Source organism: Myxine glutinosa, chromosome 11, assembly GCF_964187855.1.
Source record: "Myxine glutinosa chromosome 11, kmMyxGlut1.1, whole genome shotgun sequence".
Taxonomy (NCBI): Eukaryota; Metazoa; Chordata; class Myxini; order Myxiniformes; family Myxinidae; genus Myxine; species Myxine glutinosa.
Genome location: NC_136271.1, coordinates 118,916,906 through 118,988,994, shown reverse-complemented (window position 1 = coordinate 118,988,994; position 72,089 = coordinate 118,916,906). Strand labels below are relative to the sequence as shown.

Here is a 72,089-nt window from a genome sequence, read left to right as displayed (position 1 = left end):
CACGGTACACATTTACATAGAGAATTTACGCCCCTCTCCCGTTCCCCCACACACCCAAATGAGGCCGCGGCCACATAGCCTATGTTACCCCCCAGACAAAGTTGTATTTGTATTTGTACCCCAAGTAAATTATAAAAGCGTTTATAGCTGGGGTACCCGGCATTTCTCAAGCGAAAAAGAAACTAACATATTTGAAATGAGAGAAAAATATAATGGAAAAGCAATTGCATCAAAATCAGAATCCATCACAAATGTCAAATCATCATTTTACCTTTTCTTTGAATATATGATGCTTAATGTGCCATTCACAGAGTTAAGTATGATGACGTTCAAGAAGAAGAAGAAGCAGAAGAAGAAGCCTTACAACCAACTTTGACCGCTTCAGGAATCGTTTTATTATTTGTGTTCAAATGTCTGGTGATTGTTTTGTATTTATTTATGTGAATGTGTGCTTGTATATAACTGTCATTAATCGAAAAGGCTTCGGCACTATCGAGATATTTTTTTAAAATCCCAAAAAACCAACCTTTTCTTTTTTTTCAAAATTTTTTGTTTTGTTTTGCCTAAAACACTCCCAGGCAATCACCGATGAACCTTTGAAAGTTTGACGAAGATCCGTTCAGCCATCTCTAAGAAAAATGGCGACACACAGACGACAGACAGACCAACGGCTCTTTTATATAGTAGAAGCTGAGGTTACTGACTAATCTCAAATACATAATATGTTCAATAGGTGCACGAGATATGAAGAGTAAATTTTACATAAATAATATTTTTTTCTGGGAACAAAGCAAAAAAAGCCCACTGTAGGAAGTTGACAAATAAAGACTAGAGTTAAACAGCTTTTCAGAACATACACTGCAATAAATGAACCCCAGTATTATAATTCCTTAATATGAGTATTATAATTCCTTAATAGGAATTATTGTCTTTAATGACTTAATGGGAATTACTGTCTTAATACTACGGTGACTTGAGACCGATCTCAGACTTGACTAAAGTGGCTTGTTGACGTCTCTGTGACTTATATGAATTCCTAAACCGCTGGATGGCATGGGTTGCAAACTGGTGGTTGTACTCGGGTGTGTCCAGGAAGGTTTTAGATGATAAAAACAATTCATAGCCCTCGGGGTTCAAGGAGGGGAGAGCCATGCAAATTCTCTATTTAAATGTGTATCATACATTATTTCTGGGTGTGAAGGCATAATAAAGTCATATTAAAATACACCAAATATCTGTATGAAAACCATAGACATCATCGACATCATAGAAGTGGGGGAAGTATCACACCAAACATAAGTACAGTTTAGTGTGTTTCTTTGACTTATATGCACTCCAAAACCACTGTCCATTTCAGGAATCAAAACCATATGGTTGTATGTGACGTGTACATGGGAAGCTTTTTAGCGTTTAAATAAACAAAACTTGATACTCCTGGAAGTGAGAACATACAGAGAACTGAACTGCTGGATGGAATTTGTGGAAGATTAGTGGTTGTACTTGTGGGGTGCATGGGAATGTTTTTGACTTTAGAGGGTAAAAAAGAAAAGAAGTTCAGTCTCGAGGATCCAGGGTGGGGTGGAAGCATCCCAATTCTCTCAATGTAAATGTGTATAACATAGCGCCACCTCATGGTAGGTAGCCTGTATTACACGCTATAAATCATAAAAGTGAGGGAATTAACCCAACCTTATGGACGGGTTCTTTGCTATTACAATGCAAATGACCAAAACGAATGAAAGAAGATGAAGGAGCAAGACTCACCAAATATGAGGAGAGCTGCGACAAGCAAAGCAGCAGGTAAAGAATTGGTTAACTCGAGTACTGTCAAGTATCCCAGAAAGACAGTAAGTGTTCCCAATGAAGCACACATCTAGAGGAGGGGGCAATGCCCGAAAGAGAGGACATCAAGTTTAGAAGTTTAACAAAAAATATGAGCAAAGTATAGAGGTCCACAAAATGATGTCAGCATTTGAAGTACTACATGAGTCTGGTGTTGACTTAGCGGTTAGGGTGCTCGCTTGGGATCATAGGATCCTGAGTTAGAATCCCGGTCGAATATTGAATTAACGCCATGGAGGTTGACTCAGCCTGTCATCCTTCCGAGGTCGGCAAATTGAGTACCAGCTTGCTGGAATGAATGTGCTGGTGTGTGCCCCGGTTTAGAATAGGTATACCGTATCCCTGAATGTCATAAGAGGCGACTAAAGGGTTGGTGTCAGGAAGGGCATCCAGCCATTAAAAAAAAACATTGCTTCAAAAAGGGAACCATGGCGGGGTCATGGGGCCCGCAAGGCTAACCCCCGCTCTAGCAGGGAAAATGGCCTTAAAAAAGGGAATTTTTATTTGAAGTACTACATGAAATATCAATCAATATGGAAAGGCATCATAACTAGCAACCTCCAGAAAATCCTACACACAATTAATTTGTATTCATGTTACTTATTCCTATAGATAACAGCAACCTACACAAAATAATCTTACAACACTCAAAAATGGATCAATTTTTTTCTTTTTTTCATATCATGAAGTATGTCATGGAGTATGGTACTACACCATATGTAGGGATAGCATGGGAAAGAAAATGGCCACCACATCAAATGTGCCCAAAATTATATGCTGAAAAGATAGTGTAGAGTGAAGACATAAGTCTTTAAAAGTCATAGCTTTTGATTTCGAACGTTTTCATGACTACCAAGAATGAAAAAAGATGCCAGAATACCTCGCTAGAGTACCAAATCGAGAGAATGCAAAATCTCTAAATTGTTCAACCACCGAATTGTTGATAAATGTCATCCAGCCTAGCACAATAATGGCTGAAGCAATTACAATGATTCCAATGGAAGGAAGTGACATTGTCTCTTGGATATTGTACCCATTTATACAATAACAAAAAATATTTGTAATTGGATTTAAAAAAATACAACCACAATACACCACAACCTGTTGAACACCATTTAGGCATACACAGAGTGAGAACACCTCCCGTACAAGTCACTGTCTACCCGTGGAGTCTCTGTTGTCGATTGCAAGGCCTCTTTGTTGGAAGGTATGACAAAATGCATATTTTATTAAGGAAAAGGGCCCAGAAGGGTCAGCTGATACTTTCATTGAGGTTCACAGGGGGTCATGCTGTTTATTGAAACGAGCATTCTAAATTCACCTTTCCATATGCCGTGTGCGTACTATTGTTCAAGCAAATCGTGGAGTACCTCCTCCTTGTATAAACAGATGTGATCATGTGACCCACCATGTAAACGCCTCTCAAAATATTTACTGGATGATGATGTCATTGGCATCCAGATCGGAAAAAAAGTCAAACAAGGCAGAAAAAAGCATTTGAGAAAATTAAATTAAAAATTAAATTTAAAACAATCAAATTTAAAAAAATTAAATGAAAAAACGTATTCCCCCAAAATCAACCAAACAAGTTAGGAAGGAATTATAAGGAAGGAATGACACCACAATCGTTTTACGATTGCCATCACAACATCTTTTGACATTTTCTCGGCTCAATCCCACAACAAACAAAATAAAAAGAATTTCACCAACACACACTACAAATCTACAACTACCTCCAACATAGACAGCTTCATACAATTGTTCCTATTGCCACCGATAACAAAAATGTCAAAAGATGTCGGGCTGGTAATCCATAAAAGGATTATGGTGTTGTATTGTGACGTCATTCTACCTTGTCATTCCTTCCTACATTATTTGGTTGTTTTAAGGGGATTCCATCCCTACATGATTTTTCATTTAAATAAAATGTTGTTTTTTCTGACCTGTCCTACTGCAAAGCAACATACAACCAATTGTTTTAGTTTGACATATATTTAGGTGACATTAATACATAGTTCTAAGCTGAAATGATTGAATTTTGGAAGACTCCCCCTCACTCCACTCCTTTCCGGTATCTCCCAAATATTCACCTCCCCTCCCCTGACTCCCAAACTCCTTTGCCATTTCTCCCCACTTCTCAAATCTCCCTTTTCATCCTTCCTATTATTGCAAAGGAAATGCTCCTCCAAAACCCAGCATATCCAATGTGAAATTACAACATTATGAATCGTATAACAAATTAACAAAACATGGTCTCAAGAGTGAATCTGCTCGATTGCCTTGCCAAGTTCCAAGGTAAGCTGAGAAATCCACGTTTTAGTGCAGCCATGTGCAATACTTGATATGGCTTCACATTCTGAATGCCACCCCTTTCCTCATGCAAGTTAATTTTCATTGCTAATGGGTGGATTATGTTTCTAAACCAATTAACTTGATGAAGGTAATTTCATGAGCATGCACCATTTATTAGTTTCCATTTTCATGGCAGAACCAATTGTCATCATTCTGTTGTTTCTTAGAGAAATGTAGAGCAAATGTTTAAATACCTGGTTACAAAACTGTCGCTCTTCATTTTGTTGTGTACCATATCAAATTGTACTGTAGTCTGTGATCTGTGACAGATTTATATAATATATATTTAGAATTTAATAGGTTATGCATTTTGGGTATTAGAAAGTGCTCTGCTTTTAAAATACTGCAAGAGAAAGTTGATACATTCAAAGGACTTTCGAAAAAAGTACTTGGTTTTAAAAAAAGTAAAAAAGTACAAAGGACTTGGTTCGAGACCTCACAGCGGCAGGGGTGGACTTCGTGGGAATGGACCTTCACCATCAAAGGTGGACGGAGGTTATGTTTTCAGTTTTCACCCACGTTTGTTGCTTGGCAAAAAAAAAATTTTTGGACCAGTATGTTGATCAGTATGTTGTTTTGGACCAGTTTTGGATCAGTTTTGGACCAGTATGTTGTTTGTGTTTGTTTGTCTGTCCACTCACTTATACTTGCCTACAAGTCTCAATTTTAAACTGATCCTCACGAAACTTCACCGAACGGTAGAGTTGGTGGATTCAACAGAATCAAATTTACTTTTGAGGTCAAAAGGTCAACATAGGCCAAAGGTCAACCACTTTCTTCGAATTTCTAAAATCCTCAATTTTCATCCGATTGATTTGAAATTTGAAAATAAATTTCATATTAGCTAACTGAATTCAACCACCAATTATTTTTGACAGTCACATAGGCCAAAAGGCAAACGGTCAATAACCTTTTCAAATTTCGAAAATCCTCAGTTTTCATCTGATTGACTTGAAATTTGAATAGGATTTTCACATCAGCTTGCTGAAACCAACCACCAATTATATTTTTTGTCAACATAGGCCAAAAGGTCAACATAGGCCAGATTTCTAAAATTGTCAATTTTCATCAGATTAACAGAAACTTTGAAGACGATTTGCATATCCGGTCACTGAATTCAACCACCAATCATTTGTGAGGTCAAAAGGATGCTCTACTGAGTGCCATTCTACTTTGTTCTCTTTTGCCAAGTGTCACTCTACGAGTGATTTTTCATTTGTTTGTTTGTTTGTTTGTCTATGCAGTACATCTCAAAAATAGGGACAGAATCAGATGACACTTTGTAGATGTGGGGGGTGTGTCAAACCGATTCGATTTTGGTGAACATCCTGATCATGGATCCGAGAATTGTTCTTATTCTTGAATTGATACTACACCATGACACATACAGAGCCTTCAGAAAGTATTTACACCCCTTGAATTTTTTCACATTTTTTTGTGTTACAGCCTGAATTAAAAAAGCATTAAATTCAGATATTTTGTCACTGATCTATGCATATTACCCCATAATGTCAAAGTGGAATTTTGTTTCTTCCTTTTCTTACAAAATAATTAAAAATAAAATGCAGAAATATCTCATTTACATAACTATACAATTCCCTGAGTCAATACTTCGTAGAAGCACCTTTGGCAGCAATTACAGCTTAATGTCTTTGTGGGTATGTCTGTATCAGCTTTGTACATCTGGATTTGGGGAGTTTCTCCCATTCTTCCTTGCAGATTTCCTCAAGCTCTGTCAACTTGGATGTGGCATGCTAGTAATCAGCAATATTGAAGTCTTTCCACAGATTCTCAATGGGATTTATGTTTGACCTTTGGCTGGGAGACTCAAGGACTTTTACGTTCTTGTTCTGATGCCATTCCAGTGTTGCTTTGGCTGTATGCATGGGGTCATTGTACTGTTGGAACATAAATCTTCACCACAGTCCAAGGTCTTTTGCATTCTGAAGCGGTTCTCCTCAAGGATTTGCCTGTATCTTGGCTCAGTTCCTGTATCTGTCATCCTTCTGAGGTCGGAAAAATGAGTACCAGATTGCTGGGATGAAGGAGACATTCGGGTATCCTGCGTCGGAGTGGCAATCCGTCTAGGATTGTGCCCAATAGCCAAGGAAACTGCTTCGGCAGCCATATGCATCGTCATGGTGCAAAAAGGAATGGTCATCATCATCATCAGAATTACCCTTAAGAACCCTCTAGAATATACCTATATAATTACCCTTTAGAACCCCTTAGACTTTAGCGCCTTTTAGAATTAAACACAGTTGGTTAAAAGGTTCGTGTTCCTCTTCTTCTTCATTTTTACACGGATGGATATAGCCAAACATTAAAGTGGCTTCAACGCTTTAAAATTATCCTGCTCCTCTCTGTGCATGCGCAATAAGGGCGACTTCAGAGCAAAAGTACTGTTAAAAGGCAAAGTTGTCTTCCAATTCATGTTCAAAATATATTCGATTTCGGTAAATATGTTGTTCCTCAATCATAAACTGACGATTGCAAAGTGATCGTGAATGTGATGAACAGACAGACAGACAAAAGGAGGAAAGGACCGACATGAACCAATTGTTTAACACCGTTTTTCGCTTCGCGTTGCGGGGGGTAAATATAATTTGAATAATTTTTGTATTTAACAAATGCTTCGAGCCTTTTCTCTGTGCAAATGCACTAATTATCGAGGTGAAATCTAGCTTCTGTGCATTGTTACAGTTGATATTAAGCACGACGAGCCCATTCACATGCTCTTGTCCCATAGTTGAACGATAATAGTTATTTACCTGCTTCAACACATTGAAGATGTGCTCACCTGAAGCCACTGATGCAGGCAAACTGACACAAATACGTAATGCAATTGTGATATGAGGAAACACCTCAGAGAATCACATTTATTAACTACTTAAATTTACATCTTTTCGTCGAGAGTGTACGTCACATTTTGGTCCGATAGGGAGGCCCATTAAAAACAAGAAGTCACGAAACTTAACAAGTGTAAAACAATTAACAATTGTCTAAATTTGAGCTTGAGGCCCAGGCCAAATAGCCCTCCTGGCTCCACCTGTGATTGGCCCTGACTATTAATCCCATATCAGAATATGTTTTCTGTTTCAAGTCACGGATTCCATGAATTGTGTCCATTTTCCACGAACACGCATTTTACATTACCCCTAGAATTTAAACCATGAAAAAGCCACGACTATTTATTTCTCATTTTCGATGCCTTTTCCAGGCTCTTTTGAGATAAATGGCAAAAATCCATGCTTTCAAGGCCTTGAATTTAAGGTAACAGAATTCCATGCTATTCAAGCATTTCCTGACCCCGTACAAAACCTTCTTGTGAGTAGATGTGCTCGCACTGCAGCTGTTGACAGGTGCATCCCTTGTGCTTCGAATTTGGATTTTTTAAAACTAGGTTTCATAATTAATGCTGTGGGAATGAAGTCTGCAAACAATCGTGGTTGGGATTATCAGTTGCTCACAAAAAAATACATAATAGACACAGACAACCAATAAAAGCTACTACGTAAGTACCACTATATCAATTATAAAAACACAGGAAATAGCAGACATAGTCTAAGGTGATGTTTCATTCATGATCGATGAACATTCGAAGGGCGAAATTCATAAATCACGTTTTTGAAAAATACTTGTTTGGAAAACCGAAAGACCGAAGACATCTATGTACAGATGAGTGCAGCTGCCAGCCAGGACTGGATTTCAGAGATAAGACAATTTTATACAGCAAAATTGCCCTTTGCACAAATCTGATATTGAAACTTTTTTAAAAGTTTTTATTTTTAAACCCATATCCACTTATAAGGCGGCTATAGTCATCTGCAGTGTTATTTCCCTTTCATTTATGAGTCTTGAGCTGACCGTTGGTCGAGTGATTAATGACTTGTTTCTTTCTCTCCTGACTGGTGTGAGTTTGATTCCCATGGCTGCTCATTCTCACCAATCTACATCTACAATCTCAATCTCACCAAACACCAATCTACATGTAATTTAAAAAATCCTCAACAAGTCCGCAATTTCATGGAGGCCTTCTTCCTGCAGTGGAATAAGTTGATGATTTTAATTTGAGGAATTGAGGGTTGCTAAATTAGGCTGGTTTTTGTTCACAAATATTTATTTTCTTCATTCAACTGCTATGCTTTACTCCCCCAACTTTGCATATATAATATCTGCGTTTTTCAAATGTTTTCAATGGACTGCAATACACTGGTCAATAAGGTACATCTATAAAGTCGTTCATAAATCTGCATTTCTTCAATTAAAATATACTTGGTTACTGCACCCCACCTCTTTTCTTATGGGTAAAACTTTATTTTCAATATGTCTCGTTATTTTCCACTGACCAGACTATTTAGAGGACGCTAGCTGCTCGTCTTGTCAAATTGAGAGGTCTTTTTCGCAAAATACTTTCACAAAACAGGCTTCTGATCCTAAAGACTTTACTGCATTTATGAAGTCTCATTTATTTCACAAAAAAGACCATCAGAAGAAGCTACACTATTGGTCAATCACCGGTAACACGACCACCAAAATAATATGCATGACTGAATCCCAATACACAATGGAAGACAGCTCAAACATTTCCACCTGGAGTGAGTTGACTCTACCTCCGCAGGCAATGAGATCCTTGTACTGCCCAAAGCATTCTGGGTAAATAAAAAAGTGACAAAAAATAAATTATGAATGCTCACAGCTCGCATGCCAAGGTATTGCACGTTCCCAAACTTCTCTCCAGGTTTGTTGAAAGGAAATGAGCCATCATAGCCACTCACATAACCAGCAAGGCCAATGAGCATCTGAACAAGGAAAGGTAAGTGAGAGAAATCAAAAGGTAAAAGTAAGAAAATGGATATAAGTTAACCTAGCAAAAGAAAATTATGTTAAAAATAACAATAAAGAGCAAGGAAAATGCATTGAAAGCAAAAACAACAACCGAAGTGAGCAAGGACAATTTTGGAAAAAAAAAAAAAAAGGCAATGAGTTCCCAACAAATCAGACAAATTACGCGTATGAAGTTGACACATTACCAAAAGGAAAATAAAAGAATGGCTGATTGTAGTGTTATCACCCCATGTACAAATTAGAATGTCAAGCCCAATACAAAATGTAACAAAAACTAGCGTTCTGATAAAACTGCAGTTACAGAAGCCCAGCCAGCACCAACATGGTCACACATCACCAGATGCTATTACATCAATCGGGTACAAATATGAAACGACCCTCAAACACTGAAAACAATGGCCTTGCGAGGCAAGTTCAAGGCATTCATTTCTTTAACAAAATGATACATTCATTATACAGTGCTCTGCCAAAACAAAATGAATGCCCCTGATTGTAAATAAACTACTGATTATAAACAAACTATGTTTTAACAACCTGCGACACAAAAAAGCTAAAAACAAATGAGCTACTGGTACATACGTCAGTATCTGGTCATTTGGCATCATTCCTACCATCAATATTCTGTACAATAACCTGATCCAAATTTTGCCAAATGTTTTAATTATTGAGAAGGCATATATTACATATTTAGCAATTTTTCCATGCCACACCCACAATTCCGAAATAATTTTAAACTAGAACTTCACTCTTCGTCGTCACGATGTTGACCGATGTGCTTCCGCCCACATTATTGTATCATTATACATACTTGGACCAAGCTTGATTTTAATCCCTTCAGCTGTTCTGAAGTATCACATTTTTACCCGACACCTGATCTTTGACCTTTGCCACCGAAATCGAATAATTTCATCTTTGCATCAAAATATGTACTTGTACCAAGTTTGGTCAAAATCCCATCGCTGGTTCACAAGTTAGGGCAATAACAGAGGTTTTACCAAAAAGTACCTCTGACCTTTGACCTCTTGACCCTAAAATATAATCAGTTCATCTTTACATCAGAGTACATACTTCATCCAACTTTGATTTATATCCCTTCAGCCATTGTCAAGTTGTCGCGGTAATGAAAATTTATCACAGACGCACAACCCGAAAACATTCGCCGGAGGCATTAAAAACAAAGTCGCCAGAGGCATTGAAAAAAAACACTAAAAACATTGGTGACAATTTGGCATCTCATAAATCCATATTATGCATGAGATTTCAAATTTTAGTTTCACTCTTCTGAAAGGAGAGTACGAAAGGGTGTCAAACTTCGACCATACCTTGCCCAAAGGCGGGTGTACATCAAAGAAGAATGTTCGGTTTATGTAGTAACTCCCCATCTTGCCAAAGTGAGTCTCATCCCAGCTGGGTTAAGAAAACAGAGACAGGAATACAAAACGAAATCAGATTAGTAAGTGTCCAATTAAACGACATAGATTTATTAATGGACATGTTAGAACAGCCAGTTTATTATTATTTTTAAATTGGCTCAGTTAGAACACAAAGTTCACCCAACAGTATAAAAGGCCATTCTTTTACTTACACAAGGGCCATTCTTTTAATTCCGAGACTGAACTTGCTCATTTCATTTACTTTGGAATTTGTGGGTTGCATACAGTTGCTCGCAACATGTCTTTTGATTATCCATCCTTCCAACCGAAAGTTACCTTTTATTATGAAAAAAAATCAACAAAGAATCCTTTAAAAAATGTGAGGGAATGCAAGGAGAAATAAATTCGTCCACCACTCTCGACTTATTTACACTCACATCACAATTTAACGTCTGCCACTTTAGTTACCTCCGACACCGAAGGTGGATGTACGTTAAGTTTTCAATTTTGTGAAGATCCAGATCCGGCAAGTAGAATTTCTTAAGTGATTCTTCCCCATTGAGTGGTAGGGCTAAAACCGACATATAGTAGAATATCTCAAAAGGTTATGGACGAATTTGGACGAAACTTGGTGGAGAGGTTGGGTGTGTACAGACTAATCAATTAAATTTTGGTAAAGATCTGAATATGTATAGATCTGAATAATATAATTATTTAATTTTTAAAGTGATTCTTCATCATTGAGAGATCGGGAGAAAAGCGATCTATATAATAATAGCGTAAGGACTCGACTTTGTTATCCCTTTTACGCCGCACCCAGTGACCCGATGCCCACGGCACTAATGGATTTACGATCTACGAACCGCGCTCTTTGTTTATCACGTCCAGCCATACTCGAAAAATCTGAATTAGCCGACGTTGGGGCCCAAAAGCATCCGATTAACTGCCGATACGACGCCATCTTACGACGCCATCGTATTGGCGTCTGCTGGGCGAAGGCGAAGCAAGCCGTCCGCTGATTGGACAATCCAGAGCATGCATTTGTGCCGGTGTCGGCGATCGTTGTTCATATACGCACTCTTCATTCTCATCTTTCTTCCTAACTCTTACTCGGACAAGCAAATCACCTATGCCATCCATAATGGTACACTCTATCCATACACCACATCCTCCCTTTCGTGGATGTTCCACGGGTTTTGGCTAGTATATAATATATCTCAAAAGGTTATGGACGAGTTATGACTAAACTTGGTGGACGAGTTACGAGTCGTAACTTACGACTAAACTTGGCGGATGAGTTGGTTCGGTGACAAGAACAAGCGGATTAGGTTTTGGTTCAGGTCCGAATCCAGATCCGGCCCATCAGTGGGATGCAAAACGTAAACCGTTCACCAGGCGGAGGTTTGCGCTCTACTATACCGAGTGCCCTGCTAGTTTAAAAGCTGTTTCCGTCATGTTTAGCATGCTCATTTTGTTTAGCATGTTTAGCATGCTTATGCACATTTAGCAAATATGTTGTTGCTTGTCGACAGTCTATGATGCAAAATGCAAGCCTCCATATCAGCACGTCACGATTTCCACAAAAAAAACACTATTTTAACAAATGTAAACACATTTATGCAATTCACATGTAGTTTCACTGTGGTTGCTTGCACGTACACCGATATAACAGATCGCAAAACGTGATGACGTCACACGTACACTCGAGAGTACTTGCAATATCAAAAATTAAAATATATATGCGGTGTATAAACAAAGCGTTTCTTGAAGAACAAGTAAATTTATCATTTATGCGTTGAAAATTGAAATTAAAATGTAAACCAGTAAATTCCATATTTGTCATAAAACGATAGTCTGAGGGTTTTGAAGTGAATAGTAAAAGGACGACGCACCACACATGATCTGGTTCCTTGAGACCGTAGAGACGAGACGCCGTTGCCGCCCCCAACACAATCACAGTCGCTACTGATTCGCCGCGTCTGCGGTCCGAAGTGACGACGAACGTGTCTCCTTTCTTGTACCGGTTTGTCGGCCTCGCTGGTTCGTTATAACTCGGTCGCTCTGACTGGACTTTTAGCCCTTCCGAGCCGTCTCTATCCGCGAGTTTCCGTCTGCGCTGCCTTGCCTCACCGTCTCCCCTGGACAACATGGTCATGGTGTTTGCTCAAAGTTACCAGCATGGAGCCTCGTGGGCTGCAAACACCTCAACCTGTAGTCGTCCCTGATTCACGAGCACTAGGCCTTTTACAGCGACTCACGAGCACTAGGCCTTTTACAGCGACTCACGAGCTCGTTGTACTTTCCATTAACCTCACCAGGTGGCGTCTGTTACTGATCGCACTGAAATCACCAAATTTCATGGATCAATTTATTAAGTATTTAATTATTTATTCACGGTCGGGGCAACATTGAAACAAGGACGATGATTGATGAGCGAAAGGAGTTGAGAGGAATGCGGATGATAGAAGGGTGGAGTGGAGGGACGTGAGGAAAGGTCGGAACCTTGGAGCTAGTTTTGTAACGTGTGAATGATGAGGCGAAGACGTGTGCGTGATGTGTGCAGCTCCTCTCCCAAGTTCCTCTCCCAAGCTCTCTTCCCCTCCCCCCCCCCCCCCCAAAGCTCCTCCCCCAAGTTCCAAGTTGCTCTCCCTCAAGGCTCCTCTCCCAAGGTCCAACTTCCTCTCCCAAGCTCCCCCCCAAACCTCCTCTCCCAAGTTCCAAGTTCCTCTCCCAAGCTCCCCCCCAAACCTCTCCCAAGTTCCAAGTTCCTCTCCCAAGCTCCCCCCCAAACCTCTCCCAAGTTCCAAGTTCCTCTCCCAAGCTCCCCACCCAAGGCTCCTCTCCCAAGCTCCCCCCCCCCAAGGCTCCTCTCCCAAGCTCCCCCCCCAAGGCTCCTCTCCCAAGCTCCCCCCCCCCAAGGCTCCTCTCCCAAGCTCCCCCCCCCCCCAAGGCTCCTCTCCCAAGCTCCCCCCCCCAAGGCTCCTCTCCCAAGTTCCAAGATCTGTTTTTCCTCCTTGGATAAACTCCATGTTAATGTATAAATAGCTTATTGTAGCGTTTCGTGGGGGCACCAAAACAACGGGGGGGCAGGGGGGGTCAAAAAAACAAGTCAGGAGACTACGATGGTTCACGAGCGAGCGGTATTCAATGTCAAAGGAAGGACTATAACCGAGACAGACCAGGCCCGGAAATGTCAAAACGAAGGTTACTGACCTTGAAATGAGATAGAAAAGAATGTATAACCAGTTATGAGGTTCGTTAGCTCCACAATACCGAAAATTCGGTGAACAATGAAATGGGGGAAAAAAAAATGAAAAATCGAGCTCTGTAGAGCTAGACATGACATTGGCCTAACCAAATACCGAAACCCCTGTCAGATTCCACCAAACCCCTCGGAGAAGATGTAGCTTGAACTCGATTACCCCCTAATAAGACATCTTTTTCGGGCGTGGCTCCGCCCACAATGGGCGCAACACGCCCACTCTTGGCAGGACACAACTAGATCATGATATCAACCTCCCACCAAAGTTTCATCAAGATCGGATGATATCATCGGGTAGTTATGCTGCGGACAGACAGACACAGACAGACACACACACATGACGAATATAGTGGTCACTTGATAAATCGTGAACAAAAAAAAAAAAAATCATTAACCTCCAAACGTATGATTACCTTTTGAAACAGTCGCTACTGCTGCTTAATTAATTTAAGATAAAAAATAAATGAGCAGAATAATTATCGTTAATTTTGCTTCCACAGGTTGACCACAGGTTGACCACATTGACCACAGGTCAATATTTCAACAGCGGACTTTTTACACCGAACTTTTAATCTAAATATCTCGTCGGTGGAAATAGGTGGTTCAATCCCCAATCAATTGCGTTCAATTTGATCGTATTCGATCCTCAATTTGCTTTCTGTTTTATCAGAGGCAAACGGTAGCACTTCCAACCTGGCAGTCCAGGTTTGTGACCCTGTGCGTCGACCATTGCTGGCCTCGCACAGCAGGCAAACCTGGATTTTTATAGCCTGGCACAGAACTAAAAAATGAAACGAATATCATTCTTCCACTCAGATCAATTACGCATTAAATTGTTTGCGACCTGCACAAATGAGGAATAATGGCGTGTGTTATGCACATGCCCAGTAGTTAATAAATGTTTAAGCAAAACCCTCTTTCACTGTTGTTTTCTGCACATAATGAAGGACATTAGGAAAAAGTTTATGATGCACTTGGCAAGCTTGCACTTCAGGTTTCTAAGTCTGGGTTGCATGAGCAGTCAGCTCAAGTGTGGCGAACATTGGATATTATGTATCATGCAGGGACTGCAGCCTATAATGTTCTTTAAGAGGGAACGATATGCTGGATGATCACATAAAACTTATAAAAACTTTATAGGTTTTTTCAGTCATCTAAGGCTTGCCTTTGAGCTGTCTAGTCTAGGTTTAATTGCTGACCCGACTATAAAACTGTCAGCCTGGTGCTTCGTTGGCAGGATGTGGCACCATTGAGTGCACCGCCTTTCACAGGGGCACTAAGTATGTCTTCTCGTTGGTTCACGAGTTATCAAGTGACCACTATATTCGTCATGTGTGTGCGTCTGTCCGCAGCATAACTACCCGATGGTATCATCCGATCTTGATGAAACTTGGCTGGGAGGTTGATATCATGATCTAGTTGTGTCCTGCCTAGAGTGGGCGTATTGCGCCCATTGTGGGCGGAGTCACGCCCGAAAAAGATGTATTTTTAGGGGGTAATCGAGTTCAAGCTACATCTTCTCCGAGGGAGTTGGTGGAATCTGACAGGGATTCCGATATTTGATTAGGCCAATGTCATGTGTCTAGCCCCACGGAGCTCGATTTTTTCATTTTCGCCCCAAGGTCAAGGTCACAAGGTCACGAAATTTAGAAAAGTCGATTTTTTATAGTTTTATTACATTGTTCGCTTCCTGATAGGGTGAAATGTCGTACATGATCTTATATTATCACATACATCATGAAGTACAAGTTTTGCAACAAATTTCAGAATCTTCGACCTTTGACCTTTGAAGGTCACAAAGGTCAAATTTTCAAAGTTGTCGGAATCAAACCGAATTTTCGGTATTCTGTAGCTAACTAACCTCATAACTGATTATACATTATTTTCTATCTCATTTCAAGGTCAGTAACCTTCGTTTTGACATTTCAAAGTCACAAAGGTCAAATTTTCAAAGTTGTCGGGATCGAACCAAATTTTCGGTATTGTGTCTTAAAGGCCTGCGCACGCAGCGCATTGGGGCCCTTTGTAAATAGGCATGTACACCGCATGTCGGGGGCAGACACCTGGCACGTGGGCCCCCGACCCCCCAGTCCGGGCCTGTTTCGGTTATAGTCCGTCCTTTGTCATTGAATACCGCTCGCTCGTGAACAATCGTCGTCTCCTGACTTGTCTGCTAATATATTCTTGTAGACGTTAAATATCCCACGGTGTCTTTAGCAAGAGTTGCCAATTGTGTGCCCGGCACCTTGGCCAAAATAAAAATTTCTTCCCTCACCTGTCACCTGAAACTTTGCCAGGGTCACCAGAATAATGTGCATGTGTTACCCAGGCAGCATAATGAGCCATTTGCAGCTAAAGACAAAAAGTAAAGTTTATTAATTCATGTTCTCCATGTTCTCAAAGTAAAGCTTTGTTGAAAATTTGATGACAAAAGCTCAAATAGTAAAAATAAGTTATGGCCTGGACAGACGCTGACGCTCACTCATACTGAAGCTATTGCAAACATGGCCGTCTCGCGCTGCTCGGCGGACGGGCTAATATGGCCTATTTTACTTACTGTGAATTTGATTTTTAACATTTTGACCCAGTTATTAATTAATCTTCTCCATATGGAGCCATGGTGTATGCGTGTATGTATGTATCATCTACTCCTCCGAGAGGATTTGACTGAACAAGCTGAAACTTTCAGAGAATGAGGGCACCATGAAGTTGTGCCTGTGCAAGTTTCGTTTGATTCAATTAAGTTTGGAAAATTAAAAATTTTTTAGCCCATCTTGGCATTTTTCTTCCTTTGTGTGTGTGTGTGTGGGGGGGGGGGGGAGGGGGTGGAGGGGGTGGATTTGAAATTATCTGAGCAAACTAACCACGACGTATTATATATGCACATAAGCAGTACGAATGTTTTTGCTTCATGTACGTAACCAGGAGTGTTCCATTAGCATGTGGCTTGCTAGATTCAAAGCGCTCTAACGGAACGGAGCGGCGCGGCACTGCTTCACAACATGGTGGTCTCGATGTAAACAGCGTTTTTAGTTTTATTCGATCCTCTTGTGACAACTTCCCCAAACGAATGTATTGTGTTAGCAGCAGTTACAGAGTATGAGGAAGAGGAATGAAAGATATATAAATGGGTAGTCTCAGAAGGTGGAGCCTTCTGACCACGTCTTCTTGTTGATTTTTTGAAGACCTTGCCAAGCTTACCTATGCACCCACCACTGTCCATTTTGGGGAGCGATTTTCTTTTGCATGTTTGTAGATCTTGAACAACTAGCAGGAAGAGTAGATGAAAAATTAAAGTATGAAATGCATTTTTCAATAATAGTACGAGTATACACAGTGGCGTAGTGAAGGTTGGGGCGAAGGTCAAAAATAGTGCCCCCTTTTGGCCACAATTCTATATTTCACTGTTAATATTAAAGCTTCCTACACCTCTCTACTGGTAGTTTGGCCCATTGTTCTTGTGCAAACTGCTCCATTTCTCCCAGATTTGAAGGGTACCTTCTCCCAGCGGCCGTTTTCAGATCTCCCCACACGTGTTCATTGGCATTTGGATCTGGACTCATTGCTGGCCACTTCAGAACAGTCCAGTGTTTTGTCTTGAACCATTCCTGGGTGCTTTTTGAAGTGTGTCTGGGGTCATTGTCCTGCTGCAAGACCCATGACCTTCGACGGAGATCCAGCTTTCTAACACTGGGTTGAACATTGTGCTCCAAAATGCCTTGGTAATCTGATTTCACGATGCCATGCACACATTCAAGGCATCCAGTGCCAGAGGGAGCACAGCAACCCCAAAACATCACTGAACCTCCTCCATGTTTAACTGTAGGGAAGGTGTTCTTTTCTTTGAAGGCTTTTCTGTAAACATAGAGATGATGTGCTTTATCAAAAATCTCTAATTTGATGTCAACTTTCCACAGAACATTCTCCCAGAATGATTTTTGGCTTGTTCAGGTGTGTTTTGGAAAAATCCAGTCAGGCTTTCTTATGTCTCTCTCTCAGCAGTGGGGTCCTCCTGGGTCTCCTACAATAGAACCCCCTTTCATCAAGTTGGCGACGGATGGTGTGAGTTGAAATTGTCGTACCTTGTGTCTGAAGGTCAGCTTGAATCTGTTTGGCAGTTGATTGAGGTGCTTTCTCCACCATTCGAACAATCATTCACTGCAATCTTCAATAGAGTCTTCTCTTGCGGCCATGTCCAGGGAGGTTCGCTACAGTGCCATGGGCCTTAAACTTCCTGATAACCTTGCGTACCATGGACACAGGAACATCAAGGTCTCTGGAGATGGACTTGTAGCCTTGATAATGTCCATGCTTGGCTACATTCATGTGTCTGACCTCCTCAGACAATTCTCTGGTTTTCTTTTTTTTCCATGCTCATTGTGGTACACACAGTGACAAAACAGCAGAATGACTCCTTTTCTCCAGTCAAACTAGTTGAATGAGTGATTTTTATATTGCAGGCACCTGCAACTCACCATAGGTGAGTTCCATTCCAAAGTAAAGGAGATTCATCTGCTTGAAATCTAATTATTTCAAACAACTTCTAAAAGGTGCCAATAATATTGTCGTGTGACTGCTGTCAGTTAACACCGGGAGTGTCACGGAAGGCAAATCGAGCGTTACTCGGAGGCGATGATCAAATGCAGATTTTGCTATATGCGCCGGCGGTAGAAAGGGGAGGGGAGGAAGCTGAAGCGCTTACCTGAGCGATCCCACTGGGCAGTCCCAAAGCCTGCAAATAATTAACTCAAATGGGAATGGATTTACAAATGTACCGAAAATGACAGGTTTATTAAAATGGAATGCCGGGACAAAGAAAAGCGCGACGATAACTAAAGTCCTAAATGGAGCGCTCCCTCACCAGATTTAGAAATGCAGACGAAGGGAAGGATAACCTGGAAAATGAAAAACGTGTGGTTATTTGCACTTAGCTCAATCAGCTTGAACCTCGTCGGGGTCTGCAAACGGGTCCGGGGCACTGGTAGCGTTGCGCGCAAAGCACGCACATTGGCGCGAAACAGGCCTCACTAGGCCTCGATGAAGGCCTCCCGAGCGTTCGTCCACGCTTCGTTTCTGCCTGGCAAAACTGCAGCTCTCCGTCTGCGGCTCTTCCTCCTCACGTCAGACGAACAGGGGAACGAGGATACGATGCCGGGCCAGAACCGAGGTCCAGAACGTCAAGACGGGGGAGAGTAATCAGCGTTCAACCGTTTTTCACCAGAGTCCGATACCAAGGGGCCAATATGTCGGTCAGCACGTTGTTTTATCAGCCGTCTCGTGACGACATCTGTGACTCTCCACCAATCAGCCCGCAGGCCACCACTGCATGCTCAGCTCTCCACCAGTCAGCGCGCCGCTTCTTGCTCGCCCTTCTTTCACCAATCAGCAAGTGCCTTCTTGCTCCACCCTAGCCAATCAGCGAGTCCCTTCTTACCCCGGCCTTCCTGTTGGTAAACTCCCGCCCAATCACTGTCCCTCTGGGCGTGGCTCTCGGCCTGCCCAAGCGATGTGGGATTGTCAGCCTTCGTGCTTGATGCCTGGCTTCTGGTTGTTTTTATTGTTATGTGTGGTTTAATGGGCAATTCTAACTAGTGTATATGGTGCGGTGCCTTAAAGGACAAAGGATAGATCACAGAGGTTTGACGAACAGGGGAATTGGAATTAACATAATCCCTATAACCAGTTAACATGCCCCATTCCTCGTAATGGGGACAAATATACAACTTCATCCAACATCCGGGCTAAACAGGTCCTCTACTGTCTTATTACCTGGTGGTGGGTGGGTCTTCTTCTTCATGACAGTCGGAGCATGATACCTACACATATCTACCTGGTCTAAAGTATCTCTACCCCACCGACGTAACAATATTGTCCGGGCCATTTTAGGATTTGTGTGGAATAAGCTAAGATTTAGTAATTTTTTCAGATTTTTTTGTTTTGTTCCACTGCAAACCAAGAAATACATGTGGATACCAAACCAAAAATGTGGATACCAAAATATTTTTTAATTTCAACAATTTTCTGGAAGAAATGGTGCAATATTTGAAAAAAGTGCAAGGGTGGCAATATTTTTGGCCACGACAGTATTGTTGGTATTACAAGCTTGGAAGTGAAACGGAGAGAAAAAAATGATTGAAGGAAAATAAAGACATACTTCGTGCTTGAATCTGGCATCTCTCTCTCACTCTCTCTCCCTCGCGCTCTCTCTCGCTCTCGTACCATACTCAGTCACAGAGGGTCGGTGCTGCCAAAGCAGCTTCCTGTCTAAGGGTTATACTGGGTGGTTTGTTATTGCCTCTCCAGCAGTAGTTAAGGCAGGAATTTTGCATTTGACTATGGTAGCTCACCTACTCTTAGTGAAGGATGCCATCCCTCGGATGGGATATCTAAGGCACACGAACGAATTCTGGCAGACGGAAGATCTGGTTTAATAACCACCCAAGGGATGGCACACACATTGATGAACCACCCTGCCCATGAAACACTGAGATAACAATTTATGGCTGCGTCGGGATTCAAACCCAGGCTGGACAGCGCAGAGTTGAGTGTGAATCTGGAAAGTACAATTTGAAGAACTGTTTCTCCTTCCATTGATGACACTTTATGCTGACATAATGTAGGTACAAACAGAATATGTCAGATGTTTTGAAGAATATAATATGATGAATAGTTGAACATCATAATCCTTTAATCAACAGCACATTTACAACATCTTAGGTATTTTTATTATTATTATTTATCAGCAATAGCATGATGATGTAATCTACCATGTGCTTTAAAATTGGGATGTTTGCTCTCTTACAGATGAAGATTTTTATATCAGTTTACTGGTCGGTAAGTAGTGATATTCACCGAGACATTACATTTCTTTGAATCTACTGCAAAATAATTTGTAACAATGATTAATTCTCGTTAAAAAGTTGAAACATGGTGTCTAGCTGATGTAAAGATTACAAAGCTATAATGATGTTAAATTACTAGTGATTTCCATTTGACATATGTTCAACCTTTATAACAATTGTGATGAAATGGGTAATAAATTTGTTATATTGTGATTTATAGTTGTCACTGTTTAATATAACGATGTCATAATCTCTCCGAAACAAAAATAATAGCCCACTGATTTTTTTGATTTTTTTTTTCAACTACATTAAACTATTAGGACATGTCCAATGACCAAAGAGTATAATGTATGAACAGCTCGAAGGTTGCGCTTCTTCAAATGTCACCGTCAGTCAACCTGAGAGGGAAATCTAGCAAAAAAGAATGGTCTTCACCCACTGAAAAGAGAAAAGAATAACTCATGGTTAGAATGTCACAAATGACAGTGACACATTGAGTACAAAATAACTTTTATGATAAATGCTTGCATCATTGAAACGATGTTGCTCTTACATGTAACACTAGTAAAAAGGCTGTCAAATATGACAGGTTGTAACAGGTTATTTGAAGATGTAGCCTCGTGAGTGTGCGTGCCAAAGTCTGAAGCATCTGCCTAGTGGCAGGTGTGTCAGGTAGTACTGCTCTTTTTATGCCTCCGCCGATGATGTCGCCGGAGGTATTATGTTTTCATGTTGTCCGTCCGTCCGTCCATCCGTGATAGGTTTTCGTTACCGTGATAACTTGAGAACGGCTGAAGGGATTTAAATTAAAACTTGGTACAGGTATGTATGATGATGTAAACATGAACTGATTTAATTTTGGGGTCAAAAGGTTAGAGGTCATGTCAGGTAGAAATGTGATAACTTGTGAACAGCTGAATGGATTTAAATCAAACTTGGTACAAGTATTGTAATAATGTAATAATGTGGGCAGAGGCATTAGGTCGACGTCGTGACGTCGAATAGTGCCGTTCTAGTTTATTTATTAGACGTCATATGGATGTAAATGAACACTCGTTTTACTATGCGCGGATTGCACATCATGTGCAGCAAATTTCACCTCCCTCTGCGTTATATTTATTGTTGTTTTAAAAAACGGTTCTGTACACAGCCCTTGAGGCTTGGTTTGCAAGCCACCATCTACAATTCCAACTGAAGAATCTTACTATAATTCACCAAATGTCTGCCTGTCTGTCTGTCTGTCTGTCTGTCCGTCTGTTCCCAGGTACCGCAAAAACGGCTGTACCAATCATAACGAAATTTTGGGTGGGTAATCCTGGGACCCCCTGGAGTAAAATAGTGTCGCGCAACTGCGATTAACATCAAAGTTGCGGAGGCCGATTACGAGGCTTTAAACTCCCGAGGCGAAAACTCAATAGCGGATTCCAATCAAGCACTTAAACGTGCGGAATGGCGGGACACAGCGAGAGCCCTGCAGCCTTACCTATTCAAATCAAACACCCAGGAAAACTGCGTTCAGATACAGTCACATGAAAAAGTAAGTACACCCCATGTAAATTTTGACTTTTTCAACATATTTCAACATACAGCTATTTGATCTTCAATTCAACAATATTGATAGATAAAGGTGATATAATATAACAAATATCATGAAACATTTACATTTTATAGTCCATTGCCCCCTTTGGCAGAAACAACCTCAAGTAGGCGTTTCTTATAACTGTCTTCCAGTCTCTGACATCGACTGGGAGAAATTTTTGCTCACTCCTCCATGCAGAATTCTTTCAGCTGTGCGATGTTTGAGGGGTTTCTTGCATGCACAGCTCGTTTCAAATCCCCCCACAACATCTCTATGGGATTTAGATCCGGGCTTTGACTTGGCCATTCCAGAACCCTCCATTTCTTTCTTTTCAGCCATTCCTTGGTGGATTTACTGGTATGTTTAGGGTCATTGTCATGTTGCAAGGTCCACCTTCGGTTGAGCTTCAACTTTCCGACAGATGGCCTCACATTATCTTCAAGCACCCTCTGGTACAATGAAGAATTCATAGTGGATTCTATGATGGTGAGCTGCCCAGGCCCTGATGCAGCAAAACTGCCCCAAACCATAATATTTCCACCACCATGCTTTACAGTTGGTATCAGGTTCTTGTGGTCAAATGCTGTCTTTGGTTTTCGCCAAACATGTCTTCTGGTACTGTGGCCAAATAGCTCTACCTCTGACTCATCTGTCCAGAGCACATTGTTCCAGAAGTGCTGGTCTTTGCCTATGTGTTCATTGGAAAACTTTAGTCTTGCCCTGATGCTCTTTCTGGACAGCAAAGGTTTCCTCCTGGCACACCTCCCATGTAGATCGAATTTGTGCAGCCTCTTTCTAATGGTAGACTCATGCACGTTGACCTCAACAGTGGCAAGAGCTACCTGTAGGTCCCGTGATGACATTCTGGGGTTCTTAGAGACTCCTTTCAGCATCTTGCGGTCTGCTCTCAGGCTGAACTTGCTGGGGCGGCCTGGCCTGAACAAGTTGGCAGTTGTTTGGAATCTTCTCCACTTGTAGATGATCTTCCGGACAGTCGAATGATTGATTTCAAATTGTTTGGAGATCTTTTTAAATCCCTTCCCAGACTTGTAGGCATCTATAACCTTCTTTCTGAAGGCCTCAGAGAGCTCTTTTGATCTAGGCATGGTGACGCCGCACACTTCAACAACAAAGAGCAAACCAAACTAAATGTCTGATGTTTAAATAAGACAGGTTCCTCCAAGATCCTCTCTATCGATGTTCTAATCATTTGCACCTGAGCTGGTGCACCTGATTCTAATTTTAGGTATTTGAAGTAGTGATAAATGTCGGGGTGAACTTACTTTTTCCACATGCGAAATTTGCATTTTTGTTTATTTAAATTATACAATGGACTGCAAAATGTAAATGTTTCATGATATTTGTTATATTATATCACCTTTATCTATCAATATTGTTGAAATGAAGATCAAATAGCTGTATGTTGAAATATGTTGAAAAAGTCAAATCTTTACATGGGGTGTAACTTACTTTTTCACGTGACTGTATATGTACAAAAATAATACAAGGATTTATTAATGAAAAGTAAAGACAGTGAAAAAGCACGCGCCGGTAATAACTCTAATAAGAAGCCTAAATTGGGATCCCACACACAACATATATCAAACACAATACGAGGGAGATGAATACGAAAATAACACGTCTCGTCATGTAAAGTGTAAACGCGGAGCTCGGGGTTATCTGGCTCTAGTCGTCTTCAGTGTTACATGGCCCCGCGGCCCTCTCCGTCCGCCTCCGAGCGCCACCAGGCCTCGTCGGTTCAACGGCACACCACGAGCTCCCTTGCTCCAAAGGTCCAACGCAGGGCTGCACAAAGCAAGCGAACTCCACTCGGGTTGCCGGCCGGGACTAAAGCTGCTCGAGCTGCAACTCTGCACTCAACCAGGGACAGGAAGGACTCTCCAAACTCGGGATCACACCGGGAGTACCAACTCAAGCCGTGAACTCCTTCGAACTGCACTCAACTCGACTCGACTCTCTGCCGTCTCATCTCAACTGCCCCCAATTCGACTCTCTCTCGTCTCATCTTAACTGCCGAAAATGGCGTCCTCCCCTCGATAATCTCTCCGGCCAATCACGTCACATTGGCGCACTGCTCTGCCAATCAGAGCCTCCCATGACTCCCCAGCTCGTCCAGGGGCACGCCCACTGCACCACGGCCGCTCCCGTCCCCGACTCCGTGGTCACCGCATGTGCTATGCGAGGTGGGCAGGCCTTTCGGAGGTGTAAATGGTGGCGGCCAATTGTGGCGGTGTTTTTGGCCTGGTTTCCTGTCCGTTTTCTTCCGAAGTCATTGTCAGGGAAAGGAATTATTTAATGTTGCGCTAGGGACCTAACTAATGTTTATGTGGTTTGCAGTGCCATAATGGACAAAGGTTTGACTACTATGTGAGACTCACAGGGGCGTTATCTTTAATCCCTGACTACTTAACACTCGAATCTCCTGGTAGATCCACAATCGTACATCTTATCCCGACAAACGCCTAAACATGAAGAACTTATTCAGGTAGACTCCCTATCGCGACAGTCGAATACCTACCTATACAGATCTACCTGGCTCTAGATATTGCTTTACCCCCAGACATAACAATAGGCTATATTGTTTTTCCAATTTTTCCCCAATTTTTCCAATTTCCAGTTTTTCCAATTTTCCAGTTTTTTCCAAACACGATGGAATAATATTTACCGATATGAACAGTGATGTGGCTTTTATTGAAATTCTATAAATACTGTTTAGATTTTGATGATTAGCGTGTGATATGATTTAACGGATGTTTATATAAATCGTTTAAAATAAAAAAAGCCTTCAATTTCTGATATTTTGCCTTTTCATTTGGGCCTCCCAATTGAAGCCCCGCCCTTAGGGCGAGTACCATTGCTAGTAGACATAATTACTCTTTTATGGAAAATGTTTTTTTAGTTTGTTTTATCCTCAAAAAATTGACCTTTGTGAACACACATTCATGTTAAAAGATTGGCCTTTAAGACCCGACTCAAATCGTCCTTATGAAGGTACAAATCAGTACATCAGTACAAACACATAAATTGACATTGTGTTTTATATGGTAGATGTTACAGACTCACTTATATGTTCAGTTTGGCCTGAAAAAAATTATTTACTATTGATTGATGAGACGTATGTATTGATGAAACATCCTGGAGGTGGGGTTGCTATCTTTATCAAAAACTCTCTTCCTCACTCGTCCTGCACTGCCCTCTCTCCACCTCACCCCCAGGAGTACCTCTGGCTACGGCTTCCCCTTCGCTCCCACCTTTTTTTCATATGTGTGTTGTACCGTCCACCAAACAGTGATGACTCCATCTACTTCTCACTGTCTGATAATATGGACCAACTTCTATGTACTCATCCCAACTCTCTCTTCCTCATATGTGGCGACTTCAATTGTCACCATGCCAGTTGGCTGGGTGTGGGTACCTCTCTCACCAGCCATGGCTCCTCAGCAAAGGACTTCTGCGACTCACTGGGACTGACACAATCTGTCAATTTCCCGACCCGGATCTCAGTCAACGGAGCATCTAATCTTCTAGACTTGGTTATGACTAACTTCCCTGCAAATGTCTGCTGCTCTTCTTCTGCTCCAATCGGCTCATCTGATCATGTGCTTGTTAAAGTGGACACCTCTCTGGCCATTCTCAGAGAGCCTCCTCAGCATCGACGAGTCTGGCTTTTCACTCAGGCCAACTGGCACGGTCTTCAAGCAGCCATCAATCATCTGGACTGGTCTCCCATCTCTACCGCCTCTGACATCAACTTATCCTGGGAATTCTTCCAAAGTAAATTGCTCTCTCTCATGCACAGATTTATCCCATCTCGTCTTCAGTTGTCATACCCTTCCTCCCGTCCATGGTTCACGGAATCTTGTGGTGAGGCAGTTGCCCAGAAACAACTTGCCTTCGCATCCTGGAAAGCAAATCCAACGGAAGGAAATCTCATTTCCTTTCACAAAGCCTGAAACAAGTGTGTGTCCACCCTCAGGAGAGCCAGGAAACAGTATCTCTTCTCTCTCAAGACTGAACTCTCAAACCTGTCTCCCTCTTCCAAATCCTGGTGGCGTTTGGTCAAATCTGTTTCTGGTGTTGGTTCCCCCTCCATCCCCTCCCTTACCTCAAACGGCTACACAGCTGACTCCGCTCGTGAAAAAGCTGAATGCCTCAACTCTGTGTTTGCCTCTAAATCTTGTGTCCCAAACCCATCCCTCTCTGTATCCACCATACCCAGTCGTACCCAGCTGCTTCTGGACTCTGTGTCCTTTTCTCCTGACAAGGTGGAGACGTTTCTGTCATCCCTCAACTCTGATTCTGCAACCGGACCTGCCGGCTTCAGTCCACCTGACGGCCACCGATCGACTGGACAACCCTCCCATCTACTTTCTCAACAATCCTCTCCAAGAAGTTCTGTCGCTCAAGATTTTGGGTCTCACTATCTGCCATGATCTTTCTTGGGAAAACCACATTTCCAAGCTGGCCTCCAAAGCCAGTCGCCGACTGGGCATCCTCCGTCGTGCGAAGTCCTTCCTCGGCACACCTGAGCTCCTCACCACATACAAGGCTTTCATCCGCAGCTCAATGGAATACTGTTCTCCCCTATGGGCCGGTGCTCCTGCCTCACACCTAGCTCGGCTTCACGCTGTTGAAACCAAAGCTTTCAGAATTATTGGAATCTCCCGCGATGAAGCTATCTCTGAGGGCCTTTCACTCACTCACCGCAGGCAGGTAGGTGGTCTTTCTGTCTTCTACCGACTCCTCTCCGGCCTTGCACCCCCAGCTCTCTCTGTGCTCTGTCCCCCAAATATTCCTACAGGTCGCACAAGATCTGCCAGCAACCCTCTGATGGTTAAACTGCCGAAATCTCGGCTCTCCGCTCACCTTCACTCTTTCATTCCTCTTTTCTCCCGCCTCTGGAACAAACTCCCTCACTCCCTTCAATCCCACTCCTCCCTCCAGGTCTTTAAAACAGCTGTTCACCACCATCTCTTATCTTCCCCCATCCAAAACCTTGATCTTTTCTACCCCCGCTAATTCGCCCCAGATCCACCTTGTTTGAAATTCCAACTTCTTTCCTGGAAGTCCTGGCAGTGTCCATATGTTTTATACCTCTCCCACTGCCCCCTTCCCACGCCCCCCCCCCCCCCCCAAAGCCCTCGCCCTCTCTCAGATCTCTCGATGTCTCCATGTCTCTCGGTCCCTGCTCTCAAATGTTGTGGTTGTGTCCTTCCCCCTCTCTCCCCATCTTGTCTACCGCTCCCTATGTTATATGTTTTATGTGTCGGTTTGTCTTTCTGTGTGATTAATGTTCGCTCTTTCACGAGCCTCGATCTTGTATACAAAAAAAAAAAAAAAAAAAAAACTGGTCCTAAAATCCTGCTCTGCCGCTCTTTCACTCCCTCTCTCTCTTCTCTTCACCCTCTCTTTTGCTCAAGGTCATCTGCCATCAGCTTGGAAATCAGCCAACATCACCGCTTTACACAAAAAATGTGCAAAACAGATCCTTGCAACGACAGACCAATCAGCCTGCTCCCAATTATCAGCAAAGTCATTGAATCCATCATTGCTTTGGATATCAAATCTTTCCTCTTCTCCAATGGCTTGATCTCTGACCATCAATTTGGTTTCAGACCAGGACACTCTCCTCTGGACATGCTGCTTTTGCTTTCTCAACAATGGATGGAGGTCCTCAACTTCCAAACAGGAAATTAGAGCTGTCTCCCTTGACATATCATGTGCCTTCGATGCGGTCTGGCACCCCGCTCTGCTTAACAAATTCTCCTCCGATGGTATCCATGGAAATCTCCACGCATGGCTTGCGGACTTCCTCTCTAGTCGTAGTGAACATGTGGCCCTGAATGGGTTTCTCTCATCTCCCATTCCTGTTCAGGCTGGAGTTCCTCAAGGCAGTGTTCTGGGCCCTGTGCTTTTTCTGGTCTTCATCAATGGTCTCTCTGACTCTCTTGAAAATCCTCTTTACCTTTTTTCTGATGACTCCACTCTCTGCCGCTCCATTCCTCATCCCTCATATCGGCAGTCTGCAGCCTCCTCACTCTCTGCAGACCTGGACAAAATCACAGACTGGTCAAACAAGTTGAACATGTCGTTCAATCGTGACAAATGTCACACTCTTACTATGTCTCTCCGAAAAGATCGACTGGACAACCCTCCCATCTACTTTCTGAACAATCCTCTCCAATAAGTTCTGTCACTCAAGCTTTTGGGTCTCACTATCTGCCATGATCTTTCCTGGGAAAACCACATTTCCAATCTGGCCTCCAAAGCCAGTCGCCGACTGGGCATCCTCCGTCGTGTGAAGTCCTTCCTTGGCACACCTGAGCTCATCACCACATGCAAGGCTTTCATCCGCAGCTCAATGGAATACTGTTCTCCCCTCTGGGCCGGTGGTCCTGCTTCACACCAAGCTCGGCTTCATGCTGTTGAAACCAAAGCTTTCAGAATCATTGGAATCTCCCGCGATGAAGCTAACTCCGAGGGCCTTTCACTTACTCACCGCAGGCAGGTTGGTGGTCTTTCTGTCTTCTACAGACTCCTCTCCGGGGGCCTTGCTCCCCCAGCTCTCTGGGCTCTGTCCCCCAAATATTCCTACAGATCGCACAAGATCTCACCTTCACTCCTTCATTCCTCTTTTCTCCCGCCTCTGGAACAAACTCCCTCACTCTCTTCAATCCCACTCCTTCCTCCAGGTTTTTAAAACAGCTGTTCACCACCATTTCTTATCTTCCCCCATCCAAAACCTTTATCTTTTCAACCCCCGCTAATTTCACCCCAGATACACTTTTTTGAAATGCCAACTTCATTCCTGGAAGTCCTTGCAGTGTCCTTGTGTTTTATACTTCTCCCACCCCCCCCCCCCCCCATTTCCACGCCTCCTCCCCCCAAGCCCTCTCCCTCCCCCACAGATCTCCCGATGTCCCTGCTCTCAATGTTGTGTTTGTGCTTCCCCATCTCTCCCCATCTTGTCTACCGCTACCCTTATTGTATGTTTTGTGTGTCTGTTTGATTTTTTGTGTGATAAATGTTAGCTCTTTCACGAGCCCCGATCCTGTATGCACAAAAAAACCCATCAATGCGATTGAGCGAGTTCCGACCAGATAAGGATTTTGTGGGATGGTTTGCCATTGCCTTTCCAGCGGTAAGTCAGGCCAATAATTCATCATTAAAATGAAAAAATAAGTTTCCTTGCAAGGAAATTTGTTGCAAGATGACATCGTTAGGCCCATCAAAGGCTATGTTATTATTATCAACTTATGGTTGTTTGTCCGTGTTCTATCATTTAAAATGCCGAGCGTCAAGCAAGGAAGCAGCACGGACCATTTTTAAAGTCTTTGGTATAACATCCACTCACCGTTTCTGGCAGACGGCATGCCTCGTTTTACGTCCATTCGAGGAACGACATGCGCAATGATGAATCGCCCTGTCTGCCAAACACTGGGGTGTATAGCTGAGTCGGGATTGACAGCTTAAAGGTGAGCGCGTGTACCTCCTAGCTATCCTCTCGGCCATTTGTTGCTCTAACTTTCCAAAAAAACATTTTTTTTTTACAATCAGAAAGTTACATTATTATTTATTTGTTTACTTTTCATTTAAAAATAATTTGGTTTGTTTGAAGGTATCCACCGAAGGGGTAAGAAATTGATTTTAAAAAGGCATCTGACAACCAATGGCTGGCTGAAACTTTAAGCAGCACAACTCTGCTTCAAATTAAAAAATAATTGGATACGTTTTTGGAAAACATCAAAAGCAGCACCTCAAAATGTTATCATTTTCTTTAAAGAGTGTTTAATAACATTTTTTCAATGTGTAATCTGTTGTATGTAAAAGTATAACATTCGTGGATCAAATGAATCGAGAGTATAGCTCAGAGGTAGTGCAATCGTCTTTGAGCGGTTTCATTCCTGACAACTATAAACTATCACCCTGGCTATTTGCAGGCAGGGAATTGCATGTGTATCCCAGATAGCACGACGATGGCACAACGTAATTATATTTGTCTAATTGACGATGGCGCAACGCCGGATGCCTTTTACACCATATTTCCAACGTCGGACCGACGTTGGAAATCCGCTTGTGACTGTTCCGACCTATTGCCAACGTTAGCCAGACGTCAGTGTGCTATATCTGGGATGCCATCTTTCAAAGGGGATTTTAAGCTGGTGTCCTGTCTGCTAGCTTTTGCTTATGGAAGTTAAAATTCCGACGGTACCTTTTGAAAAGAGTCAGTTGTTGTGTTGTGTACAGCTACAATATAACAAAAAATGTTTTGGGTCTGGCATGATTAAAACTCCATTTATGTTTCAGTAAAGAAAACATGATGCTTGCTATATATCTATATATCAGTCACTATGCGACCCCCATATCATCAGTGGAGAACCGCCAGCAAGGTGTCCCATACAGCTGCTGCTGCACCTTGCTGGGAGCGATAAGCACCGCCTGCCACAAGGTAACGTTATCTCTGGTATCCACTCATCATATGGAGTCGACCTGGTTGCGGTTGGGAGTTACTAATAATGGTATCTGTAATCTGGTTCTCCAACCTAATGAGCGGACAGCATGACGTCATCGCCATGCATGTCCGCATTGCCTGCAAAGCTCCAGAGGAACCATCTAGCAGTGCGTCATTACGGATTATAAATTCAGATACTGTCCGTAATGACGCACTGCTAGATGGTTCCTCTGGAGCTTTGCAGGCAATTTGGACATGCATGGCGATGACGTCATGCTGTCTGCTCATTAGGTTGGAGAACCAGATTACAGATACCATTATATCTATATATATAAAAGAAAGTTTTTGTTTGTTTGTTTGTTTGTCTGTACGCGCTAATATCCTGAACGGTGAAAGATAGGAGGAAACCTCTGATACAAAAAATGTCGGGACGGGCCCCGGGAAGGTTTAAGGCTAGGTGGCGAGGCCGGTCGTGGCCGCCTCAGGCGGGCTGGGCCCATTTCGCAATTAAAAGCTGAGCTGAATTATAGTAGTCAATCTTCTACGGCCGCGAGTAAAAGCTGAATTATAGTAGTAAATTCATTCAAAAAGAACCCGGGCAACGCCGGGTGCTTTCGGCTAGTATACTATGAGAGTTGTCTGTCTGTGTGTGTGTCTGTCTCACCATTTTTCTCAAATAGCTGAATGGATCTTCGTCAAACCTTCAGAGGTTCATCAGTAAGTGTCGATGAGTATTTTACAAATAAAAAAATGAAGAATTTAGAAAAAGAAAAGTTAGTGTTTTTGAAATTTTAAAGCTTTATCGTGCCTGAGCCTTTGTACCTCTATGAAAGGAAATATTATATTATCCCTGATTAGTGTGCCTCTGTGTGTGTGTAATATCATATTAAATATAAATTTTCCTTATTGGGTGTACATAGGGAAGTGTTTTATGCACACACAAAAAAAATAGAAAATACTATAGCAATGTCACTGTGTCGCCAATATGCCTCTGCGTAGTCCCTGCCCGTGAAAACGGGTAGATGCCGTCGTCGACTGTCCTAAAAATAAACAAGTATGATTTAAATCCCTTCAGCTGTTCTCAAGTATCACATTTTTATCTGATATGACAGGTTTCACATCAATTGGTGACGCGGTTTCAGAGAAGGGGTTTTTGAAATATCGGCTGTCAAGCTAATATGGCTGCCAAAACATGTACCATATGACATCAAAAATGTACACTCTGAATATTGTTATGTTTGTAGGGGGTAGACAATGATTACCTTAGAGCCAGGTAGAGTGCATAGATTAGTGTGCTCCGACTGTTGTGAAGAAGAAGAAACCTTGATGTATCATAAGTAGGAAATTTGTTTCGACCGGATGTCGTGTAAGTGTATCTTCATCCCCAGGAGAGGGGAGAGGTTTGTTAATTAGCTAGGGATTCTGGGTAAATGAATCCCCTGTATGTAATTTCCTCTTTAATCTTTTCCTGTGTTCCTTATGACACCGCACTACGCACCATAGCCAAACCAGCAATCGGCACCATAATTAATAACGCTAAATAAAAACCAACCAGAAACCAGGCATCAAGCACTTCCGCGAACAACATCGACTTGGTGAGGGTACAGGCAGGGCCGTGAGCCATGCCCCGAAGAGCAGTGATTGGCCCGGATTTGATTGGCACAAGCACTGCTAAGATGAGACTCGCTGATAGGAGTGGAGACTGAGACGTCGTTGGATGACGTCAAGGCCTCAAGACAAAATACAGACGTAGCATTTAATATGGAATATTTTTTTGGTGGGGGTGAACTTACTTTTCAAGTTGACTTAGAACCAAAAGTTCATTGGAATTATGTTGAAATTATTCTAGATTTTGTTAATGTGACCTTTAAAAGAAACAAGAACCCCATTTGACATTTCGAAGTAAATAAATTGATCCTTGAAAGTGATGTAAACTGATATCGAACTCAATTCATGGACGGTACTGTGTTAAACTTCTGTACGTTTTCCAGAAGTATCTCTTTATTTTGCACATTAGCCAAAAAATTTTTTAACAAAAACAAAAGTGAAATTACGACTGGGATTACGGACAGTAAAATTACAGTTCAGTACTTCGTCTAACCCCCACGAGCATTCAGGAGAGCACGTACACATTGAGGCATGCTGTTCACGAGCTTTGCCAAGGTTTGGACAGGAATCGCTTGCAGTGACAATAGCCTGCTGCAATTCACGCACAGAGGTGGGCTGCTGGTCCAAGTTGTCGATTTGACGCGTTAATTCTGCCCACAAGTTCTCTATCGGATTCATATCCGGGGACATGGCAGGCCACTCCATATGCTCTACACCACGGTCAGCAAGAAAGTGTTGGATCATGCGAGCACGATGAGGCCGTGCATTGTCATCTTGGAAGACAAAGTTTCCTCGAAAGGCTGCAAGAGCAAATGGAAGCAATGTTTCTTCCAGAATGGCCCTGTACTTGAACTGGTTCAGGTTTACATTCAGAACAACCGGGTCAGTTTTGCCCCCTGCATGAAAAGCAGCCCAAACGGTCACCCCATCACCTCCAGCTTGGACTCTTGGCACTATACAATCTTTGTTGTAGGCTTCATGCACTTGTCTGCACACTCGGACGCGGCCATCTTGACGATAGACCAGAAATCTAGACTCGTCACTGAAGATCACATGATTCCAGTGTCCTGGCTGCCATTGATGGTGCTCTCTGGCCCACTGCAATCGGCGCTGGCAGTGTTGTCTGGTCAGGCGTGGCTTTCTCAGAGGATGCCTTGCACGATAGCCTGCTTGAACCAGTCGTTGGTTGACTCGCCTTCTGGATACAGGCACATTTGTCAGTTGCTGCCACTCAGCCCTAAGCCGATTAGCTGACTTGGTACGGCCATTGCGGACTAACCGGTGCAGCTGGCGATCATCCCTCCTTGTGGTTCTGCGGGGACGTCCTGGCCTCGGTATTGGAGTAGGGACACCCCTCTGAGCATTTCGTTTCAGGATCTTTGACACCTGACCTTGAGTGATGCCATACTGCTGAGCAATAGCACGCTCTTTCATGCTGTAATTTCGAAAAGCCACCACTCCATGACAAACAGCATTGTCGAGTTGACGGACCATCTCCAGAGGAAGCGGCAATAACTTTTGGAGACGTGCAGCAGTTGTTTTCCACGAATACAGAACGCAACAACCCTTGTATACCCGACTGTGAAGCCAATCGTCAAATGCACCTGTCCGTACATTTTGCCACGCCACCTGTGATATAATCCTGTTGTTGACTTCTTGCTGCGACAGACAATCAGTGACATGGTTCTTTTAACAAAGAAATCACCAAAGTGTAAAAGAAACTCACCAGATTGATATACTGAGTTAAGAAAGTAAACCCAAGTCAAGAAAAAAAAAAAATCCATATTAAATGCCAAGTCTGTAGTTGGAACGGTACACATTTTCTCTTCTCACCCATCTCGTTCTGGATCCCATAGCGAACAGTCGCATTTCGTTTTCTTGCGCAAGGGAGATTCATCACCGGCAGTCATGTTCCGACATCTTTATAGTGATTGTGAGGAGGAGGAATTGCGGACCGAGAACTGCTGTTTCCCATGGAAGAACAATGAGTGGACAGGCACTGCCAGCTCGCTACGCTCTCGACAAAGCCAGGAGTGAGCGGACGTGCAGCGAGGCCTCGTTTGCACCAAGGAGCGCATTTTCCTGCCAAGGCCTTAGACGATTTTTGACGATTCCTGATGAGAATCAAGAGCGGATTGGAGATAAGTGCCACAAATCACACCTATTTTTTTTCCAGTTATTTTTTATCCTTTCTCTGTATTCGGGTCTGTGTGGGAGCGCTCCAATTAGGAACATAGTTTTTTTCGTGTTTTCTTCGTTACGGGCATTTCTTTCATTAAACCTGTTTATTTTGTACATTTTAATTCCGTCTCGGTTTGATTTAATCATCACAGGCGTGAATACCGCCGGTGGACCCGTGAAGATAAGCTGTTCGGGTCCCCCCCCCCCTCCCCCCCACCCCACCACCCACTCCCCACCACCCACGCATATTCTTCGCTATATTTTGAGTGAACGCCTCGGAGTGTTAAGGTCATTTGGTCATCCGTGTCGCCCTGTGGTGTCCACCACACAGGGTAGTCACACGACTATATGTATAGGTTGTGGATCACGTTTGTGAAGTTTTGTGTTTATCGGTTAAGGTTTGTTTTTCTATCCAAGATGGCTGCCAAATCACGTGACCTATGACATCATTATTTTCAAACTATATGCAGCATTGGTGTTAGATGACTATATACATGTATATATATATATATATATATATATATATATATATATATATATATATATATATATATATATATATATATATATATATAAAGTTTCACATCGATAGGGTACATGATTTCTGAGATATAACTATTTAATATTTTCCTTTAATCCAATATTGCTGTTTCATGATCAACTTTTAATCTCCATGCCCAATCAATGACACATGTAAAGTTTCGAGTTGATCGCTTCAGTGGTTTGGAAGAAGATGCTTTTTTAAGGTTTTAGGTTAAAGTTAATATGGCTGCGAAAATATGTGACCTATGACGTCATAAATAAAATAATTCAATACAAATGGATCATTGATCATGTGCATGCATTTCAGATTTTTAGGATAAGCCATTCCATTAAAATATTTATGGCTGGTATACCATTTCACTGATTGTCATCATTATCATGATTTTGTCCCCCATTGGGAGTACTTGACAATGTGCCAAGTTTCGAATATTTCCATTCAGCGGTTTCCGAGAAAAATTATTTTAATTATTTGTATTTAATCCAAGATGGCTGCCATACCACGTGACCGATGACAATTATCATAAAAACATTCTGCATGGCTCCTACTCTGAAAGTTTTGTCTCAATCGGACATGAGGTTGCTGAGAAAAACGAGGTTGAGCCCATATGGACGAATGGACGTACGAACGGACGAACAACCGGAAAATATAATGCCTACAGCCACCTTCGGGGGCGTAGGCATAAAAAAAATTGATCTCTTCAAAATGCTAACAAGATTGGATCATGACTGGGTAACGCAGGGTACTCCTGCTGATATTTTATAAACATTCAAAATATTGAAAATATTCATACAATGCTTTACTGCATTCATCGTTGTTACAACAGGTTTGCAGAATTTGAGTACCTCTCTTTCTGCTGGATATCCCATTTCTCCTCTTGTTAAAAGCTTGAAAGCATCTGGAGAGGGTGGTGAGGTGAAAATAAATAAATACATGCATACAAATGTGAAACGTAACACAAGGTAACACAATTGTCCACCCCCCCCCCCCCCCCCACCTCCCACCTCCCACCTCCACATCCCCGACAGAGGCAGAAACAGAGGCAGAATCATGATCAATGGCTTTTACTCCAATGGAATCAGGAATCTCACACACCAGTGGGGATAATGTGTGACATTGGCTGGGACTACATCTGGAAGGACTAACTTCTGTGCAGAAATTTGCTGGACATCAAACACTTTGACTCATCTTCGGTAGTTTCTGCCCAATGTCATACTTTTTCTTCCCCAGCGTTGCTTCCTGATGAGTTTGGGGACAGAAGTCGTGTTTTCAGCTCTAAAATGTTGTGACAAAGTGTGAAATGCTTTGTGTCTCCCACCTAGCGTAGTATTTCGAGCGGGGTATTAATTCGCCTCTAATGTGGTTTAGTGTGTTCATGATGGAAATTCTCCTGGCTAGCATTTATTTTGTTTTTTTGGACTTTAAAGATCCAATGACACCTTTTGAAAAGTGAAATTTTTTGGGCCCCACGTCTTTGTCTACCACGGTGGATGGGACTGTAACGCGTCCAAGTGATCGATGGACTACGTTTCTCTTTTAGTTCCGGTCATATACGAGTATGTATTGGATAATGAAGCCTCTCCCTATAGGATATGGGAAGGACTATAGCTGTTGCAGAGTTTGTTTCTACAATTAGTGCCCCTCAGTTTTAATTGTAACCCAGAGTTTATTACACCCTTAGGAGTACGAAATAACTATTTAGGTTTTTGTTTTCTTTCTTCTTTTCTGCCAATGTACGAGTTGTATGTCGTTGCCGGCTGGGACTTTCAGAATGAATATGTTTTTAGAAATTGCTGCATCAATAATGGGAATACAAAGTATGTGGGGTTGACATACATTTTTTTAACCTTCACCTAATTTTAAGGTCATGACCTAATTATATAAAGTTTTACGTTTTTCACCATAACTTGACTAAAGCTGTCCAATCGGAACGAAATTGCCCTCCCTAAATAGCCTAGAGCAAGACACATTTACGCTTCATTTACATCATACCCCTCCAGGTTAAAGGTCAAGGTCAAATTGGCAGTCTGGAAAAAATGCATTTTTTGTTATCGCTCAATTTTGCCGAAATGGAATCTCAAAGACCGCTTGGCGTTCCAAGATGTTCTTGCATCACAATAGTGTAGCTAAATTGATGTTTTGCACATGGTTTTTTATAAGTGTCCTTGACCTACTTATTTTTCGGATTGTGACCTAATTAACAAAGAACACATTTTTGATCATAACTTGAATAATTTTCCTCCGATTTTCATGATGTTGAGTTTTTTGGGATAGATTGTCGATGGAGATACATTTTTGATGGAGATCACGTAGGACACTGAGATGAAAAAGTGATCCTGCTCACATGATTTTCTATGGTGTTACCTTTCTTCTTTAAAGTAGTTTAATATCTCCTGCAAATGTATGACTTGGACAAAAAAACCCATTATTTTTACCCTTATGGGTACAATGAGCTTGTTTGAGAATGTACAGAGTGTCCTTTAAATAGACATTATTTATTGAATACAACAAGCACACAGAACTTTCCAGGTAAACCTTATATGGACCAGTTTGAGTAATGTTTGAAGTTTTGTTTAATACTCAACCTGCCCTGCTCTCCAAACTCTGCTTTTCTGGTATCCATGGAAATCTTCACGTTTGGCTGGCGGATTTCCTCTCCTGTCGTAGTCAACGTGTGGCTCCAAATGGAATTCTCTCATCTCCTCTACCTGTCCAGGCTGGTGTTCTTGGAAGCTGATTCTGAGGGCCTTTCACTCTCTCACCGCAGGCAGGTTGGTGGTCTTTCCGTCTTCCACCGACTCCTCTCCGGCCTAGCTCCCCCTGCTCTGTCCCCCAAATATTCCTACAGGTCGCACAAGATCTTCCAGCAACACTCTTCTGGTGAAACTGCCAAAATCAAGACTCTCTGCTCACCTTCACTCTTTCATTCCTCTTTTTTGCCACCTGTGGAACAAACTCCCACACTCTCTTCAACCCCACTTCTCACTCCACGTCTTTAAAACAGCTGTTCACCACCATCTCTTATCTTCCCCTATCCGAAACCTTGATCTTTTCTACCCCCGTTAAAACACCCCAAATCCGCCTCTTTTAATCTCCAACTTCTTTCAATCTCCAACTTCTTTCCTGAAATTCTTAGTAGTGTCCATCTTGTTTATCCCGTGTACCCCGTCCCAGCCCTCTCCCTTCTACAGATCTCCCAATGTCCCTGTTCTCTACTGTTGTTGTGCTTCCCTCTCTCTCTCCCCCTCTTGTCTCCTGCTCCCTATATTATGTTTCATGTGTGTTTCTGTTTCTGTGCTTTATGTGTTCGCTCGTAAGTGATCTTCGACTTTGCATACAAAAAAAATAAAAACCATAACCTCCTTTTCAATATTTCTCAGGAGCTGTTCGTGAATTCCATGATTCAATGTTCCCCAACAAATGGATTGGATTGGCCAAGGTGGACCCATTGTTTGGCACCCAAGACCATCGGACCTCACTCCTGTGATTTATTTTGTGTGGTTTCCTAAAGGGCAGAGTTTATGCCATGCGTTCACAGGCAAGAATGAACTAAGGATCATATCCCCAATGCTATTCAGGGTATTTGTGCAAAAGTTATGGGCAATTTTTTTCAACATCTCCATAACTCAACATCTCCAAAAGCTTTATTCAAGGGACTCCTGATACTTGATCTAGCCAAGGAAATGCTTCACTTTTGCATTTAGTCAAAATTTAACCTTTTAGATGAAGAAGGTCTCACGTAACTCATTGAGAAAAATGATTTTGATGACTGATTTTTGCATCTGTTGTAATTTTACAATCTGGTAGCTGCTTTTATTGCTTAAAGTTGCTTTGCAGTCTTCAAACTCTGTTCTCAAACTAGAACGGCACTCGGTAGAGCGCATACCTCCGCCAGGCTGAACAGTTTACATTTTGTATCCCATTGATAGGTAAGATCTGGATTCGGACTTGAACCGGAATCAAATTGGCTTGTTCTTGTCACTTACCCAACTCATCCAACCAAGTTTTGTCATAAGCTTCCACAAGTTTTTGAAATATCATGTTATATCGGTTTTTGGCCCAATCACCCAATGATGAAGAATCACTTCAATAAATATTTAAACATTTCTTGTATCCGGATCCGCATTCGAGATGTTCACCAATAGAGAATCGATTATTCCTTGTCACACACCCAACCTGTTCACCAACTTTCATCCAAATCCGTCCACACCTTTTTGAGATATTGTGTTCAATATCGGTTTTAGCGCTATCTCTCAATGGTGAAGAATTGGTTCACGAGTTATCAAGTGACCACTATATTCGTCATGTGTGTGTGTCTGTCTGTGTGTGTGTGTCTGTCCGCAGCATAACTACCCGATGATATCATCCGATCTTGATGAAACTTGGGTGGGAGGATATCATGATCTAGTTGTGTCCTGCCTAGAGTGGGCGTATTGCACCCATTGTGGCATAGCCACGCCCGAAAAAGATGTATTTTAGGGGGTAATCGAGTTCAAGCTACATCTTCTCCGAGGGGTTTGGTGGAATCTGACAGTGACAGAGGGTTTCGATATTTGGTTAGGCCAATGTCATGTGTCTCGCCCCACGGAGCTCGATTTTTCATTTTTTTTTTTTTTTCATTTTTGTTTTTTGTTTTTTCATTTCATTTTTCACCGAATTTTCGGTATTGTGTGGCTAACTAACCTCATAACTGATTATACAATATTTTCTATCATTTCAAGGTCAGTAACCTTCGTTTTGACATTTCCGGACCTGGCCTGTCCGGGCCTGTTTCAGTTATAGTCCGTCCTTTGTCATTGAATACCGCTCGCTCGTGAACCATCGTCGTCTCCTGACTTGTCATTTTTAAAATTACCAGATCCATATATAGATCTGTGTCTTCACTAAAATCTAATCATTTCTTCCTTGTCACATACCCAACCTATCCACGAAATTTCGGTCAAATCCGTCCACAACTTTTTGAGATATCCTGTTCACAGACAGGCAGACAAACAAGAAGACGTCATGCAGAGCACGATACTTGCAAAATGCACCTCCCTACCCCCTCAAAAAAGGTTGCCTTTGATCCATCAAATTGTCCATTTCATCAAGATTAAAATTGACGATCTTCATCACAGCTCGGATCGATAGGATGAAAAGTGACGATATTTCAGATGAAAATTGATGATTTTAGAAGTTTGACCTTTGACATTTTGACCTCAAAAAAGTTGGACACCCTATTTAGTGACTCAATATGCAAATGCTGTTCAATTTTAAAGTCAATCGGATGAAAAATGGCCATTTTAGAAATTTGACCTCCAGGTGACCTTTGACCTCAAAATCAATAGGCTTCTCAATTGTGACGACCTCTACAACTTGGTGAAGTTCCATGACGATCGGTTTAGAATTGTAACCTGCAGGTGAGTGACAAACAAGCAGACAGAATAACCAGTGCAACCGACCAATATACAGACTTGGCATTTAATATGGAATATTTTTTTTGTGGGGGTGAACTTACTTTTCAAGATGACTTAGAACCAAAAGTTCATTGGAATTATGTTGAAATTATTCTAGATTTTGTTAATGTGACCTTTAAAAGAAACAAAAACCACATTTGACATTTCGAAGCAAATAAATTGATCCTTGAATGTGATGTAAACTGATATCGAACTCAATTCACGGACAATACTGTGTTAAACTTCTGTACGTTTTCCAGATGTATCTCTTTATTTTGCACATTAGCCAAAAAATTTTTTCAACAAAAACAAAAGCTAAATTATGACTGGGATTACGGACAGGAAAATTACAGTTCAGTACTTCGTGTAACCCCCACGAGCATTCAGGAGAGCACATACACGTCGAGGCATGCTGTTCACGAGATTTGCCAAGGTTTGGACAGGAATCGCTTGCCATGCAGTGAAAATAGCCTGCTGCAATTCATGCACAGAGGTAGGCTGCTGGTCCAAGTTGTCGATTTGACGCGTTAATTCTGCCCACAAGTTCTCTATCGGATTCATATCCGGGAACATGGCAGGCCACTCCATATGCTCTACACCACGGTCAGCAATAAAGTGTTGGATCATACGAGCACGATGAGGCCGTGCATTGTCATCTTGGAAGACAAAGTTTCCTCGAAAGGCTGCACGAGCAAATGGAAGCAATGTTTCTTCCTGAATGACCCTGTACTTGAACTGGTTCAGGTTTCCATTCAGAACAACCAGGTCAGTTTTGCCCTCTGCATGAAAAGCAGCCCAAACGGTCACCCCACCACCTCCAGCTTGGACTCTTGGCACTATACAATCTTCGTTGTGGGCTTCATGCACTTGTCTGCGCACTCGGACGCGGCCATCTTGACGATAGACCAGAAATCTAGACTCGTCACTGAAGGTAACGTGATTCCAGTGTCCTGGCTGCCATTGACTGGCCCACTGCTCACTGGTGCTCTCTGGCCCACTGCAATCGGCGCAGGCTGTGTTGTCTGGTCAGGCGTGGCTTTCTCAGGGGACGCCCGGCACGATAGCCTGCTTGAACCAGTCATTGGTTGATTAGCCTTCTGGATACAGTCACATTTGTCAGTTGCTGCCACTCAGCCCTAAGCCGATTAGCCGACTTGGTACGGCCATTGCAGACTAACCGGTGAAGCTGGCGATCATCTCTCCTTGTGGTTCTGCGTGGACGTCCTGGCCTCGGTATTGGATTAGGGACACCCCTCTGAGCATTTCGTTTCAGGATCTTTGACACCTGACCTTGAGTGATGCCATACTGCCGATCAATAGCACGCTGTTTCATGCCAGAATTTCGTAAAGCCACCACTCCATGACAAACAGCATTGTCAAGTTGACGGACCATCTCCAGAGGAAGCGGCAATAACTTTTGTAGACGTGCAGCAGTTGTTTTCCACCAATACAGAACGCAACAACCCTTATATACCCGATTGTGAAGCCAATCGTCAAATGTACCTGTCCTCACATTTTGTCACGCCACCTGTGATATAATCCTGTTATTGACTTCTTGCTGCGAAAGACAATCAGTGACATGGTTCTTTCAACAAAGACATCACCGAAGGGTAAAAGAAACTCACCAGATTGATATACTGAGTTCAGAAAGTAAACCCAAGTCAAGGAAAAAAAATTATTCCATATTAAATGCCAAGTCTTATGAAAACATAACCTCCATCCTCCTTTGGTGGTGCAGGTAATAAACCATGTCTGAAAGAGTGTGCGTAAAACAAAAATCCACCCGATAATGCTTCCAGGTGCAGCAGACAACAGATGAAGTCGTCAAAATGCATTCCGTTCCTAATGTTGAAGTACTGGCGAATCACCTGCTCTTCCAGACCACTGATTATTGTATATCCTGGAACAGGTAGATAGTGTAGATTCAATTTTTCTTTTTAAAATGCTCATTTTAATTCGTTTTTTTTCTTTACAATTCTTCAAAGCTATTGGAGAAAACATACTACATGCAGGACAAGGAAATTAGGAGGCACCATTGTATTTCAACCTGAATCACCATAACATGAGAAGATGGATAAATCACATCGATAGCATTTGATTACAGAGTTCCATCACGATGAATTCATTACATGTATGGTAATGTCACATGTGCCAATCTTATGATAGATTTCAAAATACAGTTTAATTCATGAAACAGTTCCAATAAACCTGGGCTCACCTGCTCTGTGAAGAGCTTTTTTCAATTGCCTCCTGTTCATGTAACCATTCGATGTGGATATTGTTTCCTCGAAAATTTTCTTGAGGAAACAACAATGATAATAATAATAATAATAATTCATTTATTTTGTATAGCGCTTTTCCAGAAGCCCAAAGGCGCTTTGACAGAGTGGCAAACATAATGCATAACAATACATGAAAACAACAATTGCAAAAAAGACAAGAATCAATAGGGAAATAAAATAGGGAAGGGAAATAGGGAAATAATGATACATTTAAATTTAAGTATTCTATACTTTACAGCATTGACGTGACAATCAAGTGGATTATACTAAACATTACAAGTCAACTGCAGTTACCAACAATGCTCTAATAATGACGACACTAATACTCATAACATAACATGTTAACTACCGGTATTCGTTTTTAATTTTTATTTTTACCCTCGCCAGAGGAGTCTGTTTGTCTGTCTGTCTGTTTGTTTGTCCACACAGAATAAATATGATTTTCTCTGCAACCGTAGGTCCAATTGTTAGGAAATTGTCTCCCGCTCCCTTTATCATATTGTTATGTCGGGGGGTAAAGGAATATCTAGAGCCAGGTAGATCTGTATAGGTAACATGCTTCGACTGTCGCGATAGGGAATCCACCCTGTAATAAGTTCTGTGTTTTAGGCGGTTTGTCGGGATAAGAGTATACCTGTGAACATACCAGGATGTTCGGGTGATAAATAGTGTAGGGACTAAGATAAACCCCTGTGTGTCAGACCTGGTAGTCATTCCTTTGTCCCTTATGGCAACGCACTCCTATAAACACTTAGATAGGTCCTTAGTGCACACATTAATTAGGTCCCCTCCCTCACCACAACGACTTTGGAAAACAGGCAGAAAGCCAGGCCGGGGCGCCGCCGATGGGGCCGCGGCCAGCCACACCACCAGCTGGCCTAGCAACCAGCCTCGTGGCAAGGCTGGGCGCCACGCCCAGGAGGACTGTTGACTGGGCAGGGAGAGGGGCGAGCAATACCAGGCGGGAGGCGCTCAGCCAATGAGAGGGCGCCAGCGAAAGGGACATTGGAGGAGAGTGGACGAAGGTTACAAAAGGGCGTGCTGCACGACATTTTTAGCAGCTCTCTCTTGGTTTCTTCGCTGGTCTCTTGGGGCTGCTCTTCTCTTCTTCGCTCTTCGTTCTGAGTTTGTACTCGTGTTGGAGATCGACCCTCGGTGCTTTTGGTGCTGTGAGCGAACGGACCTCATGTGCAACCGATGAGGGGTTTGGAGCAAGGCGTGCTGTGAAGCGGACGAGGCTGGGGCAAGTGGGGCGTTGGCTCGGGCCTGGCGGAGCGCGTGGGCGAAGCGGACGAAGGGTTTCTTCACACCGGAGGAGGGAGCCGCGTTGGACGACAGACTACAGACAGTTAAGACACCACATTTCACAAATACATGCCATAACGCTTTATTTTCCTTTCATTCATTCCTGTGTCCTGTTGTTAAGTCTGGTGTGGGGACGTCCCAATGTAGGATTTAGTTTCTTCCGTCGTGTCCATTGTATCGGGTCCGTAATAAATCTCTATTTTTGTACATTAAATCTTGTGTTTGCTCGAGTTCATTAATTCCCCTGCAGGATTGGAGCTGCTGTTGGTTCGCTCTAGGTAAGCGCTTCCGCCTCTTCCTCTTCCCTTCTTCTTCCCGTGCTGTGATAGCAAAATCCGTGTTTGGTCGTCGCCTCAGTTAAAGCTGTTCTGGTCATCCGCGGTCCCTGGTGTTAACTTTGAGGGATTCGCACGACAATATGTTTTATGTGTCATTTTGTCTTTTTGTGATTGTTAGCTCTTTCACCAGCCTCGATCTTGAATACAAAAAAAAAATCTTAAAAACCACTGAAAACACATCCTGGCGAGGGTCTGCAATCTCTGATTGCTCTTTCTTGTTTTTTATTGTAATTATTATGTAACTATTTTTATGTAACTATATTTTAAAAAAATTCAGAATTTTGTCAATCGGTCACATATGTGAATTATGTCAATCTTATGTATAATATATTGTGAAAATTTGTAACATATTATAATGTGAATATTTGTAACTTATATATATATATATTGTAACGAATTTGAGAAGTGTAACGGATTTGAGAAGTGTAACAATTTTGAGAAAGTGTAACGAATGTGAAAAGTATGGTTTTGTTGTGTGTAACTGACCCTCGTAATGTAAAGAATGGTCGCAGCTCGTCCTCTTAGTTAATTCCATAAACCTACACACAGGACACGATATATCCTTTTAAATAGTTAGTCCCTTATTCTCTGTGTAGGCTAAGGATGTGTTTCCCACTAGTTTGACTCTTCATTGCACCGAATTAAATAAGAGTAGGCCCTCTGACGCCCCATGGCAGCTTCCAAGTGCCAGGTTCGCCACTTTGCTGCAATTGCCTCTTTAGGCACTTTACTGCATTTTCATCTGCCGTCCACTTTGCTGCATTTGACTCCATTACGCACGAGGTAACGCCGAAGAAGAAAGGCGGGTCTCCACCTCGTCATAGAGGGGAGGAGTAAGTCGGCCCCGCTCATCCAACCCAGAACGAGGGGTTTGGCTTGAGAGGGCGGAGAGAGAACGTTTGGGGGAGGTTCGCAAAGGGTGAAGGGCGGGGCCTATATAACCCGCCGCGGGACGCTCCCAAAGAGATACGCGATGAGCTTTTACGGAGATGGGTCCAGGAGATGCGCTGGAGACGAGCAGGTGTGACCGAGCCGCCGTGAAACGTGCCGCGCTGCAGGAAAAGCGGACCGGAGCAACGCAAGGAGCGCACGAGGCAGCAGTACAGAGAAAGGAACTTCGCCCGCGCAGTTTGGGTCCAAAGCTCGGCTTCTTGACGGCGGTGCCTTCTGGCCCGACCGTGCCCAGTACCCGCTGAACCTTCCTTGCCTCTAAAAGCCACCCATCTCCAAGCCATTCCTTCCTGCCTGCATTTCCCCATGTAAGTGTGATCGTCCGTCTGTCTTTAACGTTGTCCTGGGGTTTATTAATTAAGCTTGTATAGGTAAGCTAAAGATTTCACTGTGTGCCTGCTCCTTCCATTTTCTGTATATAACCAACTGCTCTCTTTGCTTTGGCTTGTGAAAATAATTAATAAAACCTGTTATTCCTCTGTACATCTTCTTCTTCTTCCTCTTTACATTCGGTCGCTTTAGAGGTTTCCATATTGAATAGCTGTGGCGCGATACGGCCAACGTCTGGGTGAATCGGGTGAGTCGGGAAAAAACTGTTCGGCCACGGTGCCTTCGCTCGGCAAACAACATCCTTAACCGCGAACCGGAACAATATATATATCTATCTATATATATATATATATATATATATATATATATATATATATATATATATATATATACTGTATATATATATATATATATATATATATATATATATATATATATATATATATATATATATATATATATATATATATATATATATATATATATATATATATATATATATATATATATATATATATATATATATATATATATATATATATATATATATATATATATATACAGACGGCATTTAATATGGAATTTTTTCTTTTCTTGACTGGTTTACTTTCTTAACTCAGTATATCAATCTGGTGAATTTCTTTTGCACTTTGGTGATTTATTTGTTAAAAAGAACCATGTCACTGATTGTCTGTCGCAGCAAGAAGTCAACAACAGGATTATATCACAGGTGGCGTGGCAAAATGTACGGACAGGTGCATTTGACGATTGGCTTCACAGTCGGGTATACAAGGGTTGTTGTGTTCTGTATTAGTGGAAAACAACTGCTGCACGTCCCCAAAAGTTATTGCCGCTTCCTCTGGAGATGGTCCGTCAACTCGACAATGCTGTTTATCATGGAGTGGTGGCTTTACGAAATTACGGCATGAAACAGCGTGCTATTGCTCGGCAGTATGGCATCACTCAAGGTCAGGTGTCAAAGATCCTGAAACGAAATGCTCAGAGGGGTGTCCTTACTCCAATACTGAGGCCAGGACGTCCCCGCAGAACCACAAGGAGGGATGATCGCCAGCTGCACCGGTTAGTCCGCAATGGCCGTACCAAGTCAGCTAATCGGCTTAGGGCTGAGTGGCAGCAACTGACAAATGTGCCTGTATCCAGACGGCTAGTCAACCAATGACTGGTTCAAGCAGGCTATCGTGCCAGGCGTCCCCTGAGAAAGCCATGCCTGACCAGACAACACCGCCAGTGCTGATTGCAGTGGGCCAGAGAGCACCGTCAATGGCAGCCAGGAATCACGTGATCTTCAGTGACGAGTCTAGATTTCTGGTCTATCGTCAAGATGGCCGCGTCCGAGTGCGCAGACAAGTGCATGAAGCCTACAGCAAAGATTGTATAGTGCCAAAAGTCCAAGCTGGAGGTGGTGGGGTGACCGTTTGGGCTGCTTTTCATGCAGGGGGCAAAACTGACCTGGTTGTTCTGAATGGAAACCTGAACCAATTCAAGTACAGGGCCATTCTGGAAGAAACATTGCTTCCATTTGCTCGTGCAGCCTTTCGAGGAAACTTTGTCTTCCAAGATGACAATGCACGGCCTCATCGTGCTCGCATGATCCAACACTTTCTTGCTGACGGTGGTGTCGAGTATATGGAGTGGCCTGCCATGTCCCCGGATATGAATCTGATAGAGAACTTGTGGGCAGAATTAACGCGTCAAATCGACCACTTGGACCAGCAGCCGACCTCTGTGCGTGAATTGCAGCAGGCTATTGTCACTGCATGGCAAGCGATTCCTGTCCAAACCTTGGCAAATCTTGTGAACAGCATGCCTCAACGTGTACGTGCTCTCCTGAATGCTCGTGGGGGTTACACGAAGTACTGAACTGTAATTTTACTGTCCGTAATCCCAGTCGTAATTTAACTTTTGTTTTTGTTAAAAAAAATTTTGGCTAATGTGCAAAATAAAGAGATACTTCTGGAAAACGTACAGAAGTTTAACACAGTACTGTCCATGAATTGAGTTCGATATCAGTTTACATCACTTTCAAGGATCAATTTATTTGTTTCGAAATGTCAAATGTGGTTTTTGTTTCTTTTAAAGGTCACATTAACAAATCTAGAATAATTTCAACATAATTCCATTGAACTTTTGGTTCTAAGACATCTTGAAAATTAAGTTCACCTCCACAAAAAAAATATTCCATATTAAATGCCAAGTCTGTACAGCCGACTGTATAGATAGATATATATATATATATAAGTTACAAATTTTCACAATATATTATACATAAGATTGACATAATTCACATATGTGACCGATTGACATAATTCAGAATTATTTTTTTTATATAGTTGCATAAAAATAGTTACATAATAATTACAATAAAAAACAAGAAAGAGCAAAATAATATATATTTTGCTCAAGATGCTCAAGCTCAAGAATAGAAATAGATTTTGATTTTTGCTCAAGCTCAAGAATTTTGCTCAAGCTCAAGAATAGAAAAAACAAAATAATATATATATATATACCCAAGATGTTATTAAATCATGCAATTGCTAACTCATTTCATTGTATTGCTGGATTTGCTCTGCATCAAAAGATTCTGCATGAATGTAGTCTCAGGTTGAAAGGTTCAGAAAACAGAAAGTCAATAAATCACTAGAAAACAGAAAGAAACTGGGACACAGGAATGGCTCGTTGTGTACTCATAAATCATGCATGTTTTTCACCATGATATGAGGTTAAATGCATGCTCAGACTCATTGTAAATCTGCACCATTTCATAAAATGTCAGACTCATGTTCTAGAAGCCAATGACATCACGGGGTTCATCTTCTTCAGAGTTTATTCCCCATGGCACAAAAATATGAATCAACAAAAATGAAATATATTATTTGGGTTGAATGCTTAATACAAGTCCAGGACTGTCTCCCTGAACATCTATCGGGCATTCAACACATCTGACAGCCTGCTTTGCTTGCCAAGTTCGTTGCCTGGGGAATAGAAGGCCGCCCTCATGCCTGTCTTTCTGACTTCCTCCACTCATACAATCAATGCATTACCATTAATGAAACCCTCTCCTCTCCCATTGGAGGCTGAAGTACCCCAAGGCAATCACTTGGGCCTAGTGTATTGTTCCTCATCTATATAAATTATCTCTCCAGTGCTCTGGAAACACTATATTCTTATCTGCAGGTGACTCACATTGCGTCATACAGTACCCATTTCCAATGACAGGCAGAATGCAACTGCTTCACTCTCTGCTGATGTGGAATTGATTAGATGCTGATCTGATAAATGGGACATGTCTTTCAATCCTGGAAAATCTCGCTCTCTCGCTCTGTTAGTCTGGAAGGATCATCAAACTAACTAATCTATCTATTTCCATGGTCAGCCATTGGAAGAGATTCAGTCTCTTAAACTAATAGGCTTCACCATCAGCTAAGACCTGGACCAACCACAAAGCAACATTCTAAAGCCAGCCACAGACTGATCCGTCTTTCCTTTCAAAATCAGAGCTGCTCACAGTCAACAAGGTCTTTGTCTGTAGCTCAATGGAGCACTGCTCTTCCCTATGGGCTGGCACCCCAGAATCACATCTGACTCCTGACTTCTGTGGAATGTAATTGGGCTCTCAACATTATTGGAAACCCCTGTGATCACCTTATTTTCAGGTTACCGTGCCTCCTCCCCTCTCCTGTCTGCCTGTTTGTTCATCACCTTGCTCGTCATGCCTAACGGTGGCCCCGCACTCAGTATGTTGCCTTTTTATCCTTCCTCGCCTCGCTTTTCAATGATGTTAAATTTTTTGTAAATATATATTAGATGTTAGATAAAAGAAGTATCTCATTTGTAAAACCATTTGAATACCCCTTGTAAAAATATGGAATGATGGATTTTTGCACTTGTCTGACAAGGATAATTCATGTTAGACTTTTGACTACCATAATCATCTGTCAATTGTACAATGATTCCAAAAGCCGAAACAGACAACTTGAAACTTTTCTTTGATTATGTCTGCAATGCTAAATCTGATAAAGCAAAGTTAGCATAGACATTCACAGGTAACCATAAAAAATAACCAATTAGTCATGCCTTAGAACATATCACAAATGACATCATCAATAATGTGTTCTCTCACATCGTTTTCGATTTTACAACTCAGGAATGCAGAATCCCACACAGCAAAGAATTGTACACTCCCTTTCAATACAAAAATATTGAAATAAGCAATTAGTTATTTTCTAGGAGGCAACATTAATTAGAATGACATCATTTAGTAAGTTAGCAAATTTGTATTCCCCCTTTTTTGTTGAAGACATAGTCGACGCTCATGGAAAAGTTAGTACTGGAACCCTAACTTTGAACCTTTTGCTCATGTTGCAGGGAACTCAGGTTCAAATCACATATCTAGAAATATAATAGGCTAATACTGTCTGTCTGTCTATCTGTCCGACTCTGAGACAGGGAAACATTCCTTGGAGAGAAAATAAATTAAGGTAAAAGGTGATTAAAATTAACCCAAACACACAGGAAATTTATAATTTTTTTCAATCAGACAAAAATGGAACCTGGGCAGTGTATAGGCAACAGACAGCTGTCTCAATCGCTCCAGAATTTATTTTTTTCTTTACTGTTAAATAGAACCCAACTTTTTGGGCTCCTTCAACCAGTGCAAGACTAAAAGACTTCCTTTTTTATTTTTTATATTGTGGTATTTTTCTCATGGGCTTCTGCTCCAACCATAACTGTTGTCAACTGATGTCCTTCCAAATCACTTAAAAGTGCATTGATATCTAAAAATGTCTTTGTCCTGAATTGATATACGTACAAGACTTGGTTCACTGTTGAGAAGCCAATTTTAATAAATAATGTTTAAATTGATGAATGTCTATGTCAGGAATGAAATGCCATATAAAGCTTGCACTTCACACAGAAATACATAGGATGCAATCTGACATATTGATATTTTGTTGGATTTTCACGATAGTACAATGAAGGCCTCGAATCCAGTACATAGGAGAAGCTTCACTGATCTTTCTGACTGACCTTTCATTTTAGTTTTGCTTTTTTTCTTTCTCTTGGAGATACAACACAAAGGAATCAGATTAAAAGGCAACGTGGACGTACAATTAAACTACTGCAAAACGACAAATGAAACGCTCCAAATCATCTCTTTATAAAATTGATTTATGTATCATGGTGCAGATGTTAATCACCAACAGGACAAATAAATTTGTAGACATCAATGTACTTTTAGTCTTTTACTCAAATTACAAAGATATGAGGAGACAATGGACAAATCAGCAAAATGTTTGTGATTTGAACCTGGGATCCCAGTATCATGAGCAATGGGCTCGGATGGCAACATAAAACAAAAAGCAGTGTTATTATTATTAACTAGCGTGGATCAGCTCGCCTCACCACACGTCGCTGCAGAGGCACAGGCTTCTTTAAACTGAGGATAATGACCTGACTGAACTTGAGTTGCTGTGTTGTCATGATTTACACAAATTATAATGCAACAAACATTTTTTATTTGTATTATTGTGATCTATTTGTAATTTATTTGTAATCTAAAAAGGTCCAAGTGGTCTATATCTCTAAATGGTCAAGTGTCCAAGCTGGTCTAATGGGTCAAAAGTGTCTTATGGGTCATTGGGGGTCTTAGTTGTCTTTAATGGTCTTCAGGGTCTTTGTGACTTTGCGTTTTCAGGGTATTTTGGGTCTTTGGGGTATTGGGTCATCTGGGTCTTTATGGTATTTGGGTCCTCTGGGTCTTTAGGGGTCTTTGTGGTCTTAAAATGGTCAAAGGGTCTTCAAAGGTCGAAGAGATCTCAGCAGTCTAAAGGGTCAAAAGGTATATTCCAACAGTACGTAATTAACAGACATACGTAATTAATAGACAGTATGCAACCGACGTTTACACAGTACGTAATAGGATATATACTTAAAACTTTACCGCCTCACTGACTCATGGCTTCATGGATCGTATTTTCGGTTTTATATATATTTGACGAATAAGAAGACATTTTGGTCACAAATATACATAAATACATAACCATATACATTTGCTCCATTATAATAAGATAAGCTTTGATTATAGCTCTTACATGTCCGCAATGTGGCTAGTAGGATGGCATAGGCCCAATACTAGAGGCACATACACTCACCTCTAAACTAACTAGCCTGGGTTCCTATATTGGCCCAGCTATAAACTGTCATCCCGGTGTTTCAAAAGCAGGGTGATTCATCAATGTGCGTGCCGTCCCTCGGGTGGACGTTAAACAGGGCATCACGTCTGCCAGCATTAGCTGGTGAACGTTAAATATCCCACAGTGTCCTTCGTGAAGAATAGACAACCTATCGCCGGCACCCTGGCTAAATTACAAATTCCTGCCCTAACTACTGCTGGGAAGGCAATGACAAACTACCGAGAGAAACCCTTGCCAAGAAACTGCTATGAATGCACCGACATTCTGTAACAGAGCACACTACATCAGAATGTCCCCAGTACTTTGTTACTACAGAAGATGTTAAACTTATCAGGTGGTTGTGGAGGACTCATAACTTTCTGCATGTGGGTTGGGGTGACCCAACGATGCCCATCTCCAATCTGAGACAGTTTTCTGAACAACCACAAGAAGTGACCCCTCATGAGTGCAGACAATACAACAAGGCTTGCTTCAATCTCTCCACGGCATCGAAGTTTGAGTATTTTCCAATTCGTGTCTTTGTCAAATTTCCACTGGTTATTTTATTGCCTATGTGTTATTGTGTGTTTCTAGTTAGTTTTGGTTTTGTAATTATTGCAAACTTGTGTGTAATTCGTCGCTTTTTGTTCGCACCTCGAGCGCGGCCTGATCTCTCTAGGCTCCCTACCCCCGTCGGTATATTGTGAATATAAGTTCTTTCCTTCGCTGTATTTGCTTGTTTCTTTGATTTTCTTTTCTCCCCCTACCTCTCACAAACATCTTGCCCTTTGTCTAATGTTTTAAATCCCAAAAAATATATTTACTTTATTAATTATTTCTCTCCTCGCGGACACGTGCTTGTTCTCTCACCTCCTCGTCTCGCCTTGTGCCTCGCCCCCTTGTCTCGCCTTGTGCCCCGCCCCCTTTATCCACTTTTTCTTCCACCTCTCCAGCCTCTCCAACTCTAGTTTCCTCCATACTCACTCAGCCCTTTCTCCTTCTTTCTTAAATCCACGTCCTCACTTAGGGACTTTCGCCAGATTGTTTTTCATGGTTTTGATTAAAAATTATTTAAATATGTTTAAACTTTCCCCTGCAGTGTTTTATTACAACATGCTGTTTTTCTTCCTATTTAAAAGGCTTTTTTCATTTTCCTCTTCAATTCATTCCACTTCAAAAAAATTTCAATCTCTTACAGTTCTTCCTCCCTACATTCTCGAAACTCACATTCATTCGACCCCTCCTCTATCGTTTTCAAACAGATCTCTGACTTGAAAATCACAAAAAAACCCAGTTTGTAATAAATGATCATTTTTCATTAATCATCCACTTTCTAAGCTCCACCCTCTCACCTCCCCTCCTAAACTCCCCCCTCACCCCTCCCTTTAAATTTCACCCCTTGCCCCTCCCCTCCAAAATTCCCCCCTTGCCACTTCCCATCCTAAACTCCCCCCTCGCCCCTCCTCTCCAAATCTCCCCCCTCTCCCCCCCCCCCCCGTTCAAATCTCCCCCCTCACCTCTCCCCTCCAAAACTCCCTCCTCACCCCTCCCTTTCAATTTTACCTTCTCACCCCTCTCCTCCAAATCTCCCCCCTTGCCCCTCCCCTCCAAATCTCCTCCCTTGCCACTCTCCTTCAAATCTCCCTCCTCCCCCTCCCCTTCAAAACTCCCCCCAACCCCTCCCCTTCAAATCTCCCCCCCCCCTACCTTCTTTCTCCAATTCTCCCACCTCCTCCTCAAAGCTGCCTCCTCCCCACTTCGTCTCCCTTCTATCTCATACCTTCACCTCCTCCAACCTTTTACTTTGCTCTGCCCCCCCCCCCCCTTCCTCAAACAACCCTTCACTGTGCCACATCCCATCACCATCAAACCTTTTGTCCTTCTCATCCTTCCCTTTCTCCTAACTCTTCTGCAATCTCTGACACACGATCAACAGCTCTCCCTAACTCCCCCTCTCACCCTTCATCTTACCCTACCCCTCCCCTCCCCTGTCCTGCACACGATGCTCCCCCTCCCTCTTCCTTAACGGTATGGACCTCAAACATCCGGGGCCTTCGCTCAAACCTGATTGATCTCTCCATACAGGTTGCTTCTGACAAACCAGATGTAATCTGCTTAACATAAACTTTCCTCCTTCAAGATGTCTCTGATTCCTTATTATCTCTTCATGGTTACTCCCTCCTCTGGTATGATAGACCTGAGCCTCGTCCTGGTGGTGGGGTTGCTATCTTTATCAAAAATTATCTTCCTCACTCTCCTTGCACTGCCCTCTCTCCACCCTACCCTCAGGAGTACCTCTGGCTACGGCTTCCTCTCCGCTCCCACCTTTTGTTCAAATGTGTTGTGTACCGTCCTCCAAACAGTGATGACTCCATTTACATTTCGCTGTCTGACAACATGGACCAACTTCTATCCACTCATCACAACTCTATCTTCCTCTTATGTGGCGACTTCAACTGTCATCATGCCAGCTGGTTGGGTGTGGGTACCTCTCTCACCATCCATGGCATCTCAGAAAAGTACTTCTGCGACTCTTTGGGACTGACACAATCTGTCAATTTCCCGACCCGGATCTCAGTCAACGGAGCATCTTCTCTTCTAGACTTGATTATGACAAACTGCTCTCTAATGCACAGATTTATCCCATATCGTCTTCAGTTGTCATACCCTTTCAACCGTCCATGGTACACTGAATCTTGTGGTGATGCAGTTGCCCTGCAACAACTTGCATTTGCCTCTTGCAAGGCTAATCCAACTGAAGGCAATCTCAGTTCCTTCCACCAAGCTCGGAAAAGTGTGTGTCTACCCTCAGGAAAGCCAGGAAACAATATCTCACGACTCTCAAGACTGAACTCTCAAACCTGTCTCCTTCCTCCAAATCCTGGTGGCATCTGGTCAAATCTGTTTCTGGTGTTTATTCCCCCTCCATCCCCTCCCTTACCTCAAATGGCTACACAGTTGACACCGGACGTGACAAAGCCGAATGCCTCAACTCTGTGTTTGCCTCAAAATCTTGTGTCCCAAACCCATCTCTCTATGTACCCACCTTATCCAGTCGAACCCAGCTGCTCCTGGACTCTGTGTCCTTCTCTCCTGACAAGGTGGAGAAGTTTCTGTTACACCTCGACTCTGATTCTGCAACTGGAGCAGACGGCATCAGCCCATGGGGCCCAAAATCCTTTTCTTCTGCTCTTTCGCACCCTCTCTCTGTTCTCTTCACCATCACTTTTGCTCAAGGTCATCTGCCAACAGTTTGGAAATCAGCCAATATTCCCGCTTTACACAAAAAGGGTGCAAAAACAGATCCTTGCAACTACAGACCAATCAGCCTGCTCCCAATTATCAGCGAAGTCATGGAATCCATCATTGCTTCAGATATCAAATCCTTCCTCTTCTCCAATGGCTTGATCTCTGATCATCAATTTGGTTTCAGACCAGGTCACTCTACTCTAGACATGCTGCTTCTGCTGTCTCAACAATGGATGGAGGTCCTCAATGCCAAACAGGAAATTAGAGCTGTCTCCCTTGATATATCACGTGCCTTTGATGGGGTCTGGCACCCCGCTCTCCTCACCAAACTCTCCTCCTATGGTATCCATGGAAATCCCCATGTATGGCTTGCGGACTTCCTCTCTGGTTGTAGTCAACGTGTTGCCCTGAATATATTTCTCTCATCTCCCCCTCCTGCTCACGCTGGAATTCCCCAAGGCAGTGTTCTGGGCCCTGTGCTATTTCTGGTCTTCATCACTGATCTCTCTGACTCTCTGGAAAATCCTCTCTATCTCTTTGCTGATGACTCCACTCTCTGCCGCTCCATTCCTCATCCCTCAGGTCGGCAGTCTGCAGCCTCCTCACTCTCTGCAGACCTGGACAAAACCACATTTCCAATTTGGCCTCCAAAGCCAGTCACCGACTGGGCATCCTCCGTCGTGTGAAGTCCTTCCTTGGCACACCTGAGCTCCTCAACACATACAAAGCTTTCATCCGCAACTCAATGGAATACTGCTCTACCCTCTGGGCTGGTGCTCCTGCCTCACACCTAGCTCGGCTTCACACTGTTGAAACCAAAGCTTTCAGAATCATTGGAATCTCCCACGATGAAGCCGATTGTGAGGGCCTTTCACTCACTCACCGCAGGCAGGTAGGTGGGTGGTCTTTCTGTCTTCTACCGACTCCTGTCCAGCCTTGCTCCCCCAGCTCTATCTGTGCTCTGTCCCCCAAATATTCCTACAGGTCGCACAAGATCTGCCAGCAACCCTCTTCTGGTGAAATTGCCAAAATCAAGACTCTCTATTCACCCTCACTCTTTCCTTCCTCTTTACTCCCGCCTCTGGAACAAACCCCCTCACTCTCTTCAATTCCACTCCTCCCTCCAGGTCTTTAAAACAGCTGTTCACCACCATCTTTTATCTTCCCTCATCCAAAAACTTGATCTTTTCTACCCCCGTTAATTCACTCCAGAATCGCTTTTTTGAAATACCGACTTCTTTCCTGGAAGTCCTGGCAGTGTCCCTGTGTTTTATGCCTCTCCCACCTCCTACCTCCAAGCCTTCTCCGTCCCACAGTTCTCCCGATGTCCCTGTTCTCTGCTGTTGTACTTGTGTGCTTCCCTCTCTCTCCCCATCTTGTTTCACGCTCCCTTTATTGTATGTTTTGTGTGTCCGTTTTTTTTTTTGTGATTAATGTTATCTCTTACACGAGCCTCGATCTTGTATACAAAAAAATGAAGAAAAAAAACGGCTCTACTCACTCCACCATCTCGCCTCCATATTTATCAGAGCATCAACTTATTTGAACATCATTGATCTGAGAAAAAAAAATGCTCAAAAACAAATCTCTGCTTATTTGAACACACAAACCAACGAGGAAGTGCCATACGCAGGGTTGCGACACTTACCTGCCACGTTGTGTATTGCTTCCAAAACTGGCCAAACTCACCAAGATCAAGTTTTCCTGACAGGTCTTTCTGAGAAATGCAGTTAAGGCTTGCCTGGTGCTTTGTCGATCAACTTTAAGATGAGCAAATAAACTTTCAATGTGCTGTTGCAGCATGTGTCGTGCTGTGTTTTTAGATGGCAATCATTACCAACAACATCATTCAACAGTTCTGTGTAGCTTCGGACCAGCTGCTTCCTGTTCTGGGAATGGGATGAACTGGCCTTTTTCCCAGTCACATAGTAAGTGGTGAAAACCGTGCTTGCTTTCAAAGAAGATGACTTCGATTTTTTAAAAAACTGTATGATCAAAAGCCCAAATACCTGTTTATAGCTCCAAAGGGAATGGTACTGTAACACTCAGAATCACAATAAATTAAATCGAAATGCAACAAAGGATACATCCATGAAAATGATTGCCTTTTTGCACGTATCCTTAGTAAGAACTCTTTTGTGAAAATCAGGATCTGTAAAGAGAGCAGAACGACCTTGGTAAGAATAACATATTTATTTGACTTTCACTCAACATGCTACAAAAAAAATGTTTCCATTATTTGGAGCACTTTGACCCACAGGTGCATTACTTTTTGAAGAAATCTTTTTCAAAATGTTGAACAGTCCTTTGGCGTCGATGTCTGTAGCCTGTGAAAGTAGAAAAACAACCTAAGAACTACAATCAATTGTGAGGCCTATTTTGAGAGGTTGATCAGGGTGGGGGTGAAGAAACAAGTGGAGGGATTGGTGGAGGATGCATATAATGTACATAATAATAGTATATGATTCTTAAACGGGACACAACAATTACTTTATGGCTTCATTGTAGTCCAATAACATGAAATTGTGTCCCGTCGAAACATTTTTTTTTAAAACGAAATATTCATCAGATATATAATGTGCCTTAAGAAAGTATTCACACCCCTTGACTTTTTTCACATTTTGTTGTGTTTCAGCCTGAATTTAAAATGGATTAAATTGAGATTTTTTTGTCACTGATCTACACGTAATAACCCAAAATGTCAAAGTGGAATTTTGTTTTAGAATTTCTTTTACAAAATAATTAAAAATGAAAAGCTGAAATGTCTTGAGTCAATAAATATTCAACCCCTTTGCTATAACACTACAAATTGAGCTCAGGTGCATCCAATTTCCTTTCGTCATCCTTGAGATGTCTCAGCAACTTGATTGGAGTACACCTGTGGCCAATTTGACGTGATTTAGGAAGAAACACCTTGCTATATAAAGTCCCACAGTTGACGGTGCATGTCAGAGCAGAAACTCTACCATAAAGTCCAAGAAACTGTCGGTAGAACTCCAAGATAGAATTGTGAGGAGGCATTGATCTGGGGAAGGGTATAAAACAATTTCTAGAGTGTTGAAAGTTCCCAAGATGCCTGAATGCATCTGATGAGACACGGTGAGCTCCATCATTAGAAAATGGAAAGAATATGGAACTACCCAGACTCTTCATAGAGCTGACGGTCCAACCAAACTGAGCAACCGGGCAATGAGGGCCTTGGTCAGGGAGGTGAACAAGAACCCAATGACGACCTTGGTCAGAGAGGTGAACAAGAACCCAATTTCGAGCGTGACAGAACTACGGAGTTCCTTGGCTGAAATGGGAGAACCTGCCAGTAGGACAACAGCCTCTGCAGATCTTCAAAAATCTAGACTTTATGGGAGAGTGGCTAGACAGAAGCCACTCCTGAGAAAAAGGCACATGACAGCACATCTGGTGTTTCCAAAAAGGCAGGTGAAAGACAGTGTGAGGCAAAATATTCTGTGCTCTGATGAGATGAAAATTGACTTATTTGGCCTGAATGCAAAGCGCTATGTCTGACGGAAACCGAGCACAGCTCATGGAAGCTAACCATCCCATCTAACACCATCCCTACCATAAAGCGTGGTGTTGGCAGCATCATGCTATGGGGATGCTTTTCAGTGGCAGGGACTGAGAGTTATTCAAGGATAAGGGGAACAATGAATGGAGCCAAATACAGGCAAATCCTTAAGGAGAACCTGCTTCAAAGTAAAAAAGACCTGACAGTGCAACGAAGATTTTCGTTCCAACAGGACAACAATGACCAAACACCATACAGCCAAAGCATTCAGAAACATACAGCCAAAGCAACACTGGAATCCCTTCAGAACAAGAAGGTGAAAGTCCTTGAGTGGCCCAGCCAAAACCAGACTTGAATCCCATTGAGAATCTGTGGAAAGACTTAAAATTGATGTTCACCGACACTGCCCATCCAACTTGACAAAGCTTGAGCAAATCTGCAAGGAAGAATAGGAGAAACTCCACAAATCCAGATGTGCAAAGTTGATACAGACATACCCAAGAAGACTCAAAGCTGTAATCGCTGCCAAAGGCACTTCTATGAAGTACTGACTCAGGGGGTTGAATATTTCTTTGTAAATTAGATATTTCTTTATTTCCTTTTTAATTATTTTGTGAATTATTTTTTTAATTCCACTTTGACATTATGGGGTATTATGTGTAGATCAGTAACAAATAAATCTCAATTTAGTTGTACACCGCTCCTTTCCTATTCCATCTCCAGGTGCTGCATGAAGTCATCGCTGGGCATAGAAGGGGGTCTGGCGATGACGCACGCTGAAAGGGAGTACTTCGTTTTCACTCTGGTTTCTTTCTTGTTACTAGCGGAAAATCAAAGATTTTTCAAGCATATTGGTTTGTCTTGTTCGTTATTACTTGGCAGAAAAAAAAATTCGGACAAGTATGTTGATCACTCCAGTTTGTGTGTTTGTGCATTTGTGTGTGTGCTTGTGTGTGTTTGTGTGTTTGTCTGTCCGCTTACTTATACCTGCCTACAGGTCACACTTTTAAACCGATCTTCACGAAACTTCATCAAATAGTAGAGGTCGTGGTCTGACAAAATCCTATATATTTTTGAGGTGAAAAGGTCAACACAGGCAAAAGGTCAACCACTTTTTTTCGAATTTCTAAAATCCTCAATTTTCAACCGATTGAATTGAAATTTGAATGGGATTTACATATCAGCTAACTGATTTCAACCACCAACTATTTTTTTAGATGGGAGTCTATGGGGGGAGAGGGGTTTGCACCCCAAAATAGGTATTTGCTTTCTTCTCAGAAACTACACACACAATTTCGATGAAACTTCACCACAATCTTCATCACCCGTGATGTACCAATGTTTGTTCAAGGCATTACAAAAATTGGGGTATGAGGAGGCATACGGGATTGGGGGAGGGGTGGAGGGGGCCGGGGCACAAAATAGAAATTTTTTTGTTTGTTTGTTTAAAGTTTTATGATTATGTTAGTATAATTCTACATGCTTTCCTCTCTTCTGGCAAACATTGAAATTGGTTTTAAATACCTTTAGTCAGTGCAGTATACTGTTTATTCTACCAGGTGAGCGCCAGGGGTATTGCCCCTATGTTTCATTCGGTCTGTCTATGTCAGCCGCCTACAGGTAAAAAATTTCAACTCATCTTCACGAAACTTCACTAAATGGTAGAGTCGGTCATAAGCAAGAAGCCTATTGTTTTGGGGGTCAAAAGGTCAACATAGGCCAAATTTCTAAAATCCTCAATTTTCATCCGATTAACTTGAAATTTGAAGAGGATTTGCATATCTGGTCACTAAATTCAACCACCAATTATTTTTGAGGTCATCATAGGCCAAAAGGTCAACATAGGACAAGTTTCTAAAATCCTAAATTTTCATCCGATTAACTTTAAATTTGAAGACGATTTGCATACCTGGTCACTAAATTCAACCACCAATTATTTTTGAGGTCATCATAGGCCAACAACTTATTTTAGGGATTTCGCAAGTATCGTGCTATGCACGACATATTGTACACCGCTCCTTTCCTATTCTATCTCTAAGCGCTGCATAACGTCATTGCCGGGCATCGAAGGGGGCCCGACAATGACGCACGCTTAAAGGGAGTACTCAGTTTTCACTCCAGTTGTTTGTTTTCTTTCTTGTTTGTCCGGGCGATATCTCAGCCGTCCTTTGAGCTAGGAAGCTGAAATTTTGGCACAATAGTGAGCAAGTGTTTTGGAAAAAACAATATTTTTTGTTTTTTGATTAATTCATTAATTGATTAGTTATTTAATTATTATCGATTAATAATTATGTACTTATTTATTTCCTTTCTCTTCTGGGCATTATCTCAGGCACCTTTTGAGCTAGGAAGCTGATATTTGGACATGACAATGACCAAGTGATTTGGCTGCAAAAGTTATTTTTTATTTATTGATGAATTAATTAATCGATTAATTATTTAATTATTCGATGAATGACTTAATTTTTTTTTTTTAAGTTACAGATTCGGATGAAATGGTGGTGGTTTATGTATTCTATGAGCCAATTGATTAACTATTTAATTTTTTATGATTATTATTCATTCATTCATTCATTCATATTAATCATTTATTTATTTTCTTTCTCATCTGGGCAATATCTCAGGCACCTTTTGAGCTAGGAAGCTGATATTAATTTGGACATGACAATGACCAAGTGATTTGGCTGTAAAGGCTATTTTTGATTTATTGATTAATCAATTAGTTGATTAGTTATTTAATTATTATTGATTAATTAAGTACTTATTTATTTCCTTTCTCATCTTGGCAATATCTCAGGCACCTTTTGAGTTAGGAAGCTGATATTCGGACATGACAATGACCAAGTGATTTGGCTATAAAGGATATTTTTGATTTATTGATTAATCAATAAATCGATCAATTATTTAATTATTCAATTAATGATTTTTTTTTTCTTTTTCTTTTTAGTTACAGATTCGGATGAAACGGTGGTGGTTTAGGTATTCTATTAGCCAATTGAATAATAATTTAATTATTTTACCATTACTATTTATTTATTTTCATTTTTAATCATTTATTTATTTTCTTCTCATCTGGGCAATATCTCAGGCACCTTTTGATCTAGGAAGCTGATATTCAGATACAACAGTGACCAAGTGATGTGGCTATAAAGGATATTTTTGATTTATTGATTAATCAATTAATCGATTTATTATTTAGTGATGAATGAATGAATGAATTATTTTTTTCGATTAATGACCCATTTATTTAATTTTCAAAAAGTTACAGCTTCGGATGAAACACTGGTGGTCGAGGTATGCTATTAGCCAATTGATTAAGAAATTATTTTATGATTATTATTTATTTATTTTAATTACACAATTAATCAATCAATCAATCTACACTTCTCCCTTCCAATACAGTCTCTATGTGCCGTGCACTGGAGGATGTTGTTTATTTATGGAGGATGGAAGTTTTGGCCTTCACAGACTGCAACTGAGCCAGAAGTTGAATTTTAACTTTAACAAGTGCCAAACACTAGGGGGGGGGGTCCACATACCAGGCCCACACAGTTCTCGAGCCAAATCTAACTCCTTTCACAAAACCTCCACATTACACCCCTCCTCCCCATAATTATACTCCCCATGGAACCTATTCTATCCTGGAAAAGTTTGTTCACAATTAATTACAGCAGTTAAATAGATTACCCTTGCCCCTATTTCAAATTCCTGTACCCCTTTTAAATCTCAAAATATGTTAAAGCAATTTTCTTTTTTTTTATGTCATCATTAACCCCCATGGGGCATACACTATCCCTACCAAGTTTTGTGGCAATCACTCAAGCCGTTACAGAGATACCCCCACACCCATATTCAAAATCCCCCCCCCTAAATTGAAAAATTCATAAAAGCTAATATATTCATTTTCTCACCATAAATCCCACATGGAGCCCCCATTATGTAAGGCACGTTTGACTGCACTGTGGCATATAGGGCTCACATGAATAGCCAGACCCCGATGTGGAGAACCCCCCATCCTATCCCCTCTCATCTAAAATTACTACCTCCATATTTTACTCCCTATTTCCCCCCCATTACATGTGCTAAATTTAGTTGCAATCGCACAAGCCGTTACAAAGTTCTCCCCCTCCACTACATTGCCATCCCCGACCCACCCCCCATGACACCCCATTGAGTTTGCCAAGTTTGTTGGCCCGAAAATGTTCCATTCTCAATATATACAAGATATAAGGGAACAGACAGGCAGACATGCAAATAGAAGAATGAAGTGTGACAATAATGGCGGCTTTGCGCGATGTAAATCTGGTTATCAGACAAGCGGCATGTCGACCAATATTTTCCTTCCCAGCGACAATTTAAAAACCTTGTTAATTGTGTAATGGACGTCTAAATAGGGTGAGGTGTGGCAGGTATCCCTTGTTGATGAGGACCTTTTCAGCAAGTGCCGGTGTGGCACAGGAGTTCATGGTCACCATTGCAGTTAAGAGGTGTTATATAAATATATATATTTTATCTGAGTGGTGGAAATTTTTAACCAGAAAGAACTTGACTGCTTTGCAACATCTTATATAAAACAAGTGTGTTGTACAACAGTATCAAATATAGCACAATTTTCTCATGATGAATCGGCAAAAATACTCACATCATCAAACAGTGCATGAAAAGGTTCATCAAATTGGACATCCAACAGGTACATGTTGTCCATCTGCTTCCATACCTCAGAAAAAGGATTGGAATTAATGGGGATGAGAAATAAACGGTGCCATTGGATCTAACATTTAAATAATTAATAATTGAAGCACTGCTCTGTGCGGTTGTCTAATTATTGTGTATGCAAATACGCCGTGATTTATTAAGCCCTTTCCATGAGTTTATTTACATTTTCGATATTGCCTTTTCCATATGTCATGGTTAATGTCCAGATGTAATTGATGTAAAAAATTGTAAAAAAAAAAAAAAAAAAAAAAAATGGGAGTAAAAAATTGATGTACAAAAGATGTAAAAGAAATTCAGATGTAAAAAAATATTTTACTAAAATCAAGCCTTGTACAAGATTGAATATGAAATTAAAGACAAACAATTCAGCATGTTAACAGTCCTGGGTGGCATGGCCATATGACCAATTCCTGCACAACTGACAATTACCCTGGTAAATCAAAACTGAAATCACAAGGAGGCATTCAAATACGCAACATGTATCGTTAAAGATGGTTTCACTACCAATATAAATAGATTTGCCAAAGATATTTTTTTTAAAAAACTGTATTTATTCTCGGCTGTGCCAGCAATCATGTTGTGGCATCTCTTCAATAGTTCTTGTACAAAAACAATTTTGAGGTTGAAAGAAATGCAGCAGCGCCCTCTGTCGTATCAACCATGATGCCACCCACTCCAGGAGTAACCGTGCGCTGCCACTCTATTAAAGGCTGGCAGGATTGTCTAGACTGAGAGGTACGCACACCCGCCTCTGAGCCATGTAGCATGAACTCTAACCTCTGAGCCAAGCTATAAACTGCCATGCTGGTGTCTCTCAGGCGGGGCGGTTCATCAATGGGTGTGCCATCCCTCGTTAAACTGGGCATCTGTATCCCAGAATTAGTTGCTGGGCATTACAGATCCCACAGTGTCCTAGCTATTGCCAGCACCACAAAACAAATTCCAAATTCCTGCTCTGACAAACAGAGGGCATTGCATCAGGTGGCACAGCCATGCCCTCGGCCCAATCCTTGTGCTGCAAACGAAACATGACAATAACACACTATTATTCGATAATTTTTATGGCATAACATGGTTCCTCTTCTTTTCTAATATTCATTCCAGATTCTTGCCTTCAAAAGCTACTATTGTGCCTGGAATAAAAAGGAAAAGAACAATCTCAATGGGATTTGAAAAGGTGTTTTATGTACAAATATAAAAGATGTATTCTGGAGTTCCAATGCACTTTACCTTGATTGAGGCTTCCTCCTTAATCTCCCTGCAAAGTTAGAACAAGTTTTCAATGAAACAATAAAACAATGAAATATTAATGCTGTTTAATTTTAGGGATGCAAATGTATGATTCTGTAAAATGTGGTGCGATTGAAAAATGGAAAGAACATCAGAAAATCTAAAAGGACAAACATAGAATTAAATGAGAAGAAAAGAAAAGCAACTACAGCAGCCATTTATAATGTGTGTGTGAATAAATGTGCAGGTGTAATGATGTTCGAACACTCACTATAGACCAACAGGTGGGCTTGCTGGATAGCTCACAGGTATGTGCACTCGTGTTGGAGCTGTCTAGTCTCTGCTTCGTATTTGTCACCGGGGTGTTTCACGTGCAGGTCGAGGCATCAAGGTGTGCGCCGTCCATTGGAAGAACGTTAAGCAGTAAGACCCATCTGCCAGCACTGGTGCTTGGTGGACGTTAAAGATCCCACGGTGTGTTTTTACGAAGAGTAGGTGAGCTATCGCCGGCATCCCGACCAAAATGCAAATTCTTGCCTAAACTGAGTTTAGCAAGTGGTCTTGTCTTCTTCGATATCACTCGATACCGGCTTACACTGCTCGCTATCTTAGAGTGTGCTTCACGTCTGGGCAGGTGAGCTTCTGCACTATAAACGAATTCATGGTCCCAGGTTGTTTGCAAGTCAGATGTGAATGGCCGTCTTCCGCTATGAAAGGCGACCACAGGACGACGACGACGATGATGATGATGATGATGATGCTGACGATGATTATGATGATGATGCTGATCTGATGATGATTCTAATAATGATCACCATGATGATGATAGTGATGATGATGACGACAATGATGCTGATGTTGACGACAACAATGGTGATACTAAAGATGATGATAAATGATTACGATTATGCTGATGATGACAATTATGATGATTACGGTGGTGCTGATGATTATGATTATTATGATTATGATGATGCTGATGATAAATGATGACGATTATGAGTATGGTGATTATAACAATTATGATGATTATGGTGGTGCTGATGATTATGATGACGATTATGATGATTATGCTGATGATGACAATTATGATGCTGATGATAAATGCTGACGATTATAATGATTATGCTGGTGACGATAATTATGCTGATGTTGACTATACCAATGGTGATACTGATGATTATGGTGGTGCTGATGATTATGATGATGATTATGATGATTATGCAGATGATAATTATGATGATGATGCTGATGATAATGCTGATGATGACAATTATGATGATAATGGTGATGATTTGATAATGATGATGCTCATAATGATGGACATAATGTTGATTATGATGATGATGATGACAATGATACTGCTGCTGATGTTGCCGATAATAATGGTGATACTGATGATGATAATGGTGATGCTGATAATAAATAAGACGATTATGCTGATGATGACAATCATTATGATGATGGTGGTGCTGATGCTGATGATGATGATGATTATGCTGCTGCTGACTATGATGATGATTATGATGATGATTAGGACAACTATGATGACGATGATGATGATAATGATGGCGACAGTGATGATGATTATGATAATGATGCTGATGATAATGATGATGACGATGATTATGATGATGATTAGGACAACTATGATGATGATAATGATGGTGATGCTTATGATAATGATGATAAATGATGACAATTATGATGATTATGCTGATGATGACGATTATGATGATGATGGTGGTGCTGAGGATGACGATTATGACAATTAAGATGGTGATGCTGATGATGACGATGACGATGCTGAACATAGCCCAAAATCGAACGTTCTCACAAATGAAATCTGGTCTTCTTTTAACTCGAGTGGGGCCAGAATTGACTGTATCTTATACTGCTATTTGTTTTATATTTTTTGAATAATGATAATGTATATATCTATAACTATATATATATATATATATATATATATATATATATATATATATATATATATATACAGTATATATATATATATGTGTGTGTACAGTGCATTCAGAAAGTATTCAGACCCCTTCACTTTTTTCACATTTTGTTATGTTGCAGCCTTATGCTGAAATCGTTTAAATTCATTTTTCCCTCATCAATCTACACTCAATACCCCATAATGACAAAGAGAAAACAGGGTTTTAGATAGTTTTGCAAATTTATTAAAAAGAAAAAACTGAAATATTACATTGACATAAGTATTCAGACACTTTGCTATGACACTTGAAATTTAGCTCAGGTGTCTCCTATTACTCTTGATCATCTTTGAGATGTTTCTACACCTTGACTGGAGTCCACCTGTGGTAAATTCAATTGATTGGACATGATTTGAAAAGCACACACCTGGTCTATATAAGGTCTCACAGCTGACAATGCATATCAGAGCAAAAACCAAGCCATGAGCTCGAAGGAAATGCCTGCAGAGCTCAGAGACAGGATTGTGGCGAGGCTCTGATCTGGGGAAGCCTACAAAAAATTTTCTCCTGCATTGAAGGTTCTCAAGAGCACAGTGGCCTCCATAATTCTTAAATGGAAGAAGTTTGGAACAACCAGGACTCTTCCTAGAGCTGGCCGCCCGGCCAAACTGAGCAATCGGGGGAGAAGGGCGTTGGTAAGAGAGGTGACCAAGAACCCGATGGTCACTCTGGCTGAGCTCCAGAGATCCTGTGTGGAGATGGGAGAAACTTCCAGAAGGACAACCATGACTGCAACACTCCACCGATCTGGGCTTTATGGCAGGGTGGCGAGACGGAAGCCTCTCCTCAATGAATGACACAATGGAAGAGTCCTGTTTTCTCTTTGTTATTATGGGGCATTGAGTGTAGATGGATGAGGGAAAAAATGAATTTAAACGATTTCAGCATTAGGCTGCAGCATAACAAAATGTGAAAAGAGTGAAGGGGTCTGAATACTTTCTGAATGCACTGTACATATATATATATATATATATATATATATATATATATATATATATATATATATATATATATATATATATATATATATATATACATACATATATATATATATATATCGAGTAAACCTATAATGTTAAATGACCACCTTTGCATGGCAGATGTCTGTGGATGTTGGATTTGGTTGCGAGTTTTAATTTGAGTCAGATGTGCTCTCTGTTGCAGACGTCAACCAACCAGGAGGCAATGTTCTGCCGAATGAGCCTCATTTTTGAATTCCCATGCACTCCGCTTATTGACGCTTTCACGGGTAATCCGAGATCACAGCGTGAAGCGCAAGCACCACGGTGCTATCCTAGGAGAAAATTACTGCTGTTTGCCTCCAGTGGTCTTGTTCAACACAATTTGAAACGAGTGACGGACAGTGTGACAACATTCTGTAGATTTGATGCCCATCACACAATCATCTGGAAAATTGATTTTGATGGAAAAGACGCGTTGCCTTGGGAGCATCCAAAGAAAAATATGCTTCCAAAAGGTTTTCCTTCGTTCTGGACTCACGTCTATAAAGTCATATCGCCCATTGTTTAAAACACACATCCTACAACCACCTTATTCTCTGCAATATGACAAAAGCAATAATCCACAACTACCACCATATGTAGTTTCAGATGTGTGACACACCTTATGTAGTTTCAGATGTGTTTCACACCTTATGTAGTTTCAGATGTGTTTCACACCTTATGTAGTTTCAGATGTGTTTCACAACTTATGTAGTTTCAGATGTGTTTCACACCTTATGTAGTTTCAGATGTGTTTCACAACTTATGTAGTTTCAGATGTGCGGCACACCTTATGTAGTTTCAGATGTGTGACACACCTTATGTAATTTCAGATGTGTTTCACACCTTATGTAGTTTCAGATGTGTTTCACACCTTATGTAGTTTCAGATGTGTTTCACAACTTATGTAGTTTCAGATGTGCGGCACACCTTATGTAGTTTTGACAACAAAGTTCTGATTTTAGATAAAAATAAATACGCGAAGCTTTTTCCAGGTAGCTTCTCAGTGAGAATGAAAGACGTGTCTCGTGGTAAAAATGAATGGCTGCACTTTTCTAATCTATTTGAGGAAAGGTACCGGTCGTCCAATAGCAAGAGCGAATTTACATGCATATTCTGACGTCATCTACCTTTTGCTTGGATCACAAGATTCATTTCAGGAGATTCAGTCTTTTGCAAATTGGCAAACTCCGTTTTCTTAGATGTTTCTAAATCAAGCATGAAGGTTATAGAGACAAAAGGAGTTGAAGACCAGGTGTTTGTTCCAACAATAATCTTCACCAAGGCCCATTGCAGAAATAGTCTAGTACAACTGCCAAAGGTGTGTGTTGTAATAATAAGGCTTCATAATGTCTTAAAGGAGACATGACAGGTTCCCAAAGATCAGACGTCACACCAAAATTTGCAATTTGATGCCTGTCTGTCTGCCTGTCTGCCTATCTTTTGACCGTGATACATTCGGTCGTTACTTATCCAATCTCAACCAAAATGGACAGCCTCACCATCTCTCCCCTTTATCCCCACCTTTATATTCACAGGTGGACTAAGTGTCACACGATGGAGGTTGTAGCAAATTAATTTGCCCCCCTCCATCCCCAAGGGGGTTGTCCGCCTTGTGCGAAATACTTGTTAAGGTGTATATCTGTGTTAAGGTGTATTTCCCTTTTAAGGTGTATATTCGTGTTATGGTTTATATCCGTGTTAAGATTTATATCCGTGTTAAGGTGGATATCGGTGTTAAAGTGTATATCAGTGTTAAAGAGTATCTAAAGTGTATATATAAAGTTATAGTGTATATATAAAGTGTATATCGGTGTTAAGGTGTATATCAGTGTTAAGTTGTATATCAGTGTTAAAGTGTATATCGGTGTTAAAGTGTATATCAGTGTTAAAGTGTATATCAGTGTTAAAGTGTATATCAGTGTTAAAGTGTATATCGGTGTTAAAGTGTATATCAGTGTTAAGGGGTATATCAGTGTTAAAGTGTATATCAGTGTTAAAGTGTATATCAGTGTTAAAGTGTATATCAGTGTTAAAGTGTATATCAGTGTTAAAGTGTATATCGGTGTTAAAGTGTATATCAGTGTTAAGGGGTATATCAGTGTTAAAGTGTATATCGGTGTTAAGGGGTATATCAGTGTTAAAGTGTATATCAGTGTGAAGGTGTATATCGGTGTTAAAGTGTATATCAGTGTTAAAGTGTATATCGGTGTTAAGGGGTATATCAGTGTTAAAGTGTTATATCAGTGTATCAATAATGATAATAGTATAATATTAGTTATTACAAAACAATATTAATACTAATAATATCCTGCCACCACAAGAGGGCTTTCCCCTTGGCCAAACACCATGTTAATGTGAATAAATAGCTTATTGTGGCGTTTCATGGGCACACTCCTTACCAGAAGTAAACAAAAATATTAGAAACCACAAACACATATGATTACCTTTTCAAACTGTCGCTACTGTTGTTTAATACTAAACTGAAAGGGAGGAAACTCGATGTTATTAAGGCCCGAGCCTAGATCTACTGCAATCTATATACCCCAGAGAGGATATAAACATGACCCTTCCTACCGCTCACAAAGGGAGTGCGTGTAACAATTAATGTTTTTATATAAACAATTGAGATTTGTACACATGACTCTCACACCTTACGACCTAACTCCTATATACACACCCTATTCGCATTGGTCCAACCTCATGCAGCCTCACTATCTCTCCCCTTTCCCCCATCTTTATATTTATATTGTACAATTCAGATGGTAAACTATATACTCTACTTGACTGATTTTCTGTCACTTAGAAGGAAATGTACTGTCTGTAAACAGGAGAGGGATATATGTGGAATAGGCATGATGGGCTCAATGCCCTTTTTCCAAGTCTGAATAACCATGTCTGCTCATTTGCAGTGTGCTTTATGAATCATAGACATGTGGACGTACTCTGCGTAGTTTCTTTTGAGGGAGAACACACGTAGCAAGAACTGTGCTTCAATGTCTGGTTCATCTGTGGATGGGATGATGACGTAGCTGCCTGGAGGCAGACGGCAATGGCGGCTCATCTCACGGTAGGCATCATACTTGGGGATGCGCACTGCCGGACGCACCCATTGCAGGTACTCTGAAGAAAGCTTAAGTCCCACACACTGGCAGCCAAAGAAACAATCACTGCCAGTCGGTTCCTCCTTCCCATGTACTATATGCTCACACACGTGCCAAGCCAACCAACAGGTAACAACAGCACTTTACCTCTACTACAAATTAACTACAATTAAGATACTTGTTTGTCGTTTTTGTTTATCTGTAATTACCTCTCTTGCTAATATAAGATCACCTCTTGTGACCCAGAATGGGCTAAAACAAAAAATGTTTAAAAAAGAAATCTCCTAGTTGTTTGTTTTAAATCCTGAGGTTTTACATTTGTGGGTCATTCATTCGAACATTACCTGCAGCTGTGATAAAGACGAGTGAAAGACCATACTTAGATAGTTTTAAAAAGGCAAAGTTTGTTGCTATTCCTTCAAATGCACTGTAAGTCTGCACATATAATCACCATGTACCAGACATATAATAAACAAGAGTGAGAATTGCTTGCCATAAATGTCCCCAACCGATGTCATATTTTCTTAGTCAAAAAAGGGCATAAGTCTGTGAAAAATGGATGAAACGTCATGAAACTCGAACTTCTTCTTTAAATTATCACAATAAAGCTATGCACCAAGTTTAAGTTAAATATGTTGAAGGGTATGGGAAAAAGTCTGGAAAACCATAGGTGGGACAGAAGGACAGACGGACAGACAGACGGAGAGCAAACCTATGGTCCCCTCCAGTGAAACCAGTAAGGGACTAAAAATATAGCATTGCACCTGAGATCCATGACATCAGACCGAACATTGCCAGAAGTTTCACAAAGTCTGCTCTAAAATGAACTGCTGACACCTGACCAACTGTTCACCAGATAACTCATAGCGCAACGGAGTTGATGCTTCTTCTTCAAAAGAAAACATTTCACTCACGTGTTTTGGAACCTGTGAAAACAATAAATACAAATATTCATTAAAGGTGCTTTGACAATAAGAGCTGCCATCCCTTGTCAGCCAAGGTTTCATCTACATGTTGAAATCAAATGTAATGAACTTGATTAGTTTGCCCTTTTCTCTGAAAATAAATCTTGATTATACGAGCAATAAACTCTTAGGATAAATAAATAAACTTGTACGAGCAAGATCAGTCTCAGATTTTTCAGACTTATGCTGGGTCGGTCCTGGACCCTCAGGTGTCGCTAAGTTGATTAAAATTGTTCATCACAAGCATAGGTTGTCATGTAAGGATGCAATCTTACAATCCACAACTGTGCGCTACTGTATTTACAACAATGGTAATTAAATAAAACTATAGACAAGGTTGCAGTGTGATGTATGGATATAATGGAAACAATCCTTTAAGCTTATTACAATTTGCCTTAATATTGATTCAGCCCCTGCAATCTCTATGCCAGAAATTGATGCATATTGTTACGTTTGTGGGGATAGGCATGAAATACCTCACAGGAAAGTTAGAATCGTGTGGATTAGCATGTTCCGTATGCCACAAAGAAGAACCCATCTCGATGTAACTAAGTAGGGAATC

At 41.5% G+C, this 72,089-nt stretch overlaps 1 protein-coding gene and 1 long non-coding RNA gene across 3 annotated transcripts in view; one reads left to right on the top strand and one right to left on the bottom strand.

The window, feature by feature from the left end:
• POMT2 (protein O-mannosyltransferase 2) overlaps window positions 1–13,025 on the bottom strand; it is a 172,895-nt gene extending 159,870 nt beyond the window's left edge. Inside the window, exons 1-4 of one of the 2 annotated variants that reach the window (XM_068131165.2) lie at window positions 12,308–13,025; window positions 10,365–10,449; window positions 8,892–8,996; window positions 1,765–1,873 (exon numbers count right to left, since the gene is read on the bottom strand). In XM_068131165.2, the coding sequence (XP_067987266.2) occupies window positions 1,765–1,873; window positions 8,892–8,996; window positions 10,365–10,449; window positions 12,308–12,570 (562 nt within the window). In that variant the 5' untranslated portion in view covers window positions 12,571–13,025. The remainder of the gene's footprint in view (window positions 1–1,764; window positions 1,874–8,891; window positions 8,997–10,364; window positions 10,450–12,307) is intronic. The other variant, XM_078787071.1, reaches the window with a different exon arrangement.
• A 22,910-nt stretch (window positions 13,026–35,935) lies between these two features.
• Window positions 35,936–39,007, top strand: LOC144894347 (uncharacterized). The gene is made up of 2 exons (XR_013625043.1): window positions 35,936–36,094; window positions 38,282–39,007. It is a non-coding gene; the product is annotated as an uncharacterized LOC144894347 (long non-coding RNA).
• The last annotated feature ends 33,082 nt before the right edge of the window (window positions 39,008–72,089 follow it).